Below are 72,089 nucleotides of genomic sequence, written 5' to 3' on the forward strand. Positions count from 1 at the left end.
ATTTTATTAAAAGGAGTTTTAAGGGGCATTACACTCTAATAGAGAGACTCATCATTTCTGAATAAAAAAAAATACTCTAATTCTTGTTAAGTTCCGAAAAAGAGGAACTGCCATTTCTATTACTACGTTCATTGTTTGTGTAGTTCAAAAAACGAGGAACTGCCATTTCTATTAATATTTTCATTCTATATGTAGTTCCCAAAAAGAGGAACTGCCATTTCTATTTATATTTTCATTCTATATGTAGTTCCCAAAAAGAGGAACTGCCATTTCTATTTATATTTTCATTCTATATGTAGTTCCTAAAAAGAGGAACTGCCATTTCTTTTTATATTTTCATTCTATATGTAGTTCCCAAAAAGAGGAACTGCCATTTCTATTTATATTTTCATTCTATATGTAGTTCCCAAAAAGAGGAACTGCCATTTCTATTTATATTTTCATTCTATATGTAGTTCCCAAAAAGAGGAACTGCCATTTCTATTGATATTTTCATTCTATATGTAGTTCCCAAAAAGAGGAACTGCCATTTCTATTACTACTTTCTTTCTTTCTTTCTGTACTTCAAAAAAAGAGGAACTGCCATTTCTATTACTACTTTCTTTCTTTCTTTCTGTATTTCCAAAAAAGACGAACTGCCATTTCTATTGCTACGTTTTTTTTTTGTAGTTCAAAAAAAAAATAACTGCGGCCTTAACTGCTATGTTGGTGTTAGACGTGCATCCGGTGTCCGCCATCTGTGCAGTGGTATTCAGACCAGTTGAGGGTTTTATATTGTGGCCCCGGTACCAAATTGGGTACCGGGGCCACTCCACTACGCAGTCCAGATAGATGTGTATCAGATATTAAACTACATTCAATGTTGGGGCCAAATCCAAAATTAATTAAAATGACCTGTCATCATCAAAAACAAGAGGTATTGACGCGTTAGAACTACACCCTGTATATGCTGCAGAGGATGTAGGATCAGCCATCTGTAGAGTGAAATTCAGACCAGTTAAGGTTTTTTTATTGTGGTCCCGGTACCAAATTGTGTACCGGGGCCACTACACTACGCAGTCCAGATAGCTGTGCAGTGGAATTGAGACCAGTTAAGGTTTTTTTTATTGTGGCCCCGATACCAAATTGGGTACCGGGGCCACTCCACTACGCAGTCCAGAAAGCTACCTCGGTCCAATGTTTTGGACTAAAAACAATATTGTGAGGTGTGAGGTGTTCCAAATACACTGGAAATTAGTGGAAATGATTGTTATTGAATGTTATTGAGGTTAATAATAGCGTAGGAGTGAAAAACAAACAAAAAACTAGATTTTAGCACTTTTTATGCTTTTTTAAAAATAAATCAGAACCCAAAACCCTAAATCAGAACCAAAACCTTTCGTCAGGTGTTTTGCCAAAACAAATCAGAACCCAAAACCCAAAACCCTAAAAGTGCCCGGTGCACACCCTTACTTTATTAACAACCTAACAAAGTTATAAATCACACACACACGCACACTTACACACCACACAGTGCAGTAGTTCTCACACTACTATGTAGATAAAGATTATTCTTACAGCCCCGTCTCAACTACTACTTATCATGTGAGTCCGATCTTCGCTCTGAGTTCCCAGCTGTGTAGCTGGTTGACATCATCAGCAACTTTACTCTACTACTGCTTATCAAGGAGTGTTACGAGCCGCGGCGGTGCCCAGCCGCCGCGACTCACTCACCTGCGTCCCGGCCGTCGCTATGGCGACCGGGACGTCACTTCCTCTCATGCCCCGGCTGTTGCCGGGGCAACGACTAGACGCTCCAGCGCTGCGTCCCGGCATTGAGAAGCCGGGCGCATGCGCGCTACGGTATTACTAACCTGCGGGTTAATGAAGCTAGGGGGCTGGTTTCTATCTGAGCCAGGCCCTGATTGGCTGTCTCAAGTATTTAAGGCAATGAGGTCTGCCACCTCATTGCCGGTTATAGCTCTGTGCTCCAGTCTGCTTACCTGCTTGTTCCAGTTCCTGTTCCTGTTCCTGTATCTACGTTTGACTTCCCGTGTATGACCCTTGGCTTCGTATTTGACTTCGCTTGTGTTTCCTGTGACCCTGATCCTTGGCTCGTTTACCCGTTCTGCTACTTTGCCTGTGACCTCTGACCTCAGCTTGTTCATCGTTACTGCCACCTGCTGCCGACCTTTTGACCTCTGCGTGGACCTGACTCTTCTTGCCTGGGTTCTCCCCAGCCGGTACACACTTCACGACCCTCTGTCAGTCTGCAGCCCAGTCTGTCCCCACCATCAGGGGCTCCAGTGAACACCTGACTGGCAGAGTAGACTCCGGGTTGTGTTGTGCCGGCTGGAGGGGTTCCTAACATTATAACCGGCCCACTCACGGAGACAAGGTTAGAATGGATACAAGTGGATCCACACAGTCTCCGGCACAAACCCTAGCAGGCCACGTTGAGTCCTTGTATCAGATGATGCAGGGATTGGCTGAGCGTATGTCTGTTCAAGAAGAAGCCACAAAAGCTTCACAACCGACTCCAGGTCCCATCTGTGAACCCAAAATGAACTTACCAGATCGGTTCTCCGGAAATAGAACCCTGTTTCGGAACTTCAGGGAGAGCTGCAAGCTCTACTTTCGGATGAGACCCCGCTCCTCCGGTTCAGAGCAGCAAAGAGTTGGGATTATTATTTCCCTTCTACAGGGTGACCCCCAGTCCTGGGCGTTTTCTTTGCCGCAGACCAGTCCGGCCATGCAGTCCGTGGACTCCTTCTTCGAGGCACTGGGTCTACTGTATGATGACCCGGATCGAGTGGCCTCCGCGGAAGCTCATCTTCGGTCCTTGAAACAGGGCCGACGGTCGGCAGAAGAATACTGCGCTGAATTCCGTAGATGGTCACCTGATAGTGGATGGAACGACCCTGCCTTACGAAGTCAGTTCCGTCTCGGCCTATCTGAACAGATTAAAGATTCTTTGGTGCAATATCCGTCTCCTAGTTCTCTGGAGGATCTGATGCACCTCTCCATTAAAATTGACAGGAGATATAAGGAGCGGAAAACTGAAAAGGAAACATCATCGCCTCCATCCGCCTTCGTTCCTGTTTCCTGGGATGGTGAGGAGCCTATGCAATTAGGAGCATATCGTCTCTCTTCTGAAGAGAGAGACAGGAGACGTTCGCAAGGTCTATGTCTATACTGTGGCATAAAAGGCCACTTCTCCCGTTCTTGCCCAAATAAGTCGGGAAAAGACCATGCCTAGGGAATGAGGGGAAAGTTCACCTAGGTCTGCAAATTATCTCCCCGAAAAATGCTGTATTAATCCCTGCACAGCTCACCTTCCGGGCTCGCTCTGTGGACCTGTCGGCCTTCATTGATAGCGGAGCTGCAGGCAACTTCCTTGATATTGGGTTTGCCCGCTCTGCCGGAATTCCGATGGTAAAACTCAACTCTGCCATTACTGTTTGTGGCTTAGACGGAGGTCCGTTGCCTGGTGGCAAGATTTCCTGGGAGACCCCGCCACTACAGTTGAAGATCGGAGCTCTCCATTCTGAGTCAATCACCTTCTTCCTGATCGATTGTTCGTCGGTTCCTATGATCTTGGGCCACCCATGGCTTTCCTGTCATAACCCTGTCATAGACTGGGTAAAAGGAGAGATTGTCAAGTGGAGTACTTATTGTACACAGTCTTGTTTGTCACTGTCTCTGCGTATGATTCAGCCTATTCCGGAGCGGCTTCCCTCACAGTATCATGAATTCTGGGACGTGTTCTCCAAAAAAGCTGCTGATACCTTACCGCCACATCGTGACTTTGACTGTGCCATCGAACTTATTCCTGGTTCCAAGTTACCTAAGGGGCGTTTGTATTCCCTTTCTTCTCCAGAAACAAAATCCATGCAGGAGTATATCGACGAAAACCTGGAGAGGGGCTTCATCAGGCCATCTAAGTCTCCCATAGGAGCAGGGTGCTTCTTTGTATCAAAAAAAGACGGAGGGTTAAGACCTTGTATTGACTACCGGGGATTGAATCATATCACAGTCAAGAACACCTATCCCCTTCCGCTCATCTCGGTACTGTTTGATCAGCTAAGAGGGGCTACTGTCTTCACTAAAATCGACCTTCGCGGAGCATATAATCTCATCCGTATCAAAGAAGGAGATGAGTGGAAGACGGCATTCAATTCGCACTCTGGCCACTACGAGTATCTGGTCATGCCGTTTGGCCTTAGCAATGCACCTGCAGTGTTCCAGGACTTGATCAATGAAGTTCTTCGGGAATTCCTTGGTTGTTTCGTGGTCGTCTATTTAGATGATATCCTCATCTATTCCAGATCTTTGCCCGCCCATCAGACTCACGTCAAACAAGTTCTACAGAAATTACGAGAGAACCACCTGTACGCTAAGCTGGAAAAGTGTGAGTTCGAGGTACAGAGAGTATCCTTTTTAGGCTATGTAATCTCTTCTGAGGGATTCTCCATGGATCCAGCTAAGGTCCAGGCTATTTTGGATTGGGTGCAACCCAACAATCTTAAGGCGGTGCAGAGGTTCCTGGGCTTCTCCAATTATTATAGGAGATTCATTCACAACTTTGCCGACATTGTGGTTCCCATTGTCGCTCTGACCCGTAAAGGAATGGATCCAACTAATTGGTCGTCCCAAGCAGCAGCCTCATTCGAAAGCCTGAAAAAGGCCTTTGTCTCCGCTCAGGTCCTTAGACATCCGGATCCAGCTAGGACATTTATTCTTGAGGTTGACGCCTCTGACATCGGTGCCGGCGCCATCCTATCCCAGAAGGATCCTCATACTAATCGTCTGCACCCATGTGCTTATTTCTCCCGTCAGTTCTCTTCAGCGGAGGCCAACTATGATGTCGGTAATAGAGAACTATTGGCAATCAAATGGGCCTTCGAGGAGTGGCGGCATTGGTTGGAGGGTGCTTCACATCAGATCTCTGTCATTACCGATCACAAGAATTTACAATATATACAGTCAGCCAAACGTTTAAATCCCAGACAGGCCCGGTGGGCGTTATTCTTTACCTGGTTTAACTTCCTGATCACCTACCGACCAGGCTCCAAAAATGTCCGGGCAGATGCCCTTTCCAGAAGTTTCTCGGCACACCACATTCCAGTCACTATCCCAGAGCCGATTATTCCGCCTTCTGTAATCCATGCCGGGTTGACCCAAGATCTGAGTATCACACTTCAGAGATTCCAGAAATTAGCCCCTGATACTACTCCGGAGCGGCGTCTCTTTGTTCCAGTCCATCTAAGGAAGGCGGTTATTGCAGAGGCGCATAACAGTAGGGTTGCAGGGCATCCTGGAATTTTCAAGACGTTAGAAATCCTTTCCCGTACAGTCTGGTGGCCATCTATGTCGGCTGACGTCAGGAGTCATGTCCTCTCATGTGAGGTTTGTGCCAGAAACAAAGTTCCTAGGATCCGCCCAATAGGCCAGTTAGTTCCTTTGGCACCACCTGCAAAACCATGGACCCACTTGTCCATGGACTTTATAGTGGATCTACCACCTTCTGCAGGACACAATACCATTTGGGTCGTGGTAGACCGGTTCAACAAGATGTCCCATTTCGTTCCCTTACCCAGACTGCCTACAGCTCGGGATTTGGCCGTCTTATTCATTCAACATATTTTCCGGCTCCATGGACTCCCTACTGACATAGTTTCCGATCGGGGTTCTCAGTTCATAGCGCAATTCTGGAGATCTTTCTGTATCCTTCTCGGAATCAAGGTTAGTTTATCATCCGCATATCACCCTCAGTCTAATGGGCAGACCGAAAGAGTTAACCAGTCCTTGGAAAAGTTTTTGCGATGCTACACGTCAGAGTTCCATGATAATTGGTCTTCCTTGTTACCCTGGGCGGAATTTGCCTGTAACAATTCCTGTCATTCATCTACTAAAACTTCTCCGTTTTTCTGCAATTATGGTTTTCACCCCAGATCTAACTCCCTGTATTCGCTTAACCCAGTTGGTGTCCAGGAGATCCGTTCCACTGCAAGAAATCTCAGAGTTATCTGGAGGAAAGTACAGGCATCTCTGAAACAGGCTTCAGTTATCGCAAAAAAAATTTCGGATCGCCACCGTACCATCTGCTCCTTCAAGGTGGGCCAGAGAGTGTGGCTGTCTACAAAAAACATTAAACTCAGACAGCCTTGCAAAAAGTTGGGTCCCAAGTTCATCGGCCCGTTCCTTATCATCAAGCAGGTTAATTCTGTTGCATTTAGGTTAAGAATTCCGGGCTCGTTGAGAATTCCCAACACATTTCACTGTTCTCTGTTGAAACCGGTATTATATCCTACTCAAATCCAGTCTTCAAATTTGCCTGAGAGAAAATCAAACAGATCACCAAGATACGTTGTTCAGAAGATCTTGGATTCCAAAAAAGTGCAAGGTCAGGTGCACTTCCTAGTGCAGTGGAGGAATCGTGGGTTAGAAGAACGGTCTTGGATCCCACGGAGACAACTCGATGCTCCTAAACAGTTGAAGGAGTTCTTTAAAAAATTTCCAAGAAAACCTGGATGTCGGGGTCCCTCGACCGCTCCTCAAGGGGGGGGTACTGTTACGAGCCGCGGCGGTGCCCAGCCGCCGCGACTCACTCACCTGCGTCCCGGCCGTCGCTATGGCGACCGGGACGTCACTTCCTCTCATGCCCCGCCTGTTGCCGGGGCAACGACTAGACGCTCCAGCGCTGCGTCCCGGCATTGAGAAGCCGGGCGCATGCGCGCTACGGTATTACTAACCTGCGGGTTAATGAAGCTAGGGGGCTGGTTTCTATCTGAGCCAGGCCCTGATTGGCTGTCTCAAGTATTTAAGGCAATGAGGTCTGCCACCTCATTGCCGGTTATAGCTCTGTGCTCCAGTCTGCTTACCTGCTTGTTCCAGTTCCTGTTCCTGTTCCTGTATCTACGTTTGACTTCCCGTGTATGACCCTTGGCTTCGTATTTGACTTCGCTTGTGTTTCCTGTGACCCTGATCCTTGGCTCGTTTACCCGTTCTGCTACTTTGCCTGTGACCTCTGACCTCAGCTTGTTCATCGTTACTGCCACCTGCTGCCGACCTTTTGACCTCTGCGTGGACCTGACTCTTCTTGCCTGGGTTCTCCCCAGCCGGTACACACTTCACGACCCTCTGTCAGTCTGCAGCCCAGTCTTTCCCCACCATCAGGGGCTCCAGTGAACACCTGACTGGCAGAGTAGACTCCGGGTTGTGTTGTGCCGGCTGGAGGGGTTCCTAACAAGGAGAAGCAGTCTTTGCATCTGCTTCCAAGACTTGGTTGTGCTGGAGATTCTGTTCAAAATCATGTATGACAGGCATTAAGCTGAAATGCTCTTCTTTCTTCTAGTGGATCTGTATTAACTGAAAGTAGAGCTAATACTACTCTCTCTCTCTCCTTCAATAGCTGGGTCACCTAGTTTGGTTTCAATATTGGTTTGATTATGTTCCTGCGTTTCTGATTGAGCTTGATGCCGAATTTGTTGTGAAATTCTGTGACATTCGAGTGACACCACAGCCACCATGCCTCTTTTAATTGTTACCTTGTTGATTTCATGTTGCATAACTTTGTATCTTTTTTGGCTAATGCTGTAGCCTACCATAATACATTCCTTTGAATGAGCTTCCCACCTGACACACTTTTCTTATTGAACATGTACATGGTCCTTGCTTCTAAATATTCTGATATATAGTTCAGGCTTCATTCTGGTTGATTGTTTTAAGCAGGTAGACTATTGTGTAACTTGATCATCATTTAGTGGGATTCGTTATTAGCACTTTTGTTGTACAGTCATGGCCAAAAGTTTTGAGAATGACACAAGTATTGGTTTTCACAAAGTTTGCTGCTTCAGTGTTTTTAGACCCTTTTCTCAGATGTTGCTATGGTATACTGAAGTAAATTTACAAGCATTTCATAAGTGTCGAAGGCTTTTAATGATAATCACATTACGTTTATGCAGAGTGTCATTTTGTGCAGGGTTGGCCCTTCTTTTTGAAGACCTCTGCAAATCTCCCTGGAATGCTGTCAATCAACTTCTTGGCCACATACTGACTGATGAGCGCCCATTCTTGCCTAATCAATGTTTGGAGTTTGTCAGAATTTGTGGAATTTTGCTTGTCCACCCACCTCTTGAGGATTGACCACAAGTTCTCAATGGGATTAAGGTCTGGGGAGTTTCCTGAGCATGGACCCAAAATTTTGATGTTTTGATCCCCGAGCCACTTAGTTATCACTTTTGCCTAATGGCAAGGTGCTCCATCAAGCATGAAAAGACATTGTTCATCACCAAACTGTTTTTGGATGGTTGGGAGACGTTGCTCTTGGAGGATGTTTTGGTACCATTCTTTATTCATGGCTGTGTTCTTAGGCAAAATTGTGAGTGAGCCTACTCTCTTGACTTAGAAGCAACCCAACACATGAATGGTCTCAGGATGCTTTACTGTTGGCATGACACAGGACTGATGGTAGCATTCGCCTTTCCTTCTCTGGACAAGCGTTTTTCCAGATGCCCCAAATGATCTAAAAAGGGATTCATCAGAGAAAATGACTTTAACACAGTCCTCAGCAGTCCAATCCCTGTACCTTTTGCAGAATATCTGTCTGTCCTTGATATTTTTCCTGGACAGTTGTGGCTTCTTTGCTGGCTTTCTTGACATCGGGCCATCCTCCAAAAGTCTTCACCTTACTGTGCATGCAGATGCACTCACTCCTGCCTGCTGCCATTTCTGAGCAAGCTCTGCACTGGTGGTGTCCCGATCCTGCAGCTGAATCAACTTTAGAAGACCGTCCTGGCGCTTGCTGGATGTTCTTGGGCGCCCTGAAGCCTTCTTTACAACTATTGAACCTCTCTCCTTGAAGTTCTTGATGATCCGATAAATGGTTGACTTTTGTGCAATCTTACTAGCAGCAATATCCTTGCCTGTGAAGCCCTTTTTGTGCAAAGCAATGGAATGATGACTGCACGTGTTTCCTTGCAGATAACCATGGCTAACAGAGGAAGAACAATGATTTCAAGCACCACCCTACTTTTAAAGCTTCCAGTCTGTTATTGTAACGCGATCAGCACGACAGAGGGATCTCCAGCCTTGTCCTCGTCAAACTCTCATCTGTGTCAACGAGAGAAAAACTGACCTGATGTCAGCTGGTCCTTTTGTGGCAGGGCTAAAATGCAGTGGAAATGTTGTTTTTTTGGGATAAAGTTCATTGTCATGGCAAAGAGGAACTTTGAAATGAATTGCAATTCATTTGATCACTCTTCATTCTGGAGTATTTGCAAATTGCCATCATATAAACTGAGGCAGCAGACTTTGTGAAAAATAATATTTGTGTCATTCTCAAATGTTTTGGCCATGACTGTATAAATGCAGGGCAAATCCCACTCGTCCCTAGCACTGAAGGAGTTTTATAAAATGTATTATTAAGATTTCCTCTTTCATGCATTGTTTTTTGTAGCTCCTTCCACATATCTTTTGCAGAGTATACTGCAAAATCAATCAAGTATACTACAGGAAATGTTACATTGGACTTTATGATCTTTCTCCTTCCAATTACATAGGAGTGGGATAGACGTGGCCTCTTGGGTATATTTCCACATACTTTCCCTTATTGGAGCATCTTCACTTTAAGCTTTAATGACTGATTTAATGAAAATGCACTGAATGTTGCCTATGTTGACCCTAGGCTTCTTGGTTCCTGGTTCACACTCTGCCAACTGTCTGTAGGGTAATTCTCTGAGATATACTGTGTATGCCACCTGTTTTAAGTCAAGTCAGTTAATGTAGCTCTTCTGTTCTTGTCCAGTTCTTGCACACCTGCTATCTACCACACTAGTTTCCAATACACCTAAACAAAGCCAGTGCATACATAAGTCTTTGCTACATCAAGTTAAGTCCTCGGGCATCCAAGTAACAGCCAGCAAGTATATAGCGCTTGTAACAAAATCAGAGATAGGATGGGCCTTTAAGTCTGCTCAGGTGGATACTACCCCCAGAGAGGTGCTCAGTCTAACGGAAAGAGAGGTGTTCACCAGGGATCCCCACAAGGGAATATGGACTCTCTAACTGCAGGTCGTGCTCCACTAGGGGGTGATGAGCGAGACTAGATGGAGGATCAGGAGATGTTGGTTGTAGTAAGGATATGTCAGAGTGCCGGAGGTGGGTTCAACAGGTAAGTGAAAGTTCAGGATTATAAAAGAGAGCAATAGACCTCAGGATGCTGATGCACTGGGGTCCTGATGAGCTAGAAGCCCTGGAGTAGGATTAGCGGAGAGGCACAACAAGCTGAAGCGTATCGGCAATGTTTTGACTGTGGAGGTGCTAAAGGTAAACACAGGAGAGGAATAGACTACAGGGTGATGAAGCGCTGAGGTCCAGACTCAGCTGGAAGCCTTGGAGCAGCATCAGAGGAGATGCACAATGATCTGCAGAGTAGCGGCAGTGTCTTGTCTGCGGAGGTCATGCAGGTATATACAGAAGAGCAATAGACTGCAGAGTAATGAAACGTTGAGGTCCTGATGAGCTGGAAGCACTGGAGCAGGATCAAAGGAGATGCGCAACGATCTGCAGAGTAACGGCAGCGACTTGACTGCGGAGGTGATGCAGGTATACACAGGAAAGCAATAGACTGCAGGGTAATGAAGTGCTGAGGTCCTGATGAGCTGGAAGCCCTGGAGCAGGGTCAGAGGACATGCGCAACAATCTGCAGAGCAGCAGCAGCGACTTCACTGTGGAGATGATACAGGTATACACAGGAGAGCAATAAACAATAGCCAGAGGAGGAGACATCCTAACAGGTAAGGAGACCTGAAGATCTGGCAACCATAGTAAGGAAGCAGGTGCTTTAATTCGACAGGCTGATAGGTTCTTAGCTGCAGTGTAGGACTGGGGCATGAAGGGCCCACCGGGGGACTGCAACGCTAGGGGCCCACCAGTGGGGGTGTGGCCGGCCATCATAGAGGCGGGCCCAGACACTGGAGGGGGAGTGGTCAGCTCACGAAGGACAGCTAGTACCATAGTGTAGTATATAAAGAATGCAGTGTGTATATAGAGTACACAGTCTTGACCTGCCCCTTAGATTGGGTAGAACAGTCAAAAAAAATTGGGATTGTTCCAGTAAACCAGGCTTGGCTAACCTGTGGCACTCCAGGTGTTGTGAAACTACAAGCCCCAGCATGCTTTGACAATATATAGCAGCTTATTGCTGGAAGGGTATGCTGGAACTTGTAGTTTCACAACACCTGGAGTACCACAGGTTAGCTAAGCTTGCACTAGACTCAGAACATTTGACAGACTGTCCTACCTGTTGTTGTCACTTTTACCACCTGTGGCTTCTGGTTTCTTTAGTTGTGGCTTGTCTGTATCCTGGAATGTTGAGGGTCCTATTTGGAAAAAATAATGGATACATTTAGAAAACACCAACCATCCCCGCTATTAAATCAACAGCACCCACATTTAATAAATAGGCCTCTCTCCAGCCCCAACATTAAAGTAATAGTGCTCACATTTGATAAATAGATCTATTTCCCTCCAACCGACCCTAACATTAAATTAATACTATTCCCATTTAATAAATAAACCTATTACCCTCCCTCCAAACAGCCCCAGCAAGAAATTAATAGCATTTACGTTTAATACATCCATTTCCCACATTAAATATTAATATTCACATTTAATAGATAGCCCTCCTCCCCACACTCAGCCCTACATTTAATTATAGACCCAAACCACCCCAGCATTAAATTAAAGGTCCCATCACCCCCTCCCTATAGTGTTCTCTGTACAGCCCCCCTCCCTATAGTTTAGCAAAGGTAGCCCCCTCTAATTATAGTTTAGCATAGGCAGCCCCCCCTCCTATAGTTTTGTATAGATAGGCAGCCCCCCTATGCCACATAGTAGTGCCCCCAAAACAATGTTATGCCACACTGTAGTACCTGAAATTCACATATGCCACGTAATACTGTCCCCAATTCATATTATGCCCGCAATAGTGTCCCCAATTCAAATTATACCCTCAATAGTGCCCCCCAATTCACATATGCCATGGAATAGTGCTCTCTCAATTCGCGCACACACTAATATATATATATATATATATATATATATATTCTCTGCAGTAAGCCTCTGCTTACCCAGTAGCTAGAGAACAGGTGGAGGATATATATATAAGATAATTCTGTGTCAAGTGAAAGTCCTGGAATTTGGAGGAAATTAAAAGACATATCCAATAATATTAAATAAAAATAAGAAAATCTACTTACCCATATTTTGATTGATGCAGCCTCTGCTCCTTAGTCCTTCAGCGGCGGCGGGAGCATAAGACAGTCAGCTGACAGGAGGAGGAGGGGGCAGGTCACATGATCGCAGCTGCGATCGCATTTGAAAGATGACTGCAGCCAGTCATCTGTAGCAGCAGGGACGCCGATCACCAGGTGAGCTGACCCCCCCCTTTGATCCAGAACGTGGCTGCCGGCTGGATGACAGGATACGTATGTTCAGCAGCCATTCATTAATTCCTGGTTTAAGTTAAATATTCTACGAGTATTCCCTTTATTATTCCGCTCACGCTCAGACAGTTTGTGTGTAACATACTTACTGACAAGAAGTCTGATGTGCGTAGGGGGAACTGTTCCCTGTGGTCAAACTTTATCTGGAAATATCTGACAAGAATCCCTGGACCTGGTCTCCTAGCAGGCACACGCTCCTCTGTCTAACACGCTGGCAGGATCTGGGCACACGTACTGCGTGTAACACGGGTGATATCAGGATGGTGATTGGGGAACTCTCCACACCAGGTCGGCAGTGAGAATGATTACAAAGGTTTATAACAAGCAGACGAGATGAACTCTGTACACACAGCAGCAGGGACGCCGGGGAGGGCAGCAGGGATACCGAACATGTGAGCTGAATGGGCTCCGCCCACTTCTAGAAGGGGGTGTGGCCGTAAGGCAGAGGGGCCTACCGGTGATTTTTCCAGTAGTCCTGTGGGCCAGTCCGACACTGCTTAGCTGTATGGGAAAGACAGTTGCTGTAGGTAAAGGCCTCAACAGGACCATTCTAGGGACTCATCTTGTGTCTGACGTTTGCCATAACCTTTGGGGATGTTCGAGTTCTTTAGGCCTTCAATCAATTAACTGTTGACAAATCACATATACTGTATTAGAAGGATTGAATGCCATATATACATATTATTTACATAAGAAAGAGCATGAGCATTATGTATTATGCAGTGAGATGTATGAGATGTACACTAGATTCTCTTTTTTTTATTATTGCTTTACACAATATCCATTCTTGTAGCACCACAGACTAAACAGAATACTTTATTTGGTTCTCAGGCTTTATATAAACTCAGTGCTTATATGTAACAATTGTTCACTTTATACTAATTATGCAGCTCTACAAAATGTTGATTTATATATGTATATATTCTTCTTCTTATCACTATTATTATTATTATTATTATTATTACCACTACTACTACTACTACTACTACTACTACTACTACTACTACTACTACTAATAATAATAATAATAATAATTATAGTGATGATTACTGACATGATAATCAAAAAAAGTTCCCAAATCAGTAAGTGGCTAATATTTTGACTAGGAATATTATTATTAATATTACCATTTATTTATATAGAACCAGCATAATCCACAGTGCTTAACAATTGGGAAGAAACACAGTAGTAAAACTAGACAGGTTTTTAATAGACAAATAAAAGGTAAGAGGGCCTGATCTCAAGTTTACAATCTATAGGAATATGTTTTGTTTATGCTGTATATTGTGCATAACATTTACATTGTTAAGTTGTCATGCTCCATAGTAAGGAGCAGTCTATTGCTCTCCTGCACCACCTGCACCACGTCCTCATAAACTTTTGATAAAATAAACCACTCCACACTCTGCATTTGACAGAAATAGAAAAAATGTAGGAGCCCACTGGTGTATTAATTTAGTGCAATATTGATTAAATAAATGTGAAATATAACTACATACCTAGTAAAAATAAAAACAAGCTTATCTGTATTTGCAGTTTAGGTCCTTAGCGCTTCTCCTTTGTAAATATATGACATTTCCTTAGAAACAGGGAAGAACACAGGCAGACATCTACCACATAGTATAGTTTAATAATAGAATACCCGAATGTAATCAGATGAAAGGTAATATGCTTATCTGAATCTCCAAAAGTATTCAGTCTCAGTGTTGATCCTGAAGCACTTTACCCAATGTAGAAGAAGAGAGGCAGTATCCAAAGATGGAAGAACCTTACGCATTTCGTCCAAAGATTAGACCCCCCCTGATGAAATCTAAGCAACATTCCCTTATAACTTCAAAACCAGTAACACCTGGAGCTACTACAGTGTCACTATGTTACTACAGCAATATTTGTCTTGTGCTAGAACATTGTAATAATAGGCAACATCTGCTTTGACAGTGATAATAAATATTTCCTTCATTCAAGAATTTCTCTTAAAATCAAGTTCAAAAAGATATAGTTAACATTCCATATTTATACATATCTCTTCTGCGCCCCTAACATGACAATAAAAATATAACTTGATCTGATATCATAAGAAACCAATTTGTTGAAGGTTACCTATACTTGGAAATAACAACTTGAGTACTGAGAAACCACAGTATTAGGCAAATGCTATTTGAAATGTTATACGAACCATATTTGTCAGATGGAAAAAAAAAAAATACATTTGAGAACAAATATATATAATCATTATATTATAGTCAGTTCTATATGTCTCTATACTGTATAGAAGAGTGTATAGAAGAAAGCTCAGTAAACAGACCTCTCATGGACCATCAACAAATTATATCAAGACCACATATGGAGACAGAATCTGCACCTTAAGAGAACTATAAGGGTCCAATGAGATGGCGATGAAATGTTACTTATGATTTTTGGTTCCCCAATTGTTGCACAAAGCAGTCAAAGTGAATGTTATGTGTAGCTTGTGCAGATGCGCTAGGGAAAGTAGGGAAAATCTTGTGCTGTCAACAATTGGCATCATTAAGGACTCCCTATTCGGAGGAAGGCCAGTAGAATGCAGAGGAGACCTGAATGAGACCTGCCAGGCAGCACCAAAAGACCAAAGTTCAAGTCCAAGAAATTATAAAATACCACATGTATATATGTGTATGTATATATATATATAGAAGAAAAATGGAGGAAGAGGCGCACAATAGTGTAGTATGTTGGTAAAATGTTGGGATCACACAGAAACCCACAATAGGACCGGGAACACCAGTGGAGAAGAAACCAGCAAATGAATGCTGTAATCAAACACCCAATGTAGAGATACAAGTTACAACTTATTCTCAAATAAAGGTGGCTATATTCACAGTATTTCCATATAATATATGTGAAAACACCCAGGACACATTTATGTAGATATATGCGTACCAGATAGCGAAACTTTACAGCTTGTTGATGTAGATATCCTGCAGCTCATCAGAAACAGGTTACATGACTGGATACACAATTCGACTGTTACTTTGCAAAGAGAATGCGATTAAACGGGTTGCACTGATAACTGTTATGTCTCCGCAGACTGATCGATGACGGAACCCGGTCTTCCGGTCTACCTTACCTCAGCTCAGAAGGTCTTCTTAATCGCATTCTCTTTGCAAAGTGACATCCTAATGGAAAGAGGACACTGATTAGTGTTAGTCGAATTGTGTATCCAGTCATGTAACCTGTTTCTGATGAGCTGCAGGATATCTACATCAACAAGCTGTAAAGTTTCGCTATCTGGTACGCATATATCTACATAAATGTGTCCTGGGTGTTTTCACATATATTATATGGAAATACTGTGAATATAGCCACCTTTATTTGAGAATAAGTTGTAACTTGTATCTCTACATTGGGTGTTTGATTACAGCATTCATTTGCTGGTTTCTTCTCCACTGGTGTTCCCGGTCCTATTGTGGGTTTCTGTGTGATCCCAACATTTTACCAACATTCTACACTATTGTGCGCCTCTTCCTCCATTTTTCTTCTATAGGTTGTTTCCATGCTACACCGCTTGGTTAAGGAAGATTGGCGGCCACCCGCACATGGGGAGTGTTTATTGAGAAGAACATAGACTTTTTGTTTGCTGGACTATTGGTGATTTGTTACAAAGTGCCATTTGTTGTATCTTGTTTTTTGCAAGTATATGTATATATATATATATATATATATATATATACATATGTATGTTTTATATATGCGTTATCTTTTTCCGAAACACCGAAAACATTATGGATCATTGACCATTACCAGTATAGTTTATCATTTAAGCCCAGATGGTGCATTGTACATCTGTGCTTTTGTGTTATTGCATTTGGATTCTCATTTCAAAGAGCAATGACACTGTGGGGTAAATGTATGAAGCTCCGGGTTCTTCAACACCCGCGAGTTCGGCGTCTTCAGCGCTTAAATTTAAAGCGGCGCTGCCTTTGTAAAGGGAAACTTCCCTTTACAAGGCAGCGCCGCTTTAAATTTAAGCGCTGAAGACGCCGAACTCGCGGGTGTTGAAGAACCCGGAGCTTCATACATTTACCCCTGTGCCTCTACTCAGACACTTTGGCTCTGTCATTGTACCTAGTTGGCTGTGCTTTAGAAATAAAGGCTATGTAACAGTAACAACGGTAGATCTAAAACATGCAAGCCTCAAACTTCCTCTTCCCCTTTTAATTTTAACTTTTCCTGTTGCCAACTACATGCCCAGGAAGAAATTGGGATATATTATGGAGGCCGTGCATACAATCAACACAACCTGTCTTCTGATCTGCCGTATCCATGCCCAATTTTGGTAAGACACACCCCTTTTTGTGAGTCAGAGATCAGGACTGTGCTATGAAAATCGGGGTCTACATACAGAGATGATTTAATTATTATCTAACTCAGGAAAGTGAGAACTGCATTTATTTCTATTGTTGTGTTTATGAAGTCATATTTCCTGATCACATCATGTGCAGTGGAATAAACTCCAATACAATAGCTATTGTATCATGTCACAATGAGGAAAAATGTGTTTGCTCTTAAATGCACTGCAGAATTCAATTGTAAATTGCCCTCACAATATACCATTTTCTTAATCACCCAGTTACAAGTGACACAGTGTTATGATTTTACACAAGTACATTCGCATTCAAATCCAATATGTTTTTCCTAGTGTTTAACTGGATCTTCTGCAGTTGTTCAGCAACACATAACCATTATTGCATATACAATGAGACTGTGACTTAAAAGAGCAATGACACAAGTTCTTTGTTACATGGAATTCATGACTTACAGTAGTTGGCAGACAATGACTGTTAGTAAATCTTTCCATGGTCACAAAATAGCCACTGTGTATTCAGTAGGTCTTATTCATACACAGTGGTGTTAGAATTTCTAAATTGTTGCATCAGCCCCTTAATTTTAGCAACCCAAATTAAAGTAAGGGAAATATGATCATTTTACACAATAAAACAGTGTAACACTACATTTTAAATTCTGGAAATGTCTAATCTGAAGTTACCCACATACTTTCTATTTTAAAGGGACATTGACCTCAATTTTTTTCTTTATTTGTATTATGGGCAGCAGAGTAAATGTGAACATTTACACTGGGTCATGAGAGGTCTCTGGAGGTCCCTCCTGCTCTATTGTCCTCTCCTTTCCCTCCTATGCCCCCTTCCCACGTCGGCAAACAAGTATCTAAGAAGTGAAAGCGAAGTACTTCTACTTACAGTTCGGAAGGGCAGTTGTACAGATAGTAGTGGGGGGGGATTTTTAGTTCACAAGTAGTAGGTCTTTAAATCCCCCATTGAATTGTTGTTTGTAGCAGGTAGAGATAAATGTACTTTTTCTCATCCCAAGTCATTATTTAGTCGCTATTTATTAATTGTAGACTATACTTTCTTCAAATTGTTGTCTTCAATGCAATATAGTAAGCAAGAGCAGACTTGTATTACTGAAATTTCACACCTCTACAAAACAGTGCAATTTCCCTCCTCTCTAGTAGCAGTCACAGTCACAGAATGTATGCGAAGTCTATCAAGTTTAATATACATATATTTCATTTTATCTGCAGGAACTTGCAGGAATTCATACATATGAAGTATATTTTGTACATAGCACAGTTTCTTTCAGAGATTTTTGTTTCACAGCTCTATTGAGTTTATAGTGTAGTTTTTGGAAGATAGTGGGACTTCATCAAGTTAAAAAGGAACCAGCAATGGGATGCCAACCAACATTTCAGAGTCATTGTAATGCAGTTGGAGGTCCTCCTTCTAAATATATTCTATGCCACTTTAAGACCAAATTTGATAGACTCCAGTTCCTACAACATAAGGCACTACAGGTAATGAAAATTGAAAAAAGTGTAAGACTTATGTGTAGTTATAAAGACTATGGGCCTGATTCATTAAGGAAATGAAGGGAGGAAATTAGTAGGTTTTTTCCTGGACAAAAACTTGTTACAATGCAAGGGGTGCAAATTAATTATTATTTTGCACATAACATAAATACTTCAGATGCTCGGAAAACCGAGCCCACCCAAGACGACTCTGTACATTCACGCGCCCTCGGAATTCGATGAAAACAAGGCAAAACGTCATTGTTGCGTCGTTCGATATCGCAAGTTTTGGATTCTATAAGTACCGCCCTCCACAGACAGACACAGAAGGGATAGCAGCGATTTTGGCAGTCTCCAGTGCAGTTGGAAAGTGTCATTGCTCAAACAGAAACAGGAGGGGTGGAAGTGTTCTTGGCAATCTCCAGTGACATTGCTCTGTGCCTTAGCTCACACAAAAACAGGAGGGGTGGCAGTGTTCTTGGCAGTCTACAGTGTCAGTGCCATTGCTCAGCATCATTGCTGAAACAGAAACAATAGGGGTGGCAGTGTTCTTAAAAGTCTCCAGTGACATTGCTCAGTCAATTAGCCAATCAAGAGTATGCAGGAAGTTCGAACCAAGGGAAACAGGTATGAACAGTGTCCAAAATGTAGGTTAGCTGGTGAAATGTGTGACAGCTCTGTGCCATAGCTCACACAGAAACAGGAGGGGTGGCAGTGTATTTGCCAGTTTACAGTGTCAGTGCCATTGCTCAGTGCCATTTCCCACACAGAAACAATAGGGGTGGCATTGTTCTTGCACTCTCCATTCTCCAGTCACATTGTTCTTGTCACTCTCCAGTTTCAGTGCCATTGCTCAGGGCCATTGCTCACACAGAAACAGGGGTAGCAGTGTTCTTTTAACTCACCAGTCTCCAGTCACATTGTTCTTGTCACTCTAAAGTCTCAGTGCCATTGCTTACACAGAAACAGGGGTAGCAGTGTTCTTGTCACTCTCCAGTCTCAGTGCCATTGCTCACACAAACACAGGAGGAGTAGCAGTGTTCCTGTCAGTCTCCAGTGCCATAGCTCTGCAGCATCGATATGGCAAGGGCATAGTGGGTTTAAGTCAGGGAACTGAAATCCCAAAAACAAGCTTTTACATTGGTAAAGAAAAAGCACCTCTCTAATAATGGGAAAGTTTACTGTAGAAAAACATAAAATTGGCAACATGCCATTCTACCCAAAAAATGAATAAGCTTTCCAGCATCAGCTAGGTCCCTTCTCTCAGCTAGATCCCAGCACCTGCAATCTACATTGTCATAATTCTCACCCTCATCCTCACCATCATCAGCGTGAGCATCACCCTCACACAATATTAATTCATCCCAGCTGGAATCCACCATTACAAAAGTCTCTGTACTTTGATGTATTTGCTGGTAAAGTCCTGCCTCGTGGAATTTGTAGTTCATTTTCCGGCAGAGCTGTCACGATTTTTGGCCAATACTTTTAGACCAGACCAGAAGTCAAATTGTTGTGCCGAATCATCTGCATCACCACTGGGTCTCTTGGAAAAGCTAAGTTAGAAACTGTAGGAGGAGACATCGTCGGATCATATACCACTTGATCTGTCAACTTGCTGACCAGGAGCTCATTGCATCTCTTGAGATCTGGGTCAGTTGGAAAGAAAGAGAAGACATAGCTCTTAAACCTAGGATCAAGCACAGTCGCCAAAATGTAGTGATCTGATTTAAAGATGTTGATAACTGTTGGATCCTGGAAAAGCAAATAAAGTACTTGATATACAAGTCCAACATACTTAGTGTAATTTCTTTGTTTCATCTCCTCCTTCAATTTCTCAAGGTGCTTTTCCAAAAGTCTAATTAGGGGAAACACTTGCCTCAAGCTAGCTGTGTCTGAACTCACTTCACAGGTTACGACTTCGAATGGTTTCAGCTACTTGCACAACATGGAAAGTATTCCCCCTCCTTTCGTAATGCCAAGGTTTATTGAGTAAGCGTGCTGTTCCTCCATCCTCAGAAGCATATAAAGGGTGGAATTCCACCTTTTTACCACCTCTTGCTTCAGTTGGTGGCAGGGCAAATTGTATATTTCTTGTAGCTGCTGCAATCTCGTACATGCTGTTGCAGAATGCCTAAAATGTCCAAAATATTTTGGGACACAGACTAAATCTCCTGCATATCACTGTCGTTTTTTTAAAAAGCTCTGTACTGCCAACTTGATTGTATGAGCAAAACAGGGAATGTGATGGAATTCATCCCACTGTAATACTCTCACAATATTGATGGCGTTATCAGGAATCAAAACACATATCCTAAAGAGAGTCCACGCGGGATAAGCCATGTTGCAATGACATCCCTTCGATTTTCGAAAAGGTTGTCAGCGGTATGACTCTTAGTGAAGCCGGTCATATGCAGAGTAGCCTGCATCTGAATGATCTGGCGTTGTTTGTTAGATGCTGTTCCTGCTGCTGACTTGGATTCACCAACCCAGTGGGCTGTCACAGTCATATAATCTTTACTTTGGCCAGTTCCGCTTGTCCACATATCTGTGGTTAAGTGTACAGTGGGTAGAATGGCATATTGCAGCATAATAATTTTGTAATCTCCTGGTACAGGTGAGGAATAGCTTGTTTACTAAAATGGAGTCGAGATGGAATCTGGTAACGGGGACACAGGACCTCAATTAACTGTCTAAAACCTGCTGCATAAATGGTGGATATTGGACACAGATATAATACTAGCAGAGTCGCCATGTCGCCTGTGATCCGCTGTGCGACTGGATGATAGCTGTCATACTTGCTCCCTCTTGCAAAGAATTGTTTAACAGTCAATTGTTGAAAATTACTAGTAGTCTTCTTCTTGGTCTACTTCTGTGTTGAAGGTCTACCCCCGGCAGCAGGAGCAGCAGCAGAGGGCCTAACGCTCAAGGATTCTTCTGAGGAATCCTGGATGAAGGAGTCATCTAGCCTTAGCAACTTGGATGCAGGACTAACTCCGATCACTAGTAAGGATATTGATGATGAAGGGGTTGGCAGTGTAGATTGCAGGTGCTAGGATCTAGCTGAGAGAAGGGGGCTAGCTGATGCTGGACTGCTTGTTGTTATTTTTTCAGTATAAATTTCTGATTTTCCCAAGAGTTTGCCATAATGTCGCTTCACATGGCGTAACATGGATGAGGTTCCTAGATAGTTAAGTTCCCTACCTCTCCTTCTTGTGGATTTACAAATGCTACAAATGGCTAGACAACTGTTGTCAGGATTTTTTGGTCTTATGCTTAGGCATGACAATGGCCTTCTTCTTATCACTGGCAAGATCTGCTTCCACTGGTGCAGGACTTGCCACTGTAGAGTCCATTGACAGCACTAGTAGCTTAGCTGCCTTAAGCCCATTGTTAGCTTGTTTTGTGGGGGCCCAAACAAACCAAGCACTTCAGCCACAAAAGTGGCGCTCCTTGTCATTGAAGTGCTTGGCTTGTTAAACTGTGCCTGCTACCTCTCCTGTTTCTGTGTGAGTTTGTTAAAACTTTTTAACATATGGGTGGGTGGGTGGCCCAAACAAACCAAGCACTTCAGCCACAAAACTGGCACTCCTTGTAGCTGAAGTGCTTGGTTTGTTAAACTGGACATGTTCTTTTTAAGATCTAACATAAGGGTGGGTGGGTGGCCCAAGGACAATTCCTTCTTGCACCACTTTTCTTTCCTGACACTGCTGTGTGGCACTGGCAATATTTCCTAGATGTCATATAAACTGCCGTGTGTTTGTGCCATTGCTCTAAACAGTCAGCTTGCTGCAGTCTTACAGTTCATTGACAGCACTGTTAGCTTAGCTGCCTTAAACTCATTGTTAGCTTGTTTTGTGGGGGCCCAAACAAACCAAGCACTTCAGTCACAAAAGTGGCACTCCTTGTCGCTGAAGTGCTTGGCTTGTTAAACTGTACCTGCTACCCCTCCTGTTTCTGTGTGAGTTTGTTAAACCTGTGTAACATATTTGGATGGGCCCAAGGATAATTCCATCTTGCACGACTTTTCTTTTTTTCTGCCACTGCTGTGTGGCAATGTTTCCTAGATGTGATATAAACTGCCATGTGTTTGTGTCGTTGCTCTGTCGCTTAGCATCCAGCCAGCTCACTGCAGTCTTTGGCCAAACCTGTATGAAAATCATATTGTGACCCGTGAGGTGGTAAAAATTGACTGGAAATGACTGAGAATTAGTGTTAGTGAGGTTAAAAATCATGCAGGGACAAAAAAGAGCAAAATTATGTGATTTTAGCATATTTTAGCAATTGTTAAGAAAAATACAGATCCAAAACCAAAAACCAAAACATTTGAAGCCAGTTTCACCAAAACCAAAATCAAAACCAAAATACAAAGTAAATACAGATCCAAAACCAAAACCAAAACATGGGGGTCAGTGAACATCTCTAATAAATACTGGCTGCTTTTTCATGTAGCACACAAATACTTGATAGATTTATTTGTACATTGAAATTTAAAGTTGATCTAGGACATGCCCAACCCCAACTATAAATCTGCCATAACATTTTAAAAATTTGCCTCCCCCTCCAATGCGACATGGTTTTGCCAAGGTGCAAAGTTACTAATTTTTTTGCTTTATTTTCCTTAATGAATCAGGCCCTCTAGCTATTCTTGTGCTCTAAACACATTTAAATGTGTTTGATAAAAGCGATGTGTCACATAGTCATCTGCTCACCTGTCTGGTAGATACTTTCCCTATTTTAGAATAAATCTACTACTACGGGAGAACTTCATCTGACTGTGTTTTGACTTTTTGTATAACTGTTCACTGCAACCATGCAAAGAGTTTCTGCAATTAGCCTGTGGCAGCTACTTTATGGGTAAAGATGATTGAATATGAGAGCTGTGCTGAGTCTGGTTTCTTTGCATAACTTATTGCATTTGTAAATCAAACTTTAAATACATGCTGATACAATATTCATAGGCATTTGCAGCAGATTTCATTAGGGTGTGCACCCAGGGAAATCTAGAAAGTGATTCTCTACTTCAGTGCACGACCAGAGTAGTGTGCATTGCACCATTTAGGGGGAATGAAAATATCAGACATTGTCAAAATGTTCACAATAATCACCAAATCAGCACAGCTCTTACATCGCTGCTGTGTCCAATGGAGAAGGGTTCAAAGGACAACTAATAGTCAAGCTGCTACTGCATCCACACTTGCTGTGGAGGTAATTGTTGAAGTGGCGATGGCCAACATACCCCTCAGACCTCTTACATGCCCATCTGACCTCACCACATTGCCATCAGACATCCCCACATGCACTCAGACCTCCTCAAATGCAAATGCCATTAGATCTTCCCACATTACATTACATTACTTTATAGACCTTTCACACCTCCCCACTTACCTTTACCACTGGAGCCCATGCAGAGGAAGGAGGGAGGGCACATTACACTCCCTCCTCCCCTGATTGGCTGAGCTGTTACAGTGTGACCTCCCTGCGTTGTTCAGAGGAGGTCATGTGACGTAGAAGTCGGCTGCTCCAGGTCAATCTGACTCTTCAGTAAAATTGTGAGCAGCTGACTCAAGTCCTTGCTGGTGCCTGGACACCACGCTGCATTCTGCTTTTGGCTGGAAACAACAATTAGAAGTGCAAATAGCCATGTGTAGCTCTAGAGTTACGGACTGGCCACCAATGCATTAGGGTTTGTCTGGGCATTATAATATATTGTGTAACAAATACTGTATATTTGAAAATATCTATATATACATTTTACATAACTACTTCAAATGTTTATGTAAATTACATACATATCTGGGCAGCACGGTGGCTAAGTGGTTAGCACTTCTGGCTCACAGCACTGGAGTCATGAGTTCAATTCCCGTCCATGGCTTTATCTGTGTGGAGTTTGTATGTTCTTCCCGTGTTTGCGTGGGTTTCCTCCGGGTGCTCCGGTTTCCTCCCACACTCCAAAAAAAAACATACTGGTAGGTTAATTGGCTGCTAACAAAGTGACCCTAGTCTGTGTGTCTGTCTGTGTGTGTGTGTGCTAGGGAATTTAGACTGTAAGCTCCAATGGGGCAGGGACTGATGTGAGTGAGTTCTTCGTACAGTACTGTGGAATTAGTGGCGCTATATAAATAAATGGTGATGATGATGATATCTTTCTAGTTGATATTGCTAACAATATCTTAAACAGTCTTAGCCCGATTTATATGTCCACAAGGATTTTATTTTGAGCAGGAATGAATTACAGCACATAAGAGCATGAAAAATGTTTTTAGCATCATTCTCCATGCTCAAACGCTATCTGCACACTTGATAAAACATCTGTGTTGATGTAGGCTAACTGAGTGAATGGAGACATGGATATTTCCAGAACTGACTACATGAGTGCCTCTTGAAGAGACACAGTAGTCCAACACAATGATTCCACATCACATAGAAATTGAATAATTAGATTTTTTTTTCTCAATAATATTGATTACGGTACACTACTATATATTTAAAAGCATAACAGCAAACAAAAAAACACATTATGATGGTCTCCCTTTAAGAAAATATAGCATAGGACATTCCACTTAGAAAGATTTTATGGTGGAATCTTATATTCTTTACAGGTTGAGATTGTAGAACTGATGGCAGTAACTTAGGTAGTGACAGTTTTTCATATCTAAAACAGATTTCTATTATAAATACTGTGATATGTTTATTACTCCTACAAGGGGAGAAAAATGTGTTTATGGATGAGAGCCAGAGAGGACTGTAAAATGTTGCATTAAATGTGTACATAAAGCAAACTTAGATTTTAGAGATACACATGTTTTTAACGTTTGTACATTCCCGTACTATGTTTTGTTTTGGTTTTTTGGAAGGGAGGAAATTTTGCAAATGTATACTCTATTACAATGTTTCAACATAATGTATAAGCAACTAAGTAGTATTTTTTCTATTAAGGTAATGTATTAAGATTTGTTAACCGGGATTTGGATTTCTAATATAAATTGTACTTGGTTATTTAATTGCAATTTACCATGTAAACATGAATATTCTGAAGGTCATTTTGTAGTGGGGCAGTGTCAGTCTTCACAGTGGTAGTCAGCATATCGATGCTAACTACCCCGACAATACTTACCGCAACGTGGTGAGACCGAAGGGCTCCTTCCCCGACCAGGCTCCACGCCGACTGCTGTGTAACCCGAGTGGAAGTCATAGCGATCAGTGAAGAAGCCGCCGCCAGTTAATGGAGTCACTGATAACTGCGACGCTGTCATCGGTGCTGTGAAGGAGGTCATGTAAGTATACGGCCATGGACAATGTACAACGCACATTGTACAACGCATATTTTACAATGTACAATGTACAATGTACAAAGTACATTGTCCATGGGCGCATACTTACATGACCCCCTTCACAGCACCGATGACAGCGTCGCGGTTATCGGTGACGTCATTAACTGGCGGCGGCTTCTTCACTGATCGCTATGACTTCCACTCCGGTTACACAGCAGTCAGCGTGGAGCCTGGTCGGGGAAGGAGCCCTTCGGTCTCACCACGTCGCAGTAAGTATTGTCGGAATAATGAATATCATTAATCGTACCCAACCCAGTCTTCAGGTCAGAAGACCGCCATGAGGCTGGAACATTTCTACATTTATTCAAAATGACTATATGTCATTTCATCATCATCATCATCATCACCATTTATTTATATAGTGCCACTGATTCCGCAGCTCTGTACAGAGAACTCATTCACATCAGTCCCTGCCCCATTCAAGCTTACAGTCTAAATTCCCTAACACACACACAGAGAGACTAGGGTCAATTTTTACAGCAGCCAATTAACCTACCAGTATGTTTTTGGCGTGTGGGAAGAAACCGGAGCACCCGGAGGAAACCCACGCAAACACGGGGAGAACATACAAACTCTTCCCAGATAAGGCCATGGTCGGGAATTGAACTCATGACCCCAGCGCCGTGAGGCAGAAGTGCTAACTACATTTGCTTTCAAGCAGACTTTAATTTGTTTACTCACCATGCAAATTGTTGTGTTCGGAACATGCTATATTTTATCGCTAGAGCTGATTTATACTTTGAAGATTTGACCTGCATAAGAAATGAAAACTGCATGTTTGTGGGGGACTGGAATGTGACAATCTGAGGACAGTGATCATTGATTATTATTAAGATGAACTTTTAGGCTAGAGACTGAGAAAGTCTTTTGGAATTCAGTGTGTGATAAACTACACTACAGACACTCTCTGTATTAAACCAATTGTGTCCAGCAATACATAATTCATTTGCTTACTGTATATTAATTGTTCATTGTGTTCTTATGCATCACTCCCTATTCAGCTATAGTCTTGCATAACAAGTATTGTTGTGTATAATCAAATTATCACACAGAATGAACTGTAAGCTCTTATATCAGTTTTTTTTAAAATGGATACTCTCAAAAGTAACATGTTTCAACACCATTACACACCAATACCATCACAAAAAGAAAAAATAAGGAAGATAAATGGCATGCAGTGATAGAATTAGGGAATTATCCCAGACAACAAATCTTAGACAGTGTATGTAATATCTGTGATGCTTTGTTCTACCATAAATCCTGCAGTATAATTCCAAAATGTTCAGTAAATGTTTTAAAAAATGTTCCCCGTCTTTAGGATGCTTGGAGGATTTAATAAATGTCAATATAAAATTATATTTAATTTAATGATGCTCACCATTTATTTCAATTAGTTTTTATAATGGCTCACCTTTAATTATAGTTTTAGCAAAGGTCATTACCAAAGACTAGCCTGTATAATAAAATATTTTTCTTTTAACACATTTTGATGTTCTTCTTCATGGACTAAGTAGACATTTTTGGGTCTGATTCATCTTCGGACATAAATCCATTTGCGTGTCGTATCTTGCATGAAATTACTCTGTGCATGCTCAGAAATGGACTTTACACCAGTGAACGCAATTCCATCCAATTATTGTCCAAATGCAAATGACTCTTATGACTTGAAGGGCGGAACGGGGCGTTAAAGCACAGGATGTATGTGGACAATGTACAGTAAGAGATGCCAAGGTCGAACATGCGCACATTCATCCAACTCCAGCTTTGCACCAGCTATAGGGTAGGTATAGTGTCAACTGATAGTGATGACTACACATATGTATTCCAGAACATGTGTTTGTAAGTAACAGAAACATTAAAAAGGCATTTTATGCACAGTACGTATTAAGAATTTCCTGATTTATGTATTTTATATAAAAAATGAATACATTTTATTGTAACATATTTTTTTTTTAATAATTATAGTATTAATAGTTGTTAATTTATTTTATAAAATAGCTTTTGCATTTGCTCTGTTAGAAATTTAATTTGCACATATGCTTTTGCCTATCCTACACTGTGTTTTGTCTGTCTGCATACAACAAGTAACATTTAGCCGGTGCGTACCCAGATTAAAATGGAAACATACGTTCAAATGGAAGCGTGCAAGTCACATTCCATTTTTTTTAATGCAAGTTGCGTTCACATTGCGTTCGAAAATTAATCAGACCCTTTAGGTTTTTCTTGTATATAACAAGAGAGGAGCACTTTTCTTATTAGACAAGTAGTATTTAATATACAACTCTGTACTTAGGAATATGGTAATTAAAAATGGTTTCTATGGAACTGTAATCTCAAACATTATGTTTGTTTAACTGTTTTATCACAGTGGAATATACTGTATATGCTAATATAATATAGTTTCATAGTATTTCTTCTCTAAAGGCTATGAGCAATGTAGTATAGCTGTGTCTGTCACCTGTTTCTCTGCTTTCTGGCCTTGGCCACACCCCAATGACTTCATACTCCATCCCCAATTATGTCCCACATATACCGTGTCATTATTGTACCAGAGGATTATCTCATCAAAGACAGCGAATTCCAACCTCACTGACTGCTGAGCTCGGCAATCAAATTTACTAGCACTGTCGTATTTTATATATATATATATATATATATATATATATATATATGAAGAAGAAGTTTGTTTGTTTGTTTCTTTGTTGGTGAATATCTGCCACAGCTCTTAAGGTAAATCTGCCAAATAGTTATTTAGTATAAAAGAAATAAGCTATTAGACCACATAGCGAAAATGCAACATTCTGACAAAGCAACAAATATTGGAAACATCCTATTTTGGTTGTAAACAATTGTTTGGCTGCTGGAAGGAAACCTCACCACAACACAACATAACGACAATGCGACAAAGCAACCAATCTTATTTTCTAAATAGCATTTTGGTCTATTTACCAAATAATTTGATAACATATAAAAACTGCTACATATTACAAATCGGACCCGCGCAACGTTGGGTGACCCTGCTTGTTATAAATATTAATATTTATTAATATAGCGCTGGCATACTCCCCTCACTTTACAATCAGGGACAAACTTAGTAATAAAGCAAGAATGGGTATTAACAAACAGAAAAAGCCTGAAAGCTGACAAAATGAAAATCAACATTTCATATATAAAGTTAAGTGCCACAGATTGTTTTTTGTTCCAGCCAAATAGCAACAGGAAAAGTGCTTAGTGGGGCTGTATGATCCAGTCACACACCAATGTTGCTTTTGGGTTCAAGGGTTGTTTGAATATAGAAAAATAAATAATGTAAGTTTGTGTGTGTGTGGTGGTAATTGAGTAGAATAACCTAGAGAGGTTATGAACCTCTCTAGGTAGTGAATTTGATAAATCCGAGGGCTGGGTTTTCAGGGAACTTTTTTGGTGGCTAGGGGAAAAGTTTTGTTGTACTAGGGAGGAAATTCCACACAGTGGGTGCAGTCTGTCAAAGCCAAGAATGGGAGCAAGTAATGAGTGATCATGAGAGGTGCAGATCTTGTGCGGAGCAGATGGAGTGATTTGGAAAATAATTTGAGTTGAAGAAAAATATATTGGTGTAGTTTTGTTTAAGGCTTTGTATGTATTTTCTATCTGATTCTGTAATTTATAGAGGACCAGTATAGGCACTGACAGAATGGAGCAGCACTCTAAGAACATTGGGTGAGGGAAATAAGTCTATCCACATGAGATTATAAGCGCACTGTGTCTTGTGTGAGATGTAAATAAATGGTGATGATGATGATGATGTGTATGAATTCTCAAGCAGAGATGCATGTAACAGGATTTGTAGATAGATTGGAATGTACCAGGAATCCTGCATTTAGATGCAGGACTCAATATCTATCTTTCACTTCATATTGTGGCAAGCACAGCTGATGCACGTTTACTGAGATACAGCGATCACTGACTTCACTCTCAAGCACTATTCAGACCTGCCCTACCTGTCATCCCCTGCCAGAATACCAGTTTAGCTCATACTTGCCAACTTTTCCTCGTTGGCTTCAGGGAGACCCCGGGGGAGGTGGGCCCTGCTCTCCCGGGAGGTCTCCCAGAAATGCAGGAGTCTCCTGGACATTCCCGGGAGAGTAGGCAACTATGTGTTACAGAAAGGCAGCTAATGAATCTCTAGAGACTGATGTGTCTTTTACATTTCTGTCTCCATTACTGAAGTCATGTTGTCTTACCTGTCAGTCTTTGATTAAATCTTGGTCTCCATGAAAATGGCCACCTCCATAGGCATCAATACATGGACATAGGACACAATTTCTGAACTGTGTCATCATGCCACAGATGGCGAAGCCAACCACGTCTTGTACTGGTTCAGCATCAGGGAGAATGCCAGACTCTTCAGGGAGTGAGGGAGATCACCCCTATTTCAGGGAGTCTCCCTGACATTCAGTGAGAGTTGGCGAGTTTGGTTTAGCTGTTCTGGACTCTGAACTACTGAGCTTGTATCTTAGATTACTACTGGACTCCTAATTGTTGACCTGGCTTGTTCCTATTGTTGTGATACCTGAATCCTGACTTTGTACTGTGCCAGACTGGTTTTGACCTTTGGAATCCATGACTAGTCCCTTGCTTGCTGATTCTGTTTTGTACTCCAAAAAACATACTAGTAGGTAAATTGTCTGCTATTAAAAATTGGCCTTAGTGTGTGTGTGTGTGTGTGTGTATGTTAGGGAATCTAGACTGTAAGCTCCAATGGGGTAGGTACTGATGTGGGTGAGTTCTCTGTACAGCACTGTGGAATTAGCGGCACTATATAAATAGATGATGATGATGATGATGATGATGAATCCTGCTGACCACTCTGCCTTCTGTGCTACTACTTGTAAGGCTAAGGGTAACTTCGGAGGACCATAACCTGGTTACTACATGTAGTCAAATCCATCCCTCTTTGCATTGGACTCTAATGAATACTCACCACCTTTTCTACTCTCTGCACATTGGTTTTCACCCCCAACATTCCACTGAGACTGCACTCACAAAAGTGATCGATGATCTAATTACAGCAAAGTCTAAGGGTTAATTCTCACTGCTTATCCTCCTGGACCCCTCAGCTGCATTTAACATTGTTGATCACCCTCCTTTCCAGTGTACACTTCATTCCATTGGCCTTTTTGACAAAATAAGTTCCTGGTTCACTTCTTACCTATAGAACCGTTTTTTTAGTGCCTCTATCTATGGCACGTCCTCCCCTCCACTCCCCTCTCACAAGGCTCTGTTCTCAGCCCTATTTAAAGTAATTTTATCGCTTACCAATAAAACATTGTCCAATGCGACTGTGGTGGTTCAAACGCACAATGTATTTAATTGCAAAATATGGCAAGGTTTTACATCAAGTCATTGTTACACATTAAAGATGTTTAAAATAAAGCAGGAAAGTATAAAAACACAGAATACATTACATCTTCCTTATAGGGTTCACCCAGGTTCAAAGAATGCAGCCATGCTCTCACGTTGCCAGGATCAAAGAGAGGTAGAACAAAAGCCAGCATGCTTGTATATAGTGTACAGATAACACTCAGTGAGGTCTTCATTGGTCCAGGGTTAATGATTTTCCAGTTCCTTGCAAGTTATAGGTCAGTTCATTTGATCCTTACAAAAGGTGAGGGGCAACCTCCCCCAACCATTGTTCACATGTTTTGACTCTGAATGACCAGTTCAAACTGACCCACACAAAAGTATTTTTGAGTATTAATCTCATATTGCTTGTATCTTGCGATCGCTAGATGCGATTGCTACTATGTTTAAACCGGATTAATGCTGGTGAAATAAGCTTTAATATGAGACCAAACTCTTTACCTTTTAAAACACCTGAACCATAAATACCTTTACTACAGTATTATATATGCAGAAATAAACAATCGAATACATTTAACTAATAAATGAATGTGGATTGGAACCTTAATAAATATGAACTATATATAAGTGAATGTGTAAGTGCGAGTGTATGCGTGCGTTATTTATCGTGCGATTGCGCCATGACACGTGGAGTACTGATTGCAATCGCACGGTAAAACAATATTAATCGATATACTTTCTTTCATCCAATTATTCGACTTTGACAGCTCCACTCTTTGATAGTACACACAACTATCACCTTAAAGATTTTATTGCAGGATCTCACTAGTACGTTTCTTTGTTCAGTAATGTAAGTACCTCTTTGTGTATGACCACACTGTCTGTAGATCTCAGACAGGTTACCATAAAAGAGAATCATAATCCTCGAAACAATTTTCTTTTAGTATGGACCATATACCTCTGGAGCCTCAAGATAACCTTTTGTATGCCCTCCAAGGGTGCGACAGAACATGTATCAACAATATAGAATATCCTACAACAGTTCTTCATGCCTAACACGTTCATCTGTCCGAAGCATATCTTTTAGCTTAGACAACATTTAAACAATTCATGTTCACCAATAATCATCCTATGTCTATCAACAATGTAATTTCCGGTCTACTTCAACCTGAGTTAGTATATACACTCTAATAATATCAACATTTTTTGTCATCAACACTTGTGGGGCGGGCTATTGTCTGTTCGTTCTTCCCAGTCTCCCAATACTCAAGTTTCTTTGTACATGAAACAGTGATCGGCCTGCCAAATATTGGGAGACTCCAAACTAAGGGAACTAGCTGTCTTACCTTTCGCCTAGTGACCTCCCACCCCATAATTCGAGTACCTCAGGAATATTTAGTGGAAAGAGAACTAGTCCTACTCGATATAATCTCTGAGGATCGTGAAAGCACACCCAGCACTTAGTTTGGTCTAAAACCTTACCCAACCAACAATGATAATCATTCTCAAGGATGCCTGCTCAAGTCCGAATATCACTGGACTGGCATCTCTGGATGCACCTCTCTTCAGTTATGTGGTCAACGTACTTACGGACGCAATACTTCTCAGACAATAGCCCCTCGCACTTTCTCCAAGCTCCAAGGTTTCCAAATTTTCCTTTACCCCTGAATTGAATAGAGTAATTGGCTGGACTGATTGTGCTAACACCTTCTCCTTCATCCCCAACTCCTCAATATCACTACCTGAACCAGCCTCGGTCCCCTGTTCACAATTGAAAGAATTGACTGTCCTGAAAAGAGAATGAGATGAGAGAAACACAGAACAGGAAAAACTACCACTTCAACTGTCTTTGCAAAGTTCTTAGCTCAGGTGTTGTTAACTGCAATTGGGGTCTCCCAGAGCAGATTCACAAGTGTAATTGGAACCTTCTCTGGGTGTTGACTCCTCTGCAGTGGATGGAATGGGTACCGGTGTCTCTCTGCTACCCCCCTGTGATGCTGGTCGTCAACACTTGGTACCTGTCTGTCAAACAACCTGAGCCTAGGAAGTTACAGTTCCACAACTTACTTTCCCAGTCCAACATCCTGACAGTTAGTGTAACACCTCAGGAGACAGTGTTTCGAACGTTCTCGGTTGCTGTCTCACTATTTGCTTTTCCCCTCAAGATCTAGAACAATCTCTCCATTACAAATTCATCACAAGAAAAAGTCAAGAACATTTCAAAAGATGACAGGTTATGAGGCAGTTTAGGAGTGATTTTGATAGTGGGGAGGACTAGTGGCTGAAGCTACCAGCCACTTCAATCAAGTTTCAACCCTCATTCCATTCAATTCGTTCTAGCTAGTACCGTTACTTTATTTTCCCACTGGTTTGTGGCTGATCAAAAGTATGTAACTCACTATCATGGCTCATACATTATACAGTTATTACCAATAACATGAATACCCCTATCACCTTTTATAACACATTTACTAAAAACTAATTTGAGTATGATACAGTAATACATTAGAGACATTTCAATACACCTTTACCCAGATATATTTCATTGGTACACAAGTACATATTTGAGGATCCTGCAAGGTGGATGACGTGGATTTGTTTTACCTGGAGAAAGTCCATCTGTAGGAGGGGTATGGGATGGCTCTATTGGTATCGTCTTCCTAACACTCTCTCAATCAAGACAGGACATTGCCTTCCTACTAGCTTGAGAAGAAACGTCTGGTGCACCCCAATATACTCTTACCCGCTTGCACATACCTTCTGTACCCAGCTGAGCCAGACCATGTGCTGCCTCCGCTAGGTCTGGAAGATACACTCTGGGAGCTACTGGTCTACCTTGTCCATCTCTCCAGGGTCCAGAAGACTCCTGACCACCTCCCTTCACCTTCCAGACTGTTTATTCTTCAGGCAACACAAATCTCATATATTAACTAATTTGTGTGTGTGTGTGTGTGTGTGTGTGTGTGTGTGTGTGTGTGTGTGTGTGTGTGTGTGAACACAATTTAAAGCAATGCAAATAAAAACAAAACAAAACATAGATGTGTCAGTAGTCACATAAAACTCTGCTGTCTATTTGACAGCTATGTCCACCCTTGTGTGACAGTCATATATAGTCATGTGTGTAAGTGTGGACTTAACTAATAGCTACGTCAGTGAATAACTGTGTCACTGTCACAAGTCCTCCATGTAATGTCCTACTTATGTACTGTCATTGCTATAAAAAGTGTTTCAGTTGCCTCAATGTCGCCCCCTAGACTAGAAAAATACTGAAGAAAATTGTATATCAATTGATTTTCCCTCTGCCAACTCACATGCCATTTTCTATCTCACACATTCAGCTACTTGGCTAAGTGAGAAGGGCAAAGGGGTCTATCTCTATAACACTTTCTTCAAATATAACAGTATCCAGTACATGTCTGTCTAACGGTGAAAAAATATAAAACATGAAAATTTTACATTTTCTAGGGTTTCACATTATGTCAGGTCTTGTGGAAAAAATCCTACTCCAATGTTCTACACAGAGATGCATATCTGTATGACTACTTAATTTAGTTTCAGCTAGTCTCCTGTCTCCTCCCTTTGTGCATACGTATAAAGGCACACTTTGCACAGGAGACAAAATAGCAGATATGCAATCTATAAAACATGAATCATATTTCCACAACAAAAACCTCTGCTTAAAATCAGCAGCCTCTATACACATAAAAACAAACCCTTAGCCCTTTCCATTACTATGTCAATGTAGTATGTGTTACCCCTGACTCTGTCTGATGTCACAAATGTCTTAGCCCCATGAATGAGACCATGTCTACGTGTTTTTTCTATCTCTTTACAAGAAAAGAGTGAGATATTGACAGAGATGTTAGGATTGAGAAATAGGAAAGTAACGAATACTAAAAACCAAAAAGATTTGCAGACAAACAGAAAACAGAGAAGCAAAGAATGAGATTTTACAGCAAAAGGACAGCTGGATTGGACACTATGGAAAAATGGTCCTACTTTTCCACGAATCCCCTTAGCTATTCACTAAGCTATGACTCCTCTTCATTCTTCTCAAATTTAACTGAGGTTACGTCACCCATCCAATCCAGTGTCGTCCATCATTAGCTCGTATGGAACTCGGTATCTCATAACTACAATGGAGAAGTGCAAAGCTTACCCATTGTGACACTTACTTTATATCTCTCATGTGTGTCCTCCTGAAATACATAAAACAACATTAGAGTGAAGTATGTGTACACTTCATTTTAAATAATGACTCTCAACCAAATAAATTATTGTTAATTTGTCTTTCAAGGGAAAGGTTTGTACTTCTTCTGTAATCCCCATAATCACTAAGTATATATACTTCTTTGTTTGTCCTTACCTACAAAAAAAGAAAAACAAAATAAAGTCAGTTTCAAATAACAAAAAAAACAAACATAATATTTCTTTTTGCTTTCAATCCTTATCATCGACCAGGGACAGGAACCTAAACACAAGACAACATAAAACAAAACAAACCAAAAGAAAACAAAAAGCAAAACTCTCTCAGTCTGCTTTCATTCCTTGGTGACCATTTCTTATGCAGAAAAACTCCTTAGCAACTGCGCTATACAATTCGAGTGCAATCCACAGTGCTTTTCCCACAGAGCGGATCTAGGTAGCGTTTATAATTTCTCTCCTGAGTGGGCAAGCTCTTGCCTGGGCCTCCCCACTCTGGGAGCGTAATGATACTCTTCTTGGAAATTCCGCATCCTTCATTGAATCTTTTAGGAAAATTTTTGACGAACCTGGTTGAGTGTCTTCTGTGGCCTCACCTAGGCAATCTCACGACTGGACAGTACACAGTGCAGTTCCGCACACTGGCATCAGAGTTAAAAAGGAACAATGAGGCCCTGGTAGCAACCTTCTGGCAAGGACTGGCAGATTGGATCAAGGATGAGCTTGTCTCTAGGGAACTGCATTCGGATCTATACACTCTTATATCATTATGTGTCAGAGTGGACCTGCGCTATCGAGAACGAACACAGGAACGATCTTCATCCAGACATTTTGTTCCTCGTTTGGCATCTCAGTTTCAGAATCCGGTAACATCTCTGGAGGAACCTATGCAAATTGGACATTCCTGATTGTCTCCTGAAGAATGGGATAGAAGATTCAAGCAAGGTCTCTGTCTCTATTGTGGTGATTCTGGTCTTCTATTAAATGCCTGTCCTAAGAGACCGGGAAGCTCTTCCTCCTAGATGGTAAAAGGGAGGTCGCCCTAGGAGATTCAGTATCTGCTCCCTATCCCAAGTGTACTTCCGAGCTTCTCATGGCCGTTGTTCTGAATTCTCCTAAAGGACCTCATCCTACCACAGCTTTTGTGGATTCTGGCTCCTCCGGAAACTTCATCTCAGCGGCTCTCGCTTCACAGCTCCAAATACCTCTCATGGTTGGGTATTCTGGACTCTTGGATCTACCCAAGAGATGTTACCCCTAGCAGGGCGCGGAGTCTAACGGGCGAATGGTTTACACCAGCGGTCACCGCAAGGTGACTTGGGTTTAGTGGCATTCGCCCGCAGATCGCGGTCCCTACCAGGGGTGTTGAGCAGAGTCCTGGGGGAGTGATAGTAACTGGTGTGAAGTAGGCACACTGGTAATGTCAGTTCTATACCCAGACAGCGAATAGACAACAGATGCAGGATAAAGTACAATCAGTGATTTAATGATGATTGAATGATCACAGAATAGTCTTGGTAAATTGGCACAAGGAACATAGGAACAGGGTGAGCAGTACCACCGGCAATGTAGTATGAGTGAATACAATATAGCGGTATAATCAGTGTATTCAAATATAGCAATAGCAGGAACAGTCCAGCAACAAAGTGGAGATGGTAATGCAGCAGGTATATGAGACCACAATAAGGCAGCACGATACAGGAGGTACAAGTAACAGTCCAGCCAGCAAGTGGATAAGAACAATCAGCTTAGATGATACGACCTGTAATGCCACTGAGCCACCAAGACAAATGTGGAGTAGATGATCTTGAGTGGTGCAGTCCGTGGAGGGGTAACACAGTAGAGTTAGATGTAACTTGAGCAGCACGGCTCGTGTAGTAGCAGCACAACGAAGATAAGTGTAGCTTAAGCGATCCAGCCCGTGGAACAGCAATACAATGAAGGCAGGTGCAGCTTGAGTAGTGTAACCCGTGGAACAGCAACACAGTTCAGACAGGTGCAGCTTGAGCAGTATAGCCTTTGAAACAGCAACACAGCGGAGACAGGTGCAGCTTGAGCAGTATAGCCTTTGAAACAGCAACACAGTAGAGACAGGTGCAGTTTGAGCAGTATAGCCTTTGAAGCAGCAACACAGCAGAGACAGATGCAGCTTGAGCAGTATAGCCTTTGAAACAACAACACAGCAGAGGCACTGACGATCCAGGTGAGAGTACACAGAATAGGTAGGAACCTAATCAGACAGGTGACTTGATCAACAGGCCCAGAGGAAAGGGAGGAGGTGCCTTTTCAAGTGTAGAGCCAGAACCAGGAACCAATAAGAATCTTGCCAGCAACAGACAGGTACTCAGTCTGCACATGTGCAGATCAAGACTAAGGGTTTGAGGGCTGCTAATAAGGCACAGGTGAGTGTCGTAGTCTTTGTTTATGGAAGCCGAATAAGCGCCGTGTGACAATACCTCTGCAATTATTGCCTCAACCACTTTTTATTACAGCAGTAGATGGTAATCATGACAGCAATGGTTCCATCTCCTATATTACTTCACCTGTTAAGCTGATGGTAGGAGCTTTAAATCGAGAGATGATCCAGTTTCTGATGCTTCCCAAATCCATTAATTCTGTAAGTTTAGTATTGCCATGGCTCTGGATGCATTTCCCCCAATTTGACTGGGGTTGTGCCCAGGTTACTTCCTGGGGTCCCGAGTGTCCTTTAAGATGTCTACCTCTGGTTTCTCCTCCAGCTACTCAGATAATCTGCCACTTCATATCTGCAGACTCCATTCTTCCTTCCGCATACTCTTCTTTTCAGGATGTCTTTACATCGTGCTTGGGACTGTCCTATATATTTGATTCCTGGTAAACAGATTCCTAAGCTTTGTCCCACTACATCATTGATAATCTACAACGTGGGTTCATCAGAAACTCCTCCCCCCCCGGCCGGAGCGGGGTTTATTTTTGTAAAAAAGAAAGACGGGTCTCTGCGTCCCTGTATTGACTACCGTCCACTTAATCATATAACCGTCAAGAATCACTACCCATTATCCCTTATCTCCAACCTGTTTGACAGGATCAGCAGATCTCAGATTTTTACTAACCTTGACCTTTGAGGTGCTTACAATTTGATTAGAATACGAGAAGGAGACGAATGGAAGACTGCTTTTAACACAAGAGATGGGCTTTTTAATATCTCGTGATGCCTTTTGGCCTCTATAATGCCCCTGCAGTCTTTTGATCTTTTGTCAATGAGAGTTTTCAAGATCTACTGTACACTTCACTAGTTGTTCATCTAGACGATATTCTGGTGTATTCTCGCGATCTCTCCTCCCATTGCACTCATGTCAAAGAAGTTTTATCCAGACTGCGCAAACATGGCCTCTACTGTAAACTGGAGAGATGCATTTTTGAAGTGTCTCAAGTCCCATTCCTTGGGTTCATTGTGTCCGGTGAAGGGTTACAGATGGATCCTGCTAAGGTTTACGCTATTCTGGACTGGCCTCAGCCTCAGGGCCTTAAGGCTATTCAAAGATTTATCGTTTTTTCCAACTACTACTGACAATTTATTCAGGGCTTCTGGACCATCATTGCACCCATCTCTTTTCTGTTTCTATTCCTCTCATTCTCTCACGCTGTCAGTCACAATACTTTAGTGGGCGCACAAAGATGCACAGAAAACTCTCATCCCCATCTGCTTCTTCTGTAAACAATTATTGCAGAGTAGTTGGAGACAGAAGTTCTGGGGAGGTGAGAAGATGCAAGTTTAGGGGCTCTGAAAATCTTGTGTCTGCCTTCAGGATCGTGCTGCTTGACAAAGTTCTCACTTTCTCTCATAGGACAAATGGCCTTGTCTGTGCTTGACAAATTAAAGGTTGATTGTTTTTCTTCCCTATTGCTACTGTCATCAACATTTGCCAACTACCCTCATGCTGTTTACCGTATAGTCCAAAATGCTACTATTAAATGTCTTTGAAATTAAAAGTTGAATATGTACAAGAGTCACAGAACACATGGCAGACGTTGACTATTATATAGTCTACGGGCTTTATTTTCAGTTGGGTATATGTCAATTTTTGTGGAATGAATGTACCCATTTAATTACTACGCATGCACACCCAAATGTGTCCATATCTGGATTTCCGCATATCATAGACTTGCGTCCCATTACACCTGGAGAGACAGAATGGGGACATGTAGCTTTAAGATCAGTAAGAACATTTTTAAATACATATAGCATGCCCCTTGGAGATGTGACATAATTAGATGTCATCACATCCCCAGTTACACCTATTAAGGGACGTATTTCTCCGGTATACTGGAGGCCTGTTGCAAAGATACTTGATAATGACGGTGGTAATGATGACCTTGAGCAGCATTATCTTGCCTCTTCTGATTGGCTGTTTGCATTTTGACTTTTCCAGGTGATAGCACTTTGTTTATAACTATGTGGCAATATTATGCTAAAGCTGCATACGTCTATTCACATTACTGATATATATTTAATTACATTTTATATGGAAAATGTGACTGTCACAAAAAGAACCACCTGGCCATGCATGCCTGGAGAGTAAATCAACACAAAAGCACCCGCTCTGTCTAAAAATGACAAAATCCCCCCCCCCCACAATACTTATTATCAGACCCCAAGTATTGTCACCACAAAGATTTAGCTCAAGAGCTGACACTCTTAGGAACTTTCAGTTACTGTCTGTAATCTAAATAATGCCCTGCATAAATGTAGCATTATCAAAACAAAGAATATCTGACACAGTAATTCTTTAATAACATTATTAAATGTGATTTATAATGTGTATTGAATAGAAATAGTGATAACAAGTTGACTTACAGGAATATAAAAGCAAAACATTTTATTTAAGCTAAAACAAAACAAAACAAAAACAAAAATAAAACACAGAATCATGAAAACTACAATCACATCCTGTTTTACATAATCTAGAAAGTGGACAATTCTCAGTAGCACACAGACCCCTAAAAACTGACTCTTTCTAAAATCTTAACAAGACTTTAAATTTTCTTTCTTGCACACACCCCCTCCTCAGTGACATCAATGAAAGAGGTATGCTACTATGGGAATCTGCTTTACAACTGTTTTATTCCACTATTGTCCAAATTAGTCCTAATAAATAGGTTAAAAAAAATATACCACAACTCCCTTCTAGAACATAGCATATTTATCGCATTAAGTCTACTTAACATGTTATCATTTTCTATGCATATACTAGAGATGCTCAGGCTCGGTTCTCCGAGAACTGATCCCACCCGAACTGAAATTGAATACGAGGCAAAGCGTCTTGGCAGTCTCTAGTGCAGTTGGGCAGCGTCATAGCTATAAAAGAAAGAGGAGGGGTAGCAGTGTTCTCTAAAGTCTCTAGTGATATTCTACTGAGTTATAGCTCACACAGAAACAGGAGAGCTCCATTTCTCCATTGCTAATTTGCTAATTGCCATTGCTGAAATAGAAATAATAGGGTTGGCAGTCTTGTTCTAAATCTGCAGTCACATTGTACTATGTTATCTAGCTAACACACAAACAGGACAGCTCAATTGCTAATTGTCATTGCTGAAATAGAAATAATAGGGCTGGCAGTCTTGTTCTAAATCTGCAGTTACATTGTACTGTGCCATAGCTCACCCAGAAATAGGAGAGGTGGCAGTGTTTAGTGCTGAAACAGAAATTCAAATAATAGGGCTGTCAGTGTTCTTAAAAGTGTCCAGTGACATTCTACTGTGCCATAGCTCATACAGAAACAGGAGGGGTGTCAGTGTTCTTGTCACTCTCCAGTCTTCAGTCACATTGTTCTTGTCACTCTCCAGTCTCAGTCATGATGATACTAATCCCTCTACCTCATGTGTTAAAGCCTATGTTCAAGTTCATAGTGGTTTGAAGTCAGGGAAACAAAAATGTAAATAAAAAGCTTGCACCTTTTTAAAGAAAAAAACAGCACTCTAATAAAGGTGAAAGTTTACTGTAGAAAAACATAAAATTGCCAACATGCCATTCTACCCAAAATATTAACAACCATACCAGCATCAGCAAGCTCCCTTCTTTCAGCTAGATCTCAGCACCTGCAATCTACACCATATTCACCCTCATCAGTGTGTAAATCATCCTCAAACAATACTAATTTATCGCCCCTGGAATCCACCATCACAGAAGTCTGTGTACTTTGATGTAATTGCTGGTAATGGCCTTTCTCATGGAATTTGTAGTTCATTTTACAGTAGAGCTGTCACCATTTTTGGGCAATTCTTTTAAATCAGACCAAATGTTAAAATGTTGTGTAGACTCATCTGTATCACCACTGGGTGTCTTGGGAAAGCTAAGTTTTTTCCTAGCAGCAATTTCCAGAGAAACTGAAGGAGGAGATGTCGTTGTGTCAGGTACCACTTGAGCTGTCAGCTTGCTGACCAGGAGCTCATTGCATCTCTTGAGATCTTGGTCAGTTGGAAAGAAAGTAAAGACATAGCTCTTAAACCAAGGATCAAACACAGTCGCCAAAATGTAATGATCCAATTTCAAGATGTTGATAACTCTTAGATCCTGGCGAAGCGAATAAAGTGTCACACCCAAGTTGCCTGTCCATGCGGTTCAGCCCGAGTTGCCTGTCCATGCGGTTCAGCCTGAGTTGCCTGTCCATGCCCGAGTTGTCACTCTATGCGGTTCAGTCCGAGTTGCCATTCTATGCGGTTCAGCCCAATTTATCACTTGGTGCTGTCTGCTTTGAGGCTTCTCACAGTGCTGTCTGCCCCCGAGGAGAGATCTTTGGTACGAACATCTGATGTCATTGCGCATCTTCTATTGAAGGAATTTCATACCATTTCCCAGGAAGCCTGGTCCTAGATGTTTGGTGACCACCTTTAAAGAAGGGGGGGGTATTGTCACACTCCGCTCCCCGGGTATCTCTACCCGAGCCTCAAACATTGACTATCACTTTAAATCTCTCTTCTTAGTGCAGACTATTAGTCATGGTCTGTATTTGTGATTACTTCACCTGTGTGTTTGTCAGTTCTGCCATTGGTCAGCCTCCCTTTATACCACAATCCGTGGTAAGCTGTGCTTCATCGTTGCTGTATATATCTGGACTTTGCTGGTCTTCACGCATCAAGTCCAATTACCTGTGGTAATCGCTATGAGCAACGTCCTCTATCTACACCGCTGACTACTGCTGTTCCGTTCCACATCTCTGTGGTAAGCTGTGACTCATCGTTGCTATATATATCTGGGCTTTACTGATCTTCACGCACCAATTCCACTTACCTGTGGTAATCGCTATGAGCAATGCCCGCTATCTACTCTGTCTGCACCGCTGACTACTGCCGTTCCGTTCCACAATTTGTGGTAAGCTGTGGCTCATCGTTGCTGTATATATCTGAACTTTGCTGATCTCCACGTACCAGTTCCACCTACCTGTGGTAATCGCTATGTTCAACGCCCGCTATCTACTCTGTCTGCACCGCTGACTACTGCTGTTCCGTTCCACATCCCTGTGGTAAGCTGTGTTCAGGGCCGCAGAGAGGGAGGGGGGCGGGTACTAATTACCCAGGCCCGGGCATGTCAGGGGGCGTTTTTTGTTTTTTTTAAGAAACTACATTTTTTTCTTTCCTTTTATTTATTTATTTTTATTTATTTTCTGCGGCAGGGGGGCTCGGTCGATGGTGGGGGGAGCAGGGTAGTTAAAAAACAAACAAACCATACTCACGTGATCGCTGCGCCGGCGTCCCTTCTCTCTGCTCCTCTGTGCTCCATTGCTCCAGACTGACTGAATGCCGGGTGTGATGTCATCATGTCACGCCCAACATTCAGTCAGTCTGGAGCAATGGAGCACAGAGGAGCAGAGAAGACCAAGAAAGAAGAGAGAAGAAAAGGTAAGTGAAGGGAGGAAAACGGGGGGCAAAGAGGGGTTAAAAAACAAGGGACAAGCAGCATGGCACAGGGGGTTAAAGAAAGGAGGGACAAGCAGCATGGCACAGGGGGTTAAAGAAAAGAGGGAAAAGCAGCATGGCACAGGGGGTTAAAGAAAAGAGGGACAAGCAGCATGGCACAGGGGGTTAAAGAAACTAGGGACAAGCAGCATGGCACAGGGGGTTAAATAAAAGAGGGACAAGCAGCATGGCACAGAAGGTTATAGAATAGAGGGACAAGCAGCATGGCACAGGGGGTTAAAGAAAAGAGGGACAAGAAGCATGGCACAGGGGGCAAAGGCAGCATGGAGGGCGCAGTGTGATCATAAGGGGGCATAGCGTGGTGATGATAAAGGGGCACAGTAATGTGTGTGTGATGGCACAGAGCTTTTGGCAATGTAGTGTGTGTGAGGTAGATGGTGGCTAATTAATGGCTGCTATTTTGTTTGCGGGGTAATGGGAATACTGTTTTAATGTTGGGGCTGGAGGAAGGCCTAATTATTAATCATGGATGCTATTGATTTAACGGTGGGGCTGGCTGTAATTTTCTAAATGTAGCCATTTTTTTTTCAAAATAGGTCCTCCAACATTCCAGGATCCAGACAAGCCGCAACTAAAGAAACCAGCAGGCACATGTGGTAAAAGTGTGAAGAACAGGTAGGACAGAGAAGCATAGTGTGTGAAATGTTGTGATTCTAGTAGGGACAATGACAATGTTTGGTGAGTGTTTGGTGAGCCCAGTGGGCGCATGCCAAGACTGAACTCTTTCTGTACACACTGCATTCTTGCTATACTACACAAGGGTGCTAGATGTCCTGAAAGTCAGGAGTTCTTAGACAAATGTCAAGCTCCGGGGAATTCAGGACCTAGTGATTTTGTTGTGCTAGCTACGCCCCAATGGCGCATTGCCACGCCCCCAATTGTGTGACCACACCCCTAAAAAATTTTGCTTACTCAACTATAAGGGGGGCCCCATCAATTTGTTGTACCGGGGCCCTGAATTCCTCTTAGCAGCCTTGGCTGTGGTTCATTGTTGCTGCATATATGGATTTCATTATCTCCTCATCTCCTTACGTACGCAGTCTGTACTATTGAACATTGCTGACTGTTACTACTCTTTGTATATCTTCGTGATCATCATTTGCAATTTATTCAAGTCTTCATTGAACTCTTGTATTTATGTTTTTTAATAAAGTGGTAATCTTTATTATCACCATTTGATGTCCGAATTGGATCATTCTTCTGCTGTGTAATATGTTCTCTATCTCTCTCACTGGGAATTTCCCTGGGGGGCCGCGACCTGCAGGGTTGAAGCCGTGGAAGCCCAAATTCCCTTTTAGGAATCCCTGGTGAATACCTTCCATCTTGTTAGACTCCGCGCCTCCAGGAAAGTTTAGCCAATACCCATTGAGACAGCAGGATCTCACTCAAGCATTCGTGAGCTAACCTAACATAAAGTATTTAATCTACAAGTTCACCATAATTAGCGGAATTGCTTTGTTTCATTTCCTCCTTCAATTTATCTTGCTCCTTTTCAAAAAGTCTAATTAGGGGAATCACTTGACTCAAGCTACTCTCTTCACAGGTGACTACTTTGAGTGGTTTCAGCACCTTGTACAACACGGAAAGTATTCTCCACTGCACTGGACTAAAAAACATTCCCCCTAAATTCTATATTTCTTGCAGTTGCTGCATTCTCCTACTTGCTGTTGCAGAATGCCGAAAATGACCCTAAATATTTCGGGACACAGACAGCATCTCCTGCATGTCATTGTCAGTTTTTAAAAGTTCTGTACCACCAAGTTGATTGTGTGAGCAAAACAGGGAATATGATGGAATTACCCCCGCTGTAATGATCTAACAATATTAGTGGCGTTATCAGAAATAACAAATCCTCAGTAGAGTCCAAGCAGGATAAGCCATGTTGCAATGACATGCCTTAGTTTTTCAAACAGGTTGTCAGTGGTATTACCTCTGACCTGCGCCTTGTCTCATCTCTGATAACCACCATTCACTCCCGCCTACAAGACTTCTCCCGTGCTGCTCCCCACTTATGAAATTTCATACCATGCTTAATCAGACTTTCCCACAACCTTCAAATCTTTAGATGCTCTTTGAAAACCATCTCTTTTTTAGAGGTGACCTTATCCTCGATAACACTATTCACACTAATGCACCTTCACAACTATGCCAATCTCCACTCTGAGCCACACTCGCTCCTCTTGTTTCAGCTGTGTCCTCTTCCCTTTAGAATGTAAGCTCTCTAATGAGCTGGGTCCTCCATACCCTTTGTTTTCATGTCTCCATTAATTTTGTCTGCTTTGCCTGTTCTTGTTTTACGTATGTCCTGTTTAATATATGTCCTTGTCTTCCCTACTGTATGGCGCTGTGGAGCACAGTGGCGCCTTTCAAATCTACAATAATAATAATAATAATAATATTATGCCTCTTCGTGAAGCAAATGATACACAGAGTAGCCTGCCTCTGAAAGATCTGGCGTTGTTTGTTAGATACTACTGCTGTTCATGCTGCTGAAGTGGATTTACCAACCCAGTGGGCTGTCACATTCATATCATCTTTTGTTTTCCCAGTTCCGCATGTCCCCATATTTGTGGTTAAGTGAACAGTGGGTAGAATGGCATTTTTTAACCCAATTATTTTTTGTAACCTCCTGGTACAGGTGAGGAATTGCTTGTCTAGTAAAATGGTGTTGAGATGGAATTTGGTAATGGGGACACAGGACCTCAAGTAACTGTCTTATTCCTGTTGCATTAAAGGTGCATATTGGACGCAGATCTAATACTAGTATAGTCGGCATGGGGCCTGTAATCTGCTGTGCAACTGGTTGACAGTTGCCATACTTGCTTCCTCTTGCAAAGGATTGTTTAACAGTCAATTGTTGTAGACTACTAGTAGTCTTCTTCTTAGTCTGCTTCTGTGTTGAAGATGCACCCCCAGAAGCAGGAGGAGCAGCAGCAGCAGCAGCGGGCCTAACACTCAAGGATTCTTCTGAGGAGTCCTGGATAGGGGATGGGCAGCACAGTGGCCTAGTGGTTAGCACTTCTGCCTCACAGCACAGGGGTCATGAGTGCGATTCCCGAACATGGGCTTTTCTGTGTGAAGTTTGTATGTTCTTCTTGTGTTTGCGTGGGTTTCCTCCGGGTGCTCTGGTTTCCTCCCACACTCCAAAAACATGCTGGTAGATTAATTGGCTGCTATCAAATTGACCCTAGTCTCTCTCTGAGTGTGTGTGTGTGTGTGTGTGTGTGTGTGTCTATGTTAGGGAATTTAGACTGTAAGCTCCAATGGGACAGGGACTGATGTGAATGAGTTCTCTGTACAGTGCTGCGGAAATAGTGGCACTATATAAATAACTGATGATGATGTTGATGATAGGGGAGGAGTCTTCTCGCCTTAGCAACTTGGATGCAGGACTAACTCTGATCACTTGTGAGGATATTGATAATGAAGGTGTAGGGGGTGAAGATTGCAGGTGCTGGGATCTAGCTGAGAGAAGGTAGGTAGCTGATGCTGGACTGCTTGTTATTATTTTTTAGCATAAGTTTCTGATTTCCACAAAAGCTTTCCATGAACTCGCTTCAAATGGCGTAACATGAATGAGGTTCCTAGATGGTTAAGGTCCCTACCTCTACTGACTGTGGCTTTACAATGCTACAAATGGCTAGACAACTGTTGTCAGGATTTGTGTAAAAATAATTCCACACATAAGAGGTGGATTTTTTGGTCTTATGCCCAGGCATGACAATGGTCTTCTTCTTATCACTGGCAAGAACTAATTCCACTGGTGCATGACTTGCCATAGTAGAGTTCATTAACATCACTGTTTGCTTAGGTGCCTTAAGCCCATTGGTAGCTTGTTTTGTTGGTGGCCCTAACAAACCAAGCACTTAAGTAATAAAAGTTGCACTTCTTGTCGCTGGAGCACTTGCTTTGTTAAACTGTACATGTCCTTTTCAGTATCTTACATAAGGGTGGGTGGAAGGGCCCAAGGACAATTCCATCTTGCACCACTTTTCTTTTCTGCCACTGCTGTGTGGCAATGTTTCCTAGATGTGCTCTGAACTGCCGTGAGTTTGTGTCGTTGCTCTGTCGCTTAGCATCCAGCCAGCTCACTGCAGTCTTTGTCTGAGAGTGGATGAAAATAATGTTGTGACCTGTGAGGTGTTCAAAATTGACTGGAAACTACTGGAAATTAGTGGTATTGAGGTTAATGATAATGTAGGAACAAAAAAAGAGCAAGATTATGTGATTATAGCATATTTTAGCTATTTTTTCTAAAAAATACAGATCCAAAACCAAAACCAAAACTTGCAAGGGCGGTTTGGCCAAAACACAACGTTAATCCAGATCCAAAACCAAAACCATAACACGGGGGTCAGTAACCATATCTAACGTATACATATGAAATATTTTACTTTGCATGGAGAGATCCACCATTCCCATAGGTTTCTTTGGGCACATTATATTGATACATATGTTATGTTGTAAATCTCATTGATTCCAAATTCATACACAGGTCTTCTCAAACATGGAATGTGGAGAATATTGCTTTGATCCATTATGTTTCCCATAAGAGTTATACACTGAACTTGGAGTGATCCAAATAGACATTTTAGTTAGACTTTTCCTTGGAAGCATTTACGGGGAGCTCTTATCTAATTGCTCTTCTGTTATAACACAGCTTCATGGTAGGTAACAGAAAACTGCCCCCTTACTCACATCTCTTAATTAATATCCCCATTGACTCCATTGTTCAATAATCCAATGTTCCCTCCAGGAACTACTCCATTGACATTTAATCAGTGGTTGCAGGCGGGAATTCATTGTGTCGGCCAGTTGGTGGGAATTTCTGGGATCCTCTCTTTTACAGAGATACAATCTAAATGGGAATTACGTAATAAAGAGGTTTGGCAATACCTCCAGCTTAAACACTTCCTTTCGATGAGTCTCCCAAAACAAAATATTAATAGAAATTTAACGGTTTTTGAGTCCCTCTGCAGTGAATCACATTATCCTCCACAGTCTCTATCTACTATCTATAAGCTTCTAGTGGAATATCTCTTTAAGTCTCCCCTGAAATTTACTTTAGAATGGAAAAAGGATTTGGGAATAGAGTTACAACAAGCTGATTGGTCTAAAATCTTTCAAACAATCCATGCTTGTTCTCCTAATGTCTCAATATTAGAGACTTACTTTAAGGTTAATACAAGGTGGTATAGATGCCCGACATATCTAGCGAAAAATTTTAGCGGACAATCTAATGTCTGCTGGAGATGTACACAGGAACCAGGTTCACTAATACACATCTGGTGGGACTGTCCTATACTACAACCTTTTTGGTCACAAATTATAGACAAGGAAGTTACTTGGCTAATCCGTTCCCGATACCCCAGTATTCTGGCTCCTCAATAAAATAGATATGTCTATATCCTGCTTTAAAAAATCTTTGTTAAAATTTGTGATATCGGCTGCTAAGGCAGTTATACCTGTAAGATGGAAAACAACTACACCATCAAATATCCGTGACTGGATTAGTAGATTAGAGTATTATAGGTCTATGGAGGAACTACATCTATCAACTACTGATTCTTTTGAAACATATTCTATTATTTGGGGTCCTTGGTTGCATTTTATTGATTCTCCAGATTTCGCAGCCTTAAACATACCCACCTGAGCTATGTATATGTGTATGTATATGTATGTATACGTATATGTATATATATATATATATATATATATATATATATATATTGTGGCAAGAGCCCGCTACTGCTGAAGCACATGCAAACAACTTCTTCCTTTTTATGTAGTTTTATTGTCAAGATGGTAAATGTTTTGACACCGTACAAATTTCACAGCAATTCTTGGAGACCCTAAATGCTAGCTAGACATAGCTCAGCTCTCTCAAGACCAGCCAGCTTCCCCAGCGTTGGTCTCAGTGCACAAATGATACAAACAAGCTTTTATACCTGATACTCCTCCCCCAGCCTTAGCTTGATGGACAGGTGACATACCCACCTTCTCTTTAGGAGGAAACGCCCATCCCTGGCTCTGTTTGCACTAACAGACACACCCTGTCTGTTTGCTGAGAGGAAGGATTTCAAATCATGTAAGTTTAACCAAACTTATACTATTGCTTTTCATACATAAGTCTTTACTCTAGGTGCATTACTGCACAAATATTTTACTCTACTTCCCTGCTTTCTCTGTATATTGCCAGCTAAATGCCTCCTTTTGTTACAATATATATATATATATATATATATATATATATGTATAGATACAGAGATATAAGGAATCTATATGATTATTAGATTAGGTTATTCTTCAAAATTGTTTTAAATAAGATTTAGATATATTATAATCGATTAGCTGAGACCTTAATTGATATATTGTTATGAGTTCTTATTATACTATCCTCCCACCCTTTCCTTCTGTTTTTACCCCTTCCCCACCCCTGTGCTTGTGTTTTAGTTTTTGGTACTAGGTTATCCATAGCTTTCCTTATAAGATTAGAAATGTTCATTCTTTATATTGACATAATGTCATGAGATTGTATTTTCTTTATAATTGACCAATTACAACAAATACTGTTGATAATGTTTGTATAATCTTTTTATGTTCTTAAATCTCAATAAAAACTTATTTTGAAAAAAAAAAAAAATTAAACTGCCCCCTAATGTATGTCTTTTTCCTTCATCAAAATATAATGGGCAGCAGAGTAGCATAGTGGTTAGCATTGTTGTCTCACAGCGCTGGGTTAATGGGTTTGATACCTACAATTGGCCTATCTGTGGAGTATTATCACAATGACCCTTTGCTTGCTTACATAAAGTGATTTTCTGGAAACTATTTGTACTAAAGTAGCTTAAGATTTTACAATATAGATCATAACAACATTACCATATTATTTCCTGATTACGCTATAATCATAATAGAGGCTTTCGCGTTTCTTAATAATTGTTAAAAAAAAAAGACACTATGTTATTTTGCATACATTGTTATATTATGCCACACCTCATGTTGGCAAACATATAATTTATACACTGCGCAGAGAGTGAGAGTTAGCAGTTTTATTTTGCTTCTACAATAATAATATTTTTTAAATCATATCTGAAAATAGAGCTGAGAGTAGTAATGAAGATGACAGCTCTATATTAGTCTGCTAGATACATAATATTTGTCTGCTAGGCATATAAAAGCTGCTGGTTGTACCGACCACAGGCCCAGGGGACCTTGGAAGCCTTTCAATTAATTGTAGCAACCCAGGTTCTTGAGGTTGCAGGCAAGGAACTAATGTCTTTATTGCAACCTAATTGGTTTCTCACTGGTGCCTTCATTAGCTAAGCCAAATTCCAAGCCAGTGATTTATTTATTTTTAATTAGAGAGAAATTAATTTGATCATGTATCCATGCATTGAAGTAACATAACACTCCATCACCAGACTTCATAGCAATATTTGCAGTATGCCTGGTAAGGCCAATGCATCTGTTTCAGTGGAACCCACTACAGTTTGCTGAGCAGAAGCGGGGCCTGCGCATTACTCATAGTCTTTTTTTTGCATGTGTGTGGTAATAACTTCACAACAATAACAGCACCTAAGCCCTTTTTCACAAAGGACCCAGGGTCAGCCAGGACCAGCACCAGGACCACACTTGCACAAGGTAACAGCTATAGTAATTCAGCAACTCAAGGTTGTGAAACAGCTCTGTTAATGAACATAGTCATTAAAAAGAAATGGTTATCTTAATAAAATCACAGCTTGGTGGCAAACATAGGTTTAGCTACAGTACAAAATGACAGAGGCTTCTGAGACGCTGACAGATATTTTACAGGAACACGTGCTGAGAGTTTTGTGGGTTTTTCTACTCCCCTCTTAAATGTTTTTCTCTCCACGCTGCTCTGCACCTGTTGCCTAAATTCTTCCAATGTACTCAGTGGCTTAAGTGACTGCTGCCTGAATATTTCAACTGCTCACCCTTTATGCATTGAATATGCCTCAGCTTCTCCTTTCACTACTGCGGTCACTGCTCTATCTGTTTTCTTCACATTTAGTTTCCTAGCTCTCATTCTCTTCTCTGGTGCTCCTCACCTCTGTCTAACCAAATGGTATGCAGCAGATTGTACCCTCCCGATGTATACTAGTCCTTTCTAATATGTCTGTCCTAACTCAGAGTGACTCTTCCAATATCTAATATCACTGGAAGCACATTGCTTTCAGTCAGGGGTGGGCTGGCCCGGGGGGCAGGGGGGCAGCGGCCCCCTGGGCCGCTCGGTCAGACCGCTATTAGGGCCGGGGGGTAGCCGGCCGGCCACCCCCCGGATGCAAAATACACCACTTTCCCCCGCGGCCGCATCTGATGACATCAGATGCGGCCGCGTCAGCGCACAGACGGCCGCATCACATGACAGGGGATGCGGCTGCGTCATCAATGACGCGGCCGCATCCCTTTTCATGAGATGCGGCCGCCTGTGTGCCCCCCGGCCATCCCTCTCCCAGCCCGCGCCTGCTTTCAGTACCAGAATTGGCAAGCTCTGCAAAACCATTGCCACCTGTAAAGAGCCTTTTCCAAACTTTATCAAACCCAAATACTGCAGAAATATATTCACTAATATAACAGGGCCTTACATGTGGGAAAACATATTACAGAGTTTTATAAGCAGAACAAGAGGACTTTTTGGTATAGCTTAAAACATTTTAAGACATGGGTTAAAATGATCTAGAATAGTGAGGGGCAACAAGAAGTAGCTGGAGGGCTGCAGGAGTGGTCCTCCGGTTTTCAAAGGAGTCAAAGGAAAACGAAAATGCACAGTGCAATCCCTCCTTGTCCCAGCATGCCGGGTGACCTGCCTGCACTGTGCAGATAAGGTCACGTAAAGCAGAAGTCGACTACACCTTTCTAATAAGGAGCAGCTGGTTGGGGGGGCCACAAGAGAAGGCTTGGTGGATTGCAAACAGGCTGCAAGCCGCCTGTTGCCCACCTCTGATCTAGAACAGCTACTGTTAAATGAAGATAGGTTCTGCAAATTCCTTGTTGATTGTAAATGAATGAATGATGTTTGCATAAGGACATATAGCTAAAGAATGCGACTAATTAATATTTTCACCAAGCAGACAAAGTAGACCTTCAAATTCTTCACCTTGGCTCATCCCCTCATTCCAACACCTTCCCTTGCAGCCTATTGAGCCTATTAATGGTGCCAAGCTGTAAGTGTTCAATTCTAGTAATACTATCAAAAATCAACATTGAAATAACAAAGGTAGTAGTGAAGGAGGAATTATTAATATCTAATACCAGCTATTAAATCTCTGCATTCTAAGATCGAATACTGTCAGGATTCAAACCCAGGGTTTCTGCCTCTGTTGACTGCTGCTCTACTGACTGAGCTATTCTGGCTGCTGGACAGTTCCGTGCAGGGGATGTATGACCCGTGCAGTGGATGTATGACCTGTTCCAGATCAGTCCCAGTGATCTCCTGATGTTCCAGCATGCCTTAGCTCCACCCCCTGAATCTTATAAAAGCCTGGCCAGTTCCTGTCTCCAGTGCCTGATTATTGTGCTCCTTGCCTGTGATCTAGATCTTGTTCCTGTTGCTTTTTCTACCTCCTATCATCTACTACTTGTGTACCGACCTTGACTGGCCCTCGACTTCGCTTCTACCCTAACCATTGGACCTCATTGCCTCACTGTGTACCGTATGCGGCTACATTTGACCATTCTTATCATCTAATCTAAAGTTGGCCAGTCTTGCTCCCTGCCACTGGCCTCCTATCCAGTCTCCGGACCGTGACAAATATTCTCTGGGTCTCCGTAATTTAACGCTAGTAAAAATATTTGTTAAACATGTTTACATTTGACATGCTTTTGTTACCAGCATTTGGAGATCACTTTAGGCTTACCCACTGTGTTTACCCGCTTTAATATCAAAACATAGAGCAAGATGCATTTCAAAAACTGGAACAGAGCGCTAGTGAAACCACAAGTGGATGTATGACCTTTTTATATGCGTTTTACTAGTGTTAAAAAGACAACAAAAGGAGGGCGCAATCCAAAGTTATGTCATATTAGAAAACACTAAAAGTAAATAAATGGGAGTGAATTAATCAATAAGTGTAAAAATCTCTACTAAGTGTAAAAAATTTAAAAAATTTATAAAAAAATAATAAATAAGGCAGACAACAAAACACAGACACACCATATACACAATGTTTATAGCCCTTCTAATGACACAGTGGGCGTCGGTATGCTGCTAAATGGTGGTCACAGTTTGAGGTGGGGCTATAAAAATCCAGCCTCCATTCCTAATAGGTCAACTAGACTTTATTAATGCAAACGTTAAAAACAATATGATGATTTAAAAAGTGGTAAAATGTGGTACTGTGTTATCTGCCTTAATATAAATAATATAAAAATATTACAAATATACCTTATATATTAAAAATAAATGAATCAAAGTATATACATAGGCAAAAGGTGAATTCCAATGTACTTCATAAAAGAATAAATAGTTCACTGTGTATCCAGATTAAACTCATACAGTCAGTAATGAGCCTAAGTCAAAATCTATATTTAAACCGTATGGCATTAAGGTTTTCATTGTGTAGATCCATTTGGCATCAATTCGTGAAATATTCTCCAGATAATTACCACCTTCACGTGCTGGATCCCCACAAATTTCAACTTTCGTGGGTCACAATTGTGCGTATTAAGGAAGTGGTTTGGGATGCTATGTGTCTTTAAAACTTTCCTAATATTGGCAATGTGCTCGGCTATACTAATTTTTAAAGTGTGTTTAGTTCTGCCTATATATTGTAATCCGCAATCGCATTCTAACATATATGTTACACCTTCTGTATTGCAGGTAATGTACTGATTTATCCTAAACTATTTTCCATTAGAGTTGGATATAAATATCGTCATAGGTTTTGTAGTTATCAAACCGGTAGTTTTGCAAGCTTTGTAATTCAGACAGTAGTGGAATCCAAGTGTTCCGCTACCATATGTCTTAGTCTTAGATAATTGTACATAGCTTTTCGTCAGCCTATTTCTCAAATTGCTGGCCTTTTTATATATAATCCTTGGTTTTTTAGGAAGAATTTTTTTTACCCCCTCATCCAACTCCAAAATATGCAAATGCTTGGCAATAATATTTTCCTGCATTCTAGTGTTACTATTATATTGAGTTATAAAGTTGATTTTTGAAATTGATTTACGGTCTTTTTCACTATATTGCAAAAGTTGTTTCCTTTCAATCTGTTTTACATTTTCCAGTGCTGCACTATAATTCTTCATCGTAATTCCTCTCCAAAAATTTAGATTTCAGCTCATTACCTTGTATCACAAAATAGTGGAGTCAGTACAGTTCCTTTTTAGCCTTTTAAACTGTCCCATTTGGATGTTATTGATCCCCTTACAATGATGATAACTTGTTGCTAGTATGAAATGATTGCAGTCCACTTCCTAAGTGTAGTTTCTAGTCTTTATAGTCTTCTCTTCAACATAGATAGGAAGATCCAAGATATTGACCTGAGTAGGACTAGTGTCAGCGGTTAATTCCATATTAAGCAAATTTTTATTTATATATTCAATTAAATAAAAGAAGTTCTTCCTTTTCTCCATCCCCGATAAAGAATACATTGTCTATATAACGTTTCCAACATCTTAACTTATGTTCAAAGGGATTATTGGTCCATGTCGTCTTCCCATTTGGCTACAAAAAGGTTTGCATAACTCTGTGCAAAACGAGTCCCCATAGCAGTTCCTGTTACTAGATTGAAGAATGTACCCCCATACCAGAAATAATTGTGCTGGAGAATTCAATTGCACTCATAAAACAATTTACTTGTTCGTTCCTCAGGTCTGTGTCTGCACATAAATAATTATACACATGCGAACAGCCATCTGCATGTTGGATACAGGTGTAGAGTGATTTAACATCATATGTACCCAGTATGTAGGAGCTTTTCCATTCCATTCCATGTTTTCCAGAATCTGTAGAATGGCTGTAGTGTCTTTTTAAATTACTTTTTTGTTTAATCACTAATCCCTGCAGGAAAAAGTCAATATATCTCAACAAATTTGATGTTACTGATTTAATCCCTGAAACAATCGTTAGTCCTGGTGGGTTCTCAAAATTTTTGTGTAGTTTAGGCAAATGCTAAAATACTAAACCCTAATAAAATGTACTAAACACATGTGGGGATGAGCGATGAATGTTTTTAATTGCTAAAACTGGTTCACATTTGTATTCAGCGTGACATTAGCTAATGAGTGTGCACACCCTAAATTACTGAAATTTAAACAATCTTACAATTTGCCAAATCATGTAGGACATCACTAGTAATTCTGTATCATAGTTTGATATAGGCATGAGATCAGCTTTGCCGGGACTAGTTTTACTAGTCAGTAATACCATTGTGTGTTTATGTGTTATCGCAGTGGTATTAGCGACACCTGTAGATAGGTAATAATGGTTATTTTGAAAATATCACTGAAATTAATGATACTTTAAAGTTACTTTGTTTATTAGGTTTATTGTATTATTGGTACTGTATTTATTGCACTGTATACACATATGCCTTATATGTAAGTTTGGCACTAAAAAATCTGTGGTGACATATATATATATATATATATATATATATATATATACGATGATGATAGTGATGATACAGAAAATAAGAGCATGCTTCTGACTTTTCTGTTTGAATCATTCTTTGTATTATTATACTCCAGTGACGCATGGGATACTTTGCACTATCTCTGTGAATTATACAATTCAAAATTGACGGGAAAAACAGTACTCTTTAAATAATGATAGTTCACCTTACTTAGGCTAGGTACACACTGAAGAAATTTCCAACCGACGTGTTATCTGAAATGATTGTACCCACGACTGAAGGTCCAATCAGTCTGGCAATTCATGCATACACACTGACATGATTTACCTTCAGGTCTGTGCTCTTCATCTGGTCCTCTAGTCTTCAGAGAATGACAGCACAATATTCATTCATTCAATCATTATTGTCACATTGTCACACTGATTAAAACCGCCTTATTATCCACATGTCCTAACGAATTTCGTCAGCTCCTGTGACTCTGAAACGAAACATTCTGTCTCAGAATGAACAAATGAATTATTCCTTCTACAGCACTCTACATTTATTCACCGAAACATTTATCGCTAGCATCGGCTGAAAAGAACACAACTTTGTAAACTCTATGGAGATCGTGAGCATGAGTGCATACACACTACATGATCGGTCAGTGGTTGGTTGGAAAATATTAAAAAGTACGACCAACCAAATGAAACGATGATCGGCACTTTGGGACGACTTTAGATCATCGTGTCACTATACAAACTCACCTTTACCAAATATTTTTTGATTGCTGGCATGTGTTAAAAGTATATGGATAAGGGAAACTGTAATGTAAATGTAAAGCTAATCTTCATCTGAAGTAATGGGCTTTGAAACTTTAACACCAACATTAAAAGTAGGATAAAACTTTATCTTTTCGATGCTTACTTCTGGTATCCAGAATTATCTGTATCAGAAGATAGAGTACTACTATGATGGCATAAAACAAATCTCTGCCTTTATTTAGATGATTCAGAAAGCATGTTACACAAGGACATTGCCTCTGTGGGGGATATTGTGGAGATGGGAACATTTATATTAAATTTTCAATAGCAGTGTGGAAAGGTGAAATCACCAACATACATGAGGTAAAATAAGCCATCAATATTCTTTAATGTACATTAACAGATAATACAGATGCTCATGTATTAAAAACATATGGACCTTTGTGATAGTGAGATCAATATGTGACAGTTAGTAGATGATACAGCTACAGGAGATATTTGTTTAGCGAACTGGGCTAAGAAATTTAGGAAATCTAGTGAGAGGGGCCCATGTGTCAAATTTGAACTAGTGTACTTTATATTTCATCCATATGTTTTAATCTTGCTGCAAAATAGCAAACAATCTAACAAACAATAGAGAGAGATTTAAGGGTAACTTTTGGGACCTATGATTAAATGAAATCACTTTAACTTTGTTTCTCAGTCGTACCAGTGGGCCAGCTAGTAGTTACTATGGTTTCTTAATGGCCTATAGGAAATTTCTCATACATGAGTATCTTACATGAGCCAAATGCTTTGTGTTTGACTGTGTTTTTATACAAAAGATATTATGCAGGAGGATATTGCACAAACCAATGAACCAACAATGAATGACATACAAAAACTGTTCTCCTTTTCTCTTTTATCAGATATTTTGCCACATTTGAGGCAGTGTAACAGATGTTAGTCCAGTTGATACACCATCCACTGAGATAAATAATTATTCATATAAGCCCATATGATTACAGAAACCCAAAGTAGCTAGTTAGTTTTGAGATAATACTGTATTTCTCCTGAAGAACTACCAACAAGTGACAATATATAATTTATATAACTAAAATAGGAAAACAAATAATAAGGCTACTTCATACTGACCATTTACATATAATATACAGTATGTTAATGTGTACCAACAAGAAGTCTGTAAGAGCTACTCACTGGCTCACTTTTTTGACACACAGATTATAGTATACGTATATACAGCACAAATACATAACCATATTAGCTTAGATACAAATAACACACTACACAGGCAATTATAATTATATCAAGAAAGATTACACACAGATGTGGAGCTTCAATTAAGATACTATATATCATCATCATCATCAACATTTATATAGCGCCAGCAAATTCCGTAGCGCTTTACAATATATATTCTCATTTATATAATTTTTAATACCAATCTTACACATTTAGGAGCTGAAGTAGAGAGGGACGTATGCTTGTTTGTGTAACAAATTTGCACTCGGCATGCCCACAGAATGTACACATGTGCACACATGCAGATTTGTGTGCCTCTGACACTTGTGCTTCCTTAAGCTTGGAGAAGGCAGACAAGCACGTCTACACATGTAAACCTGTCAGGAGATGTATCTCTTGCGGCTGGTAGAGGACAGATGCAAATACACACTGATGATGACAACCAGCTCCATTAGATGTTCACTGGATGATTGAATGATTGAGGATCCACCTCTCCAACTGATTCCTTTATTGCTCGCCTCTATATTACAGGATTTAGTTGCCGTTTGTGTGACTTTGTTGCTTTTTGTTGTCAGACTGAAGTTCTGTAGAGATATTTAATATTTTCTTGCTAGCAAAGCAAATGTCAGCAAATGCTTCTGCTTAGGACATCACAATTACATTTGGCTAAGCTTATGTGATTGTGTGCTGTTCTTGCACTGTGATTGACACTTTAAAAATTAGTAATGTAAACAAACTACTCTGCCCTGACATTTATTTGTTTATTTTTTCTCTTGTATGCTTTGAAAGTACAACATGCCAGGATTTCTACCAGTAATTTGTAAAAAATGTTTTTTTCTGATTACAATAGCCAGGCAAACCTAATTTGTATTTAGAAAATCAATCATAATATCATTATCATTGTTTATCTGAAGGGTGGCACAGTGCTGCAAAGGGCAGACAGTGGGCAGACAGGACATACATAAAACAGGGACATACAAGGTAGACAAAATAAATGCAGACTTGAAAACAAAATGCTCAAGAGCTTACATTCTAACTGAAAGAGGGCACAGCTGAAACAAGAGGAGTGTGTGGGGCTCAGATTGGAGATTGTGACAGTTGTTTAGGTGCACTATTGTGAGAGTATCAGTAGGAGAAGGGTAAGCTCTATCAAAAAGATGAGTTTTCAGAGACTGTTTAACCATTTGAAGGCTGTGGGAGAGTCTCTTTGGGTGTTGTAGGGAATTCCGTAAGTGATAACACTTGTAGGTGCGAGTGAGAGGTGGTTACTAGAGACAAGGTGAGGTGCAGATCAGAGGTAGATCTAAGAAGGAGGGAGGGAGGGAGAGTATTTTGAGATGAGATTTGACATGTATGAAGGGTTGGAGTTGTTAAGAGTTTTGTAAGCAAGGGTGAGTAAATCCAATTAGATTCTGAAGAACCCCAGAGGCCAGTGTAAGGATTTGAAAAGCTGTGTGGCAAATGTGTAGTGATGAGAGAGGAAGACCAGTCTTGCTGTAACATTTAAGATAGACTGCAATGTAGATAGCTGATTGAGGGGAATGCAAGATAGAAAGTGGGAGAGAGGTGGGAGGTAGATGTTGAGAGAGTGTATAAAAGTTTTGGTAGCAACTTGGGTAAGAAAAGGGCATAATTTGGCAATAATTCAAAGATGGAGGAGATAGGACTGGGTGAGAAACTGGATGTGAGGAATTAAGCTGAGGGCATAGTTAGTGTGACACCAAGGCAGTGGTCTTGGGAGTCTAGAGAAATTGGGGTGTTATTGATGTTGAGGGGCATGTTGAACTTTTGGTAGTGTTGGTACATCCATGTGGAGATAGCAGATAGGGCTATATAAGATAGTACAGTAGGGGAGAGATGAGTAAATTAGTTGACCAAGAAAAGAAGTATACAATGAGGTTCTTTATGTAGGATTTCACCCCCGATCAGTTCCGATCTTTCAGTATTAATGGTTCAGCAATGAGGCATGCGACACAGTCACGCTTGCCAGGCATCCAGCATGTTTGGATAAACTTGATCATATGCTTCTCCGCAGCTTGGATCTCTTCTCTGTCCCAGGTTTTTCTCCATACCTCTTTACAACTTGAAAGGAAGTAGAGCAGTCCATTATGACCCTGCAAAATACAGAGAAGGCAAAGTGATTTTGCCTAACAAAACTGTGTGCTACACCAACCTATGGAAAGCTTGGTTGGTCACTGGTCCCATGTTGCCAGGCCCTTACAACACCTCTCTTCTGACGTGGGAGTGTCTACTGAACACTTGACCACTTGTCCCTCTGTCACAGGGAATTGCTCATCATCCAACCTGTTGCTCTGTAGCTGGATTGCTTCTGAAAAAGGAACAGATGTGTAGAGGGCTGAGGTAAAATTCAAAGGCATACATAAGACACAAGATTTCCAACTTACCGTCTGGATCAATGTGCATAGCATACAAATTCTGGCCTTTGAATTCATCCAGTCTGCCACTCTCAAGAGCCATTAACAGTTTGCTGATCTTGGCGAGTTGTATGGTACCTTCTGGGAGGTGGTAATACTGCTGGTACACCCTGGTGTCATGCCCTAAGAAGTCCGCCAAGAGATCCAATTCTGTGTCGTTTAGGTTGAGAAGCTTCAAAAGCAACATACTTTTGAAACTTTGTGAATGATACCATGTGGGGATGTTTGGCCCCAAACTTTCAGGCAAACAGGCATATGCAATCAGAGCCTCTGAAGTGTGACAAGGCAGCTGGCAGCTACAGCCAACAATAAAGTAGATTGATCAGGGTGAGTAAGGTTCGTGTGACTGTAGGCAGTGTATAGTGTGGGTGTGCCAAACTCGGGGGCACACAGCCACAGCCGTAGCAAGCTCTATGGCGTGGATGTAACTTTCCAATACTGCCATATCTCTTGCTCCGGTTCTGAGGCTAGTGTAAATTACCTGTCTGTAATGCCGGTTGCCGCGCCAGCTCTCTAAAGTGTTAATATAATTCATGAGGTACCCCCCTCCTAATGCTATTAACCTGTAAAGTTTGTAAACTTGCAAGCAAGGCCCTTTTACCTCTTTGTCTGTTTTATACAGTATTCTTTATTATTGTGTTTGTCTCCAGTTGTAAAGCACTATGAAATTTGCTGGAGCTATATAACTAAATGTTGATGATGATGATAATGATGACTGAGAATAGCATCCAGTATGCAGAAATATGACTCTATCATTAAAGTCATACCTGCATTCTGAAATAGATGCTAAAAATGGTGTTGAGTAATGTAAAAATAAATAGTAGAACTTCAGGTTAGTTCATTGTGCTGAGGGAAATTCCTAAATAAAGGTTTGTCCGAACATCAATTTCAAGTGAATTAACTTATACCTTATATAGTGTGTCTCAATTAATGAGTCAACAAGCACAAGCTGGCTACCAGGTGCTGCGTCAGCCAACTGCAACGCCAGTCAAATGACTTAAAATGCAGGCAGCCTGAGCTTTTCGCTAAGCTGTAGAGGAAGATTAGGAGACATAAGTTAGCAGCTCATTTTCAGGAAAATATTTGTTGTTTTAGAATGTCAAATAGGGCAAAATCCTAGAGGAATCTAAAAAGTTGTAGTCAAAATAATGTGTGATTGTTAGAAGCCCTTACTCCCACCCTCACCCCCAAATGGGAAAAATTATGTAATTGTTAGTGAAAGTTAGATATTATGGTTCTGAAATGCTTATGGAGACAGTCCCCGAGGGCCCAGTATTCAGGTTACGTAATTTATCGACCCTCCCATTCTCTCAATACAACAAGTCACTGTTCAAACATCTACGTAATGCAGCAAAATCAGAAATCCCATTGTATTGTAGGTCCTCCTCTCCCCTAAATATTAAAGAATGTCTAGCCACAAATCAGAATTGTTTTTTATATGAATATGGGCATTGTTTCAATGGCATTTTCTGACCTATAGGGTTCAGAATTTGTAGCCACTTGATCACAATGGTTGGATTTTAAAGACTCTCCCACATATACCTTTTTAATATCCATTGACTGAAAATGTTGACAATCTCTCTGGCCTCCTTATTACTCTCCTTCTTAGGATGTCCAAGCTTACTACACCCACCTTAACAGAAGAGTTTGGCGTTGCCATAGCCTCCTTAGGCAATCATTTTACACAGCCCCCCATGTAACTACACATCATTCCATACCACTATAATTAAACGTCTTTTACTTTAGACTAATAAAGGTGAAGGTCCTATTCTTAACTCTATTCCTGATCCATTCTTGCTAGGTTTATCCCGTACTCCCTCCTCATCCGTATCCCTTCCCCCTCTTTCCTCTGTTATAGATTACTAAAATAATACTAATACTGATATACTCAAGAAATCTATGATACAAGAAGTAAAAAAAAGACCCCACTTAGTACACAGGCTCTTAACCAAGGTGCTCCTGAAGCAATGGACCCCCAAAGGTGAAATTGAATGCCAGCTCCTGAGTCGTCCTGAAAGCCCATGCTACTGTTGGATGGTGTTCTTGATGTTCTTGTATCTCAATATAGGGATCACCTTGGCCCTTCACCCCACAGCCATCTTTAACTCTGTGTTTCCAGGTTTTGCTGCTTAAATTGAAATGCATTTTTTTCACGTCATATATTTTCTTTACTAGATAAATACTGAGTTTATTAGCCATAATTGATTATATTGATCATAGTAAATTAATTTCAACCACACCTACTGCTCTATTTGTTTGAGTGACACAATTTTCTGTCACAATTAGAATAAAGTATATTAAATAATTTGGAGTCACACAAGCTACAATATTTGAATACATTTTTGAGAAAATCTAGTATCAGAAGTAGAATAACATATCTTAATTGAACTTGAAAATACTATTTGATGTATTGAAACTCACCACCTAAAAGGCAGGTGTAATCCTGCAGTCATAACTGGACTTGGTTTTCAATTAAATTGCAGAAAAGCACAACTGCTTTGTAATAAAATGCAAAATCCAGCTTTTTACTGTTGGCAAGAGGGACAGTTGCTTTTTGTTGCTTAGCAAGAGGACAAGCATAACATATGCTTTGATTCCTATACTTTGAGATTGCTGATGAGAACACACAAATAGAAGATACCAGATAATGGACTCATTTACTGTATTTGAAAATGTGAAACTAACAGACCACCAGGAAATCAGATTTTTAAGATGTTTATGGCAAAAAAACAGAGGAAATCCTAAATTACCAGCACAACTTATCAGTGTATGGCAGTAAAATGGCTGTAAAATGCAGGATGTGCTTCATCAGCATACTTATTACAGAAATGGTTGCAATTAGCTTTAGTCTTCTAGTTCAAAAGCTGTGTGGAAACCCTATATGTTAAATACTGTTACTCATGCAGAGATCAAACATTTAAATATTTAAAGGGAAACTTATGCCATTTTTTAAAGATTCTTTTAATGTTTCATTATACCAGGCAGCCATATTAAGAAACTACTTTCTTATATATTTTGAAAAAAGCATTATTACTTATTTAGTAATATTTCTTTACATAGTGCCAGCATATACTGTAGCACTTTACAATTGGGAATAAGGGCAGTAATAAAACAAGACTGCATATGACAGACAGAGAGGTAAGAGGGCCCTGCTTACAAGCTTACAATCTATAGCACAATCGGATTTTGATGCACATATTGTATATTGATCCAGGGAGATTGCATGGGTTCTTTGAATACATAAAGTGAACACATGTAAGTTTTGTGTGAACTCTACAGAGGGATGTTAATCAGGTAGAATAGCCTAGGGAGGTTAACAGGGATGTTCAGTAATTTAATAACCTTGCCTGAAGAGATGAGTTTACAAGGAATGCTTGAAGTTTGGAGGCTGGAGGAAAGCATTGCTGTACGAGATAGGGCATACAACAGAATCTGAAAAAAGTCCTGTAACGGGAAAGAATGGGAGTCTAGCTGTTGTGTTCAAAATTGATTACAGAGGTGAAAGTCTGGCTAGGGGAATACCAGTAAAGAGGGTATTGCAATAGTCAAGATAGGAGGTAATGAGTGCATAAATTAAAGTTTATGCAGTGTCTTGTGTGAGATATGTACATAACCAGCGACCTGGAGTAATAGGGTTTATCGTTGTTTGTCAAGAGAAAGAGAAATGTCAGAAAGGTAATTTCTGTTGGCTGGTGGGAGCTATTAGCTCTGTTTTTGAAAGCATAATATTTTATGAAACATAACTCTCGTTGATGTAAAATTACTAGTGTTATCAGTAACTCTGAATCCCTCCCCTCGCCCTTCCCCCTCCTCATAAATGCATCTCGTCTTCTATGGTAAACTGCACTACTCTCATAGGGTAAGTTAGAAACTCTACCTAGTGATCGATCCACTTCGTTTTTGTAAAGCTCTTTTTTCTGTTTCTCTATGCATTTATTTTTTGAGTCTTGTTTTGTTAAAGATTTGCCATGATTAATGATGGTAAGGTTCTTTTCTTTCTTCAGTTATTCAAGGAACCATATATTATAAATTCTTAAATTGGAATGTTGAAATCTATAGCTAAGATTTTAACATTATGTTATGCTTTGCTCTTTGATGTCCCCACAGTCATTCCCATTGCTTTATTAGCTAGCTATATTTTATACAGCAATGTTAGCATACAGGCGCGGGCTGGGATACTTCAGGCGGGGGGCACACAGGCGGCCGCATCTCATTACACGGGATGCGGCCGCCTGTGCGCTGACGCGGCCGCATCTGATGTCATCAGATGCGGCCGCAGGTAAAAATCCGGAGAACTGCATCGGGGGGCGGACGGCGGAAAGTCTGAGCAGCCCGGGGGGGGGGGGGGGGGCGATGCCCCTGCCCCCCGGCCCAGCCCGCCCCTGTTAGCATATCATGTTCAGTTCGCTTTTCTTCATATGCCCTGTATGGTCTTTTGTATAAAAAGTTTAATAAAAACAGATTTTTAAAAATAAATAAAAATAAGCTGTAAACATGTTGCAAAATGTCACAAATAGCAAATGTGTCAGGGATTGTATGGTGTGCTGTGCCTAAGCATTAGTTTGAGGACCACAGTTTGTAAAGCTTTACATGAAGATTACCAAAGTTCTGAAATGAACTGTACTGCAACTAGTGATTATGCTGCTGTGACTTTAATGGCAAAGTCCAATAGCAACATTTAGGGAGGATAGGGGGAAGAAGTTGATACTGCTCTAAGAGGCTCTCGCACTGCATCTATGAGCATTTGATAGGCGTGGCACAGTGAAGCCCCCTCTAGTGCTAAGGTTATATGGGGCTTTACTGTGCATGCACTGTCCCCAGGGCCGGATTAAGGGAATGGAGGCCCCTGGGCTAAGGGGCCCTCCATTCCCCGCGAGGCCCCCAATGTGAGCAGTCCGCCGCCCCCCACCCCCCGCGAGGACCCCCCCAAGCACTTACCTGTCAGTGCAGTCCTCCGTCCCGGCGCGCTGTAAGCTCCTTACTGAGGAGATCTCGCGAGAGTTCATGAACTCTCGCGAGATCTCCTCAGTAAGCAGACTACAGCGCGCCGGGACGGAGGACTGCACTGACAGTACTCAGCAGCATCGATCGGGCCGGGGGCGCCCCCGCCCCCGACCGATCAATAATGCTGCTGAGGAGTTTGAAGGGCCCCCTGGATGCCCGAGGCCCCTGGGCTATAGCCCAGTTAGACCTCGGGTTAATCCGGCCCTGACTGTCCCCTGCACATTCCTGGTACACGCATTCCAGTACACTGTGCCTGGAACATCCATCCCTACTCCTGTACCCTGTCCTTAAGCTTTTTATGACAGTGTTTAAACATACAACTACTATAGTTGAAAGGATTGCAGCTGCTATGGGTTCCCCCCTTAAGCTGCGGGTCCAGTAGCAGCTGCACCCCCCTACAACCACATTAGTTCCACCTTTGGATAAGCATGATCAGACACAGGACCAAATGTGGGGTCCCATGGTTAGAGCACTCTCCTATAAAAATGGTAGCATTAATCCACCATAAGGCTATATGAAATACATTTAGAACCTTCTTCAGAATAGAAGACATTTACAGCTAGAAAGTAAGACATTCATATATATTTTGCTTTAGCCTTGAAACAGCAAGTTGGGAATTATGTAAATGCATTATATTCTAAAGAAGGTTTTTCTTAATCATGTATTTTTTTCATTACATTTTGTGTTTATAAAAAAGAACACAGCATTAAACAAAATAAAATTAACCTTAGAAGCCATATAGGTAATCTATGGATACAAATAATAGATTGTAGCACTGGCCATTTTAAAATCCTTTTGTAAGTCATTGAAATTGGACATAAGATTATAATTGTTTTATGATGTCCATTCAATGGGCTATCCAATAGTCATCATCTATTTATTTAAATAACTCTACATATATTTGAGTTGTTCCATATATTAGTAGTGTGTGTAACTAGTTCCATCACAGTTTTGTATACAATGTTTTTTTTATTTGTTTTGTCAATAAAAATGAACAATAATGAAACAAGTCTGATCTATTTTTTATATTCTAAAAACACAAGTATCATTTTGCAACAGTACATTGTGTTAATATAATCACCATTCGTTTGAAAAGGTGACGTGGCATGATTTGGAACAGACTGCACAGCATATGTACAGAAACATCTGAGGAAAGTTACATAAGTTACATAAGGACATTTACATGTGACATAACACCAGGCAAATATTACATAACTGTCTAGTAATTACATCATGGTAAGAGGAACACACAATTGGATTCAACTACAGTCAAAGGAACTGCAACAATTTTCCCATTTATCTGGGTACCACCCATTAAGATAACAGAATTTGAAGTTTGAGGGGCAGTGAGCAGTTAAAAAGATCTGCTGCTGGCTTCCTATAAATTCCCCGGCAAAGAACAGTAGAGGGGACAATAGGTTGCGTTCAGGTTCCTGGCAGTTTAAGTCATGTGTCAAACCCAAAAGACAAACAATGAGGTTCAGAGATATAGTCTTCCCAAGTGTAAAGCGCTGTGAAATATGCTGGCACTATATAAATAAATGTAATAAAAAATATTATTTACACATTCTGGATTTTTGCATTATCTGATGCCAGAATCCATTAATGTGTGGGCAGTCCCAGACCTCATGAATAAAAGGTATCCTCCTCCTCCACTTGGCATTTGCCACAAATATATGATCTTCCACCCATAAATGTGTTTAGTTTCTGAAGTTATATATGTTCCATGGATAATATTTAACTGTGTAACTTTATATACTCTGAAATTAGGTTTGGGACTGCAACTTCTTCTTTACTCAGTGCTCATTATTTATTGATCATAATTTTTTCCATTTTGCCTCAACTTCTGGAAAGGTTGTCTTAATTACTGAGGCTAACCATTTATATGGTAAACACATCACCTTCATCGTGTCCTCTAAACCAACTCTACTGTTGTTAAAGTTGTATCAAGGAAGGAGGGAGGGCCCCTGTATTGAGCTTCTTTGATAGGCCATATTGTTCAAATTAGTAAATGATTCCCTTCCTATAGATATCTCCAAGTGTCTTTGTTCTCTTCCAGAACCTGCATGCTATTTTCAAAGTGTTGTTGCATTGTTTTTATCTTTGCAACAAGAGAAAAAAACGAATATGAAAATGTCATAAGAATCAGTTATTAGCAGTTCTAAGGTGACCGCAGTATTAGTAATTAGCCAATTAGCCAAGGATAAATGTTTGCAACAGTTTCATAATAAACTTATATGTGTGATAATCACTTATGCAGTCTCAATTCCAGTCTGGTGTACAGTTCTTCAGGGAGAGTGAAGATAGCCTTGTCTGCAACCATGGCTTTAAGTTTTGCTGAAAACAGCATAATATATGGTATATGAAGATCACAAAGCTTGTTCTTGGCAGTGAAGCACAATCTGTGTAGCTGTTGATTTAATATGGAAAAATCAGGGAAGAAGCAAGGTAAGCATTCTGATACTGACACTGGACTTTTTCTCATACCATCATAAGGATTTTATGTCTGTCTCTATAGTTGAGGAGCCATGCAATAAGTGTCCTTAGGAATGCTCCTGCTGACATCTGTTTATGTATTATTCTGTGACCTCTCTCTACCACAAAGGACTTGTAAAAGCCCTCAGTGTCAAATATTTCCACTAAAAGAGACTCTAGATATTACTGAGTCTTTTCCATTTCTACACCCTCAAGTAATCCCACCTTCGGATTATTATTTCTGCTCAGCCTGTTTTCCAGGTTATCCAATATATTATGGTTGTCACGAGCCGCGGCGGTACTCACAGCCGCCGCGGCTCGCTTCCTGTCCTCTGCGGCGTCCCGGCCGTCACCATGACGACCGGGACGTCATTTCCTCCCAACTCCCGACCGTTGCGGTCGGACGCCTCTTCAGCGCAACGTCCCGGCAGCCGGGCGCACACGCGCATATGGGGCAAGCAATCAGATTCAGCCTGTGGCTGAATTAGCAGGCATTAGCCTACAAATGTGGATGCCAGGGCTAAGCCCTGATTGGTGTTTAGTGTAGCAGGCAATTAGCCTGCAAGTGTGCTCTATCTGGGGGCAAGCTCTGATTGGTCCATCTGGGTACTAAAGGCAGTGAGGTCTGCTGGTTACTAGAGATAAATATTCTTAGAAACTTCTCTAATTCTTGGTTGGTTCTCTCAGTAGCCCCATTGGACTGGGGATGATATGCGGAAGAAAAGTCAAGCTTAATCCCGGATTTATTGCAAAAAGGCCGCCAAAATTTTGATATGAATTGTAATCCCCTATCGGAGACAATATGTTGAGGACAGCCGTGGAGGCGAAATATTTCTTTAATAAAAATATCGGCTAAGGAGGAGGAAGAAGGAAGGCCTTTGAGAGCAATAAAGTGGGCTATTTTAGAGAAGCGATCCGTGACCACAAGCACTACAGTACAGGATTTGGAAGGGGGAAGGTCCGTGATAAAATCCATGGAGATCTGTGACCATGGGTAATCAGGAATGGGTAATGGGAGCAAGCATCCATAAGGCTTCTTCCTAGAGGTCTTGTGTTGAGCACATTTGTAACAAGCAGCAACAAAACTCTTCACATCCTCCAGCAAGGAAGGCCACCAGTAGCTTCGGGACAATAAGTCCCAGGTCTTGCGAATGCCGGCATGCCCAGAGAAGAGTGAGTGATGAGCCCAGTGAAGGAGCCGGGTGCGTAGATGTGGCAAGATGAATGTTTTGCCTGGAGGACAACCCTTTTTCAGGTGTGTGGCTGCCAATACTTGACATGGATTTACAATGAATTTATTATCTTCCGAGGATTCCATGTCAGCTGGATCAAAAGAGCGAGATAAGGCGTCTGCCTTCGTATTCTTAGATCCCGAGTGAAAAGGGATGTTGAAATCAAAGCGTGAGAAGAATAAGGACCACCTTGCTTGTCGAGGGTTTAGACATCGAGCAGTGCGTAAGTAAAGCAAATTCTTATGGTCGGTATATATGGTGATAGGAAACTGCGCTCCTTCTAGTAAATGTCTCCATTCGGAGAGAGCCAATTTGATGGCCAGGAGCTCTTTGTCGCCAATCCCATAATTCCTCTCAGCAGGTAAAAAGCGACGGGAAAGGAATCCGCAGGGATGAAGTTTTCCAGAAGGACCTCGCTGTGATAGTACGACTCCTGTGCCAACAGAAGAGGCATCTACCTCCAGGACAAAAGGACGAGAACAATCTGGCTGTTGAAGAATGGGTGCAGATGAAAAGAGAGACTTTAATAGTATAAAGGCTTGGATAGCCTCAGTGGACCAAATACCAGCATCAGCAGATTTGCGGGTCAATGCTGTGATGGGAGCCACGAGAGAGGAGTACCCCTTGATAAATTGACGATAATAGTTGGAGAATCCTAGGAAGCGTTGAGTGGCCTTAAGGCCCGAAGGTTGGGGCCAGTCAAGTATGGCTTTCAATTTTGTGGGATCCATCTGTAGACCGGTGCCCGAAATAATATATCCCAGGAAGGGAATTTGTCTCTGCTCGAAGGTGCATTTCTCCAATTTGCAAAATAACTGATTTTTTCGGATACGAGAGAGGACCTCCAATACATGAGTACGATGAGATGCTAGATCTTGAGAAAAGATGAGAATGTCGTCCAAGTAGATGACTACAGATTGGTACAAGAGGTCTTGAAACAGCTCATTCATAAAGCTCCGAAATATGGCTGGGGCATTGCATAGCCCGAATGGCATGACCAGATATTCAAAGTGGCCGTCTCGGGTGTTAAACGCCGTCTTCATCCCCCTCCTTAATGCGTATAAGGTTATATGCTCCTCTGAGGTCAAGTTTAGAAAAGATGGTGGCACCCTTAATCCGGTCAAATAATTCGGAAATCAGTGGCAGTGGATACCGATTTTTAACGGTAATGGCATTCAGGCCTCTGTAATCAATGCAAGGGCGGAGGCCCCCATCTTTCTTTTTTACGAAGAAGAAGCCAGCCCCAGCTGGGGAGGCAGACTTACGGATGAAGCCCCTGCTTAGATTTTCTTGGATGTACTCCTCCATAGCCTTAGACTCCGGGAGGGAAAGGGGGTAAACACGGCCCCTGGGAATGGGTTTACCAGGTATCAGATCAATGCCACAGTCCCAAATTCTGTGAGGAGGAAGTCTAGTGGCCTCTTGTTGACAAAAAACATCAGAGAAGGTTTGGTATGGCTCAGGCAGGAGAGTCACAGGAAATTCTTGGGAACGTCTGGGACTATTCGGAGGAACCACTCTCTGTAGGCAGCGAGAGAAGCAGGACTGTCCCCAGTACAATATGTGACCAGATTTCCAGTCCAAGGTGGGAGAGTGGACACGAAGCCATGGAAGTCCTAGGATGACTGGGTTGGTAGATCTCTGTATTACTAGAAAAGAAATCTTCTCCCCATGAAGTGCTCCTATCTGAAGCAGAAGAGGAATAGTGCGTACCAGAATGGACCCCTCAGGAATTCTTCCCCCATCAATGGCCATCAGAGAGATGGGTTGTTCCAAAGCTTGTGTGGGAATAGCGAATTGTTTAACTATTGTGGCAGAAATGAAATTTCCTGCGGCTCCGGAATCTAGAAGAGCCGACTGCGGAAAGGTCTTTTGTCCTAACTGAAGGGAAATGGGAATAGACAGGCAATCATTACTATTGGGAACTGACTGACACTGAGAAAAGAGGCCCAACGATACAGCTCCAGAACTCGTTAGGCCCTGTCGTTTCCCGAGCGTTTGGGACAAGAACTCAGAAGATGGCCACTCTCTCCACAATATAAACACAACTTGTTCCGAAATCTCCTCTCCCTCTCTTCGGCTGATAGGCGGGTCCTCCCAAGTTGCATGGGCTCTTCAGGGGGAAGAACAGGGGTTTGGAAGTTGGGGGCCAAGCGAATCATACTACGCCGCGACTGTTCCTTCTCGGAATTACGTTCCTTGAAACGCAAATCAACTTTGACACAGAGGGAGATAATGTCGTCCAAAGACGTAGGGAGGTCCTGGGATACCAACTCGTCTTTGATTCGGTCTGAAAGGCCCTGCCAGAATGTAGCTACTAGGGCCTCATCGTTCCAGCGAAGTTCAGAGGCCATAGTTCTGAAGTGGACTGCATACTGCCCCACAGACTGGTTTCCCTGGCGGAGACGTAGTAAGCCGGAAGCGGCATTGGACACCCTTCCTGGCTCATCAAATATTTTCTTGAAGGTGGACAAGAAGAGGTTGAAGTTATGTAGAATGGGGTCGTCCCTCTCCCATAAGGGGGAAGCCCATGCTAAGGCTTGCCCGGACAATAACGAAATCACATAGGCCACCTTCGTTTTCCCGGAGGGGAAGTTCCCAGGTAGAAGCTCGAATTGTATGGAGCATTGATTTAAAAATCCTCTGCAATTTTTAGGGTCTCCATCGAACTTGGGTGGGTTAGGTTACCGTAGCTGCGAGGAAGAAGCTGCTGCTGCGGCCTGAGGTACAGGGGCCACTGCCGGCCCAGGTGATCCACCAGCCACTAGGGTGTTCTGAACAACGTCCAACCGAGTGGATAGACTATTGAGGAATTTTAAAAGTTGCTCTTGATTAGCTTCTTGCTTATCCATCCTTCCTACTAAATGCTCCAACAGATCTTTAGCTGTGGTATCCATGGTCAGAGCAAACTGTAACAGATTCTGGATACTATATTACTAATCTTGATTAGCACTGGCTTACCTGAGGTGCGGAGTCTAACGATCTCCCCGGTGTTCACCAAGAACCGCCGCAAGGCAGGGTGGGCTTTGCTGCCAGGAGTCGCAGGTCGCGGTCCCCAGGTTCGCCTCAAGATGTAGTACAGCGGGATGAAGCGGTGGTAGCGGAGTCAAACAAGCCGGTTCGGTACACAGGAATGGAGTCAGGCAGAATCAGAAGGCAACTCGGAGTCAACAAGCCAGGTTCGGTACAC

This window comes from Mixophyes fleayi, chromosome 4 (genome assembly GCF_038048845.1).
Source record: "Mixophyes fleayi isolate aMixFle1 chromosome 4, aMixFle1.hap1, whole genome shotgun sequence".
In the NCBI taxonomy this organism is placed as follows: Eukaryota; Metazoa; Chordata; class Amphibia; order Anura; family Limnodynastidae; genus Mixophyes; species Mixophyes fleayi.